Source organism: Schistocerca americana, chromosome 5 (genome assembly GCF_021461395.2).
Source record: "Schistocerca americana isolate TAMUIC-IGC-003095 chromosome 5, iqSchAmer2.1, whole genome shotgun sequence".
Taxonomy (NCBI): domain Eukaryota; kingdom Metazoa; phylum Arthropoda; class Insecta; order Orthoptera; family Acrididae; genus Schistocerca; species Schistocerca americana.
In genome coordinates this window covers 105420121-105492209 of record NC_060123.1, presented here as the reverse complement: position 1 = coordinate 105492209, position 72089 = coordinate 105420121, and the positions used below count along the sequence as shown (strand labels likewise).

General features: G+C 42.0%; 1 protein-coding gene across 1 annotated transcript; it reads left to right on the top strand.

Moving 5' to 3' along the window:
* Positions 1 to 17218: 17218 nt before the first annotated feature.
* On the top strand, positions 17219 to 51514 carry LOC124616159 (odorant receptor Or2-like). The gene is made up of 6 exons (XM_047144439.1): positions 17219 to 17232; positions 32775 to 33658; positions 34599 to 34698; positions 34816 to 34920; positions 46550 to 46705; positions 51343 to 51514. Exons 2-6 carry the CDS (start codon positions 32799 to 32801, stop codon positions 51397 to 51399), a joined length of 1278 nt encoding a protein of 425 aa, XP_047000395.1. The 5' UTR covers positions 17219 to 17232; positions 32775 to 32798; the 3' UTR covers positions 51400 to 51514.
* The last annotated feature ends 20575 nt before the right edge of the window (positions 51515 to 72089 follow it).

Sequence of the window (72089 nt, the reverse complement as noted above, 5' to 3'; positions counted from 1 at the left end):
GAAACGGACAGGCCTGAGAGCCTTGGGGAACTCTTACAACGTTTCCACGGAGTAAAGGTACTATCATCTGTCGACCTCCGTTCGAGTTTTTGGCAAATCGTGCTACACCCATCTTGCAGATTATATACAGCGTTCCTGTGTTACGGAAATTGTTTCCAATTCCGGCGTCTCCCGTTCGGACTAAACGTCTCATCAGCTGCTTTTATAAGGGGATTAAATAGCATTTTACCTGATGATTTGAAACAGCGAGTGACAATTTACGTGGATGACATATTAATTGCGGAAAAGTCGTGGGAGGACCATAATGACGTTCTGAACAGACTACTGGATGTTTTTGAGAAGGCAGGTGTAACAGTCAACTTAGATAAGTCACAGTTCGGACGAGAGAACATAAAATTCTTAGGCCTGTGCAATTTTTATAAGCGATTTATAAATTTTAGTGTACTTGGTACACCCCGTCTATGTGGACTAACAGGGAAGAACGCTTTGTGGGTCTGGGATCAAGAGGCACAGGATGAATTTTATAAATTAAAAAAGGCATTGGTAGAGGCTCCCATCCTCGTGCATCCCGACCTGACACAAGAATTCTGTTTAATGACGGACAGTTCCTTGTCAGGATTAGGTGCGGTACTGTTTCAAACGGGAGGAAATGATGATATTACAACTTGGAAAACAATCTCGTTTGGGAGCAGGGTGCTCTCTCGATGTGAAAAAAATTATTCTGTCACGGAACTCGAAGCACTCGCGATAGTTTGGGCATTCTCAAAATTTGGGTATTTTTTATTTGGGAGGACCACCAAGGTGTACACTGACCATCGTGCACTCCAATTTCTTATGAGCACAAAAATCACGCATGGGAGACTAGGACGCTGGGCACTATACCTACAGGAATATAACTTCACTGTAGAATACATTCCTGGACAGAAAAATGTAATTGCTGACGCTTTATCGCGCATTCCTATAGGTTTGGTTCACACAGAAGAAAGGGAACTCGGTGAAAATAATTTTAGCATCCTATACTTACAGAATGTAGCGTTCGAGAATTTTGTTACCACCTCTTTAGGGAGTATAGCGGACGAACAGGATAAGGACGCAGTATTGAAAGATATAAAGAAGAAGTGGGAGGACAAGGAGAATGTAGGAATACGCCAGTACTACTTAGTGCGCAATAGAATATTATTCAAGAAACGAGCCCCGGACGACTCCAGATGGGTGTTGGTGATTCCGGAGGAACTCGTAAACAAAATTATATGGTACATACATTTGAGTTATGGTCACTTCGGAGCACAGAAATGTTGTGAAAAACTGAAAGAGACATGCTATTTTAATAACATGCTACGGCGTATTCGTGGTGTACTTAGAGTGTGCGGAGCTTGTCAGCGAGCAAAGGCGGCCACAGTGACTTATGCTGCATCATTGCACCCGATAATACCAAGAAAACTTTGTGACCTCGCGGCCGTGGATCTATTTGGGCCACTAATAAGATCTAAAGCAGGTTTTGCATATGTTTTCGTAGCGGTGGAGCTAACCTCCAAGTTTGTGTGTCTGACTCCGTTGAAGAGAGCCACAGGAAGGGCAGTGGCAACTGCATTTGCAAAGCAGTTTCTGCATGAAGTTGGGAGCGTGAAAAGGGTTATCTCGGATAATGGACCACAATTTAGATCACAATACTGGCAGCGGATGCTTCGAAGAAGAAGAATTAAACCTATATATATATCTCTCTTTCACCCCAGCTCGAACCCCAGTGAGCGTATTATGCGTGAATTAGGAAAATTATGTAGGTTATACTGCAGTCGTGATCACCGATCGTGGGACATACACCTAAAAGGATTTCAGAACATAATTAATGAGTTGCCTAATACGTCAACAAAGCTTCCGCCAATCACTGTGCTAAAAAACAAGGAGCCCCCGAGCAAAATCAAAGAGGTGGTGCCTTGGCCACTAGAGCCGAGACTACGCCGGAACGCAATTGTTGACTTAGCTTTACGCAACATCAAGCGTGCAGCAGAAGCCAGAGTCAAGGCGTATAAGAAACACGTGAGAAAAACAGTGTTTCATGTAGGACAAAAAGTTCTTATCAGATCACACAAGCTGTCTAACAAACGGTCAGGTGTCTGCAAGAAATTTTTTAATCTCTTTAACGGCCCGTATCGGATAAGGAAGATTCCCCATGAAAACGCCATAGAAGTGGAAACTCTTCGATCGAAGAAATCAAAAGGGCTACACCATGTGTCAAACGTAAAACCATACATTGAGTAGAAAGGGTAGTGGGGAGTAGAGAGGACGGTGAAGAGAATGAATTGATTAGTTTAAATTTGTGACATGCATTTTGAATAATATGTTGGTAAAAATTAATGATAAAAATGTTTTTATGTGATTGATTGAAGTGATGTTGTTAATTTGTTTTCTTTCCTTGTGCAATTAGGATTTAGTTTGATTCAAACGTAAAGATAAAAGGTTTCCTTGTGAACGAGTGAAATGCTGTTTATGTTTTTTTGTGTGTAAATTGAAAAGAGTCGCTCCTGAGGAAAGCAAGATCGTTGCTGAATTAGTGCATAAACTCAGGGGAATATCCGATCTGTGGGTATTATGGGTCTGGCAAACCCAGGTCCCCAGCTGTTAGTAGCCTTGTTTCCGATTTTCTGCTTTCAGTGCTACTATCTATCTATTACTATTCTATATCTGTCAGTATAAATGAGGATCTCTTACTATAGTATGCGTGCTGTATGAATATTTTAAGATAGGAGAACTCTGAGAAAGGAATGAGTAAGTTTGAATTCTTGAAAACAGGATGCGATAATACGATTGTTTAACCATTGGCTTCCCAATATGCGATGATATGTTAATATTGATGATATATGTATTTTTTGTTCTTTATAGCTGAGTACGGAAAGTGCTGTCTGTGGATTTCGTAAGTATATTGATTCCCTTCAAGGTGAAAGAAGAATTGTGGTTTGTGTAATTTACGTGGCTCTGAAATATTATAATGGCAGTCAAATACGAGCAGTTTTTCAGCAAATGGAGAATGGAACAGAAATATGGATCCTTTCTGTAGTCATGATTGATGTTGAGCCAAAGCCTCGAAAACTTATTCTGCGTTAATACTTGTCCCAGAAAAGCGACGTTTATGTGTTTTGCTGATGCTGTGAGCATTACAGCTTACTGTTTTTGCTGGTGCGGGATGCACTGCAGCCTATATGATTTGTACTGAGGAAATTTCCCACTAGAATGTAGAGGAAGAGTAAATAATTTTGATTATGGGACCGAAGGAAAGCTTGGTTTAAGGTAATAAGGATGAAGCAAAACATTTGTCATTTAAACTGCAGGAGGATTCGGATCTTTTGTGTCTGTTGTAAGTTCAATATGTTAAGATGATACTGTTTTACAGAATAGAGGTGACCACAATTTTGCCATTCATGAGAAATGAATCCAGAATAACCACCACAGGCGAAATGACTGATTTGGAAGCGAGAGGTAACTTAAAGAAGGAACGAAATCGCAGCAAAATGGGTAAGAAAATGTAGTATAACCGGTATAGTGCAGACATTTTTACCGTTCTCAGAGCCATCTGTGTGATTAATTCTTGTGATAACGTAATTTGAGATGAAATTTTCTTACTGTTTTATGTGTGAATATATGAGTATGATAAATGTATAATTGCGAGTCTCTTTTCAGGTGTGCGAACTGGTATAAATGTTTTGGTGTGTAAATAACCATTGTTCTTTTTACTGTGTATGTTTAAGGAAAGTTTCTCGATATTTATCATGTGACAAGACGTATGCCACGAGCGTCAAGAAGAGGACGAATTAGAACAATGTTGTAGTGGTATATACATGGTGTTGAAATAGCATTGAAGTAGCTTATTGGCTTAACTAGTAGTGGATAGAAGTAGAATATTGAGTAATGCATGTTTATGGGTAGTTAGTTTGTAGAATAGACAACAGGTGTGCATGTATGTGTGTGTAAATAACATGTGAACCCTATGCTGTCCTGACCTATACTTGCACAAGGCATAATCCTATTCATTTTAGTGAATTAATAAGTAGCATTGGATTTATTAAAACGTAACACGGTCCCTGACTTCAGCCGTCGCACGGACGCCAAAATGGAAAATATTGAAATAAACGATATCGGAATTGAAAAACAACTGCTATCACTTAGTAGCGGAAAAGCATCCGGACCAGACGAGATACCCTTAAGATTCTACAGTGATTATGCTAAAGAACTTGCCCCCTTTCTATCAGCAATTTATCGTAGATCGCTGGAAGAACGTAAAGTACCTAGCGACTGGAAGAAAGCGCAGGTCGTTCCCATTTTCAAGAAGGGTCATAAATCAGATGCGAATAATTATAGGCCTATTTCGCTTACGTCAATCTGTTGTAGAATAATGGAACATGTTTTGTGTTCTCGTATTATGACGTTCTTAGATAATACAAATCTCCTTCATCATAACCAACATGGATTCCGCAAACAGAGATCATGTGAAACTCAGCTCGCCCTATTTGCCCAAGAAATTCACAGTGCCGTAGACACTGGCGAGCAGATTGATGCCGTATTCCTGGACTTCAGGAAGGCATTTGATACGGTTCCGCACTTACGTTTAGTGAAAAAAATACGAGCTTACGGAATATCGGACCAGGTTTGTGATTGGATTCAGGATTTCCTAGAAGAAAGAACACAACATGTCATTCTTAACGGTTCAAAATCTGCAGATGTAGAGGTAATTTCGGGAGTACCGCAGGGAAGCGTGATAGGACCTTTATTGTTTACAATATACATAAATGACTTAGTTGACAACATCGGTAGCTCCGTGAGGCTATTTGCAGATGACACGGTTGTCTACAAGAAAGTAGCAACATCAGAAGACTCGTACGTACTCCAGGAGGACCTGCAGAGGATTAATGCATGGTGCGAAAGCTGGCAGCTTTCCCTAAACGTAGATAAATGTAATATAATGCGCATACATAGGGGCAGAAATCCATTCCAGTACGATTATGCCATAGGTGGTAAATCATTGGAAGCGGTAACGACCGTAAAATACTTAGGAGTTACTATCCGGAGCGATCTGAAGTGGAATGATCACATAAAACAAATAGTGGGAAAAGCAGGCGCCAGGTTGAGATTCATAGGAAGAATTCTAAGAAAATGTGACTCATCGACGAAAGAAGTAGCTTACAAAACGCTTGTTCGTCCGATTCTTGAGTATTGCTCATCAGTATGGGACCCTTACCAGGTTGGATTAATAGAAGAGATAGACATGATCCAGCGAAAAGCAGCGCGATTCGTCATGGGGACATTTAGTCAGCGCGAGAGCGTTACGGAGATGCTGAACAAGCTCCAGTGGCAGACACTTCAAGAAAGGCGTTACGCAATACGGAGAGGTTTATTATCGAAATTACGAGAGAGCACATTCCGGGAAGAGATGGGCAACATATTACTACCGCCCACATATATCTCGCGTAATGATCACAACGAAAAGATCCGAGAAATTAGAGCAAATACGGAGACTTACAAGCAGTCGTTCTTTCCACGCACAATTCGTGAATGGAACAGGGAAGGGGGGATCAGATAGTGGTACAATAAGTACCCTCCGCCACACACCGTAAGGTGGCTCGCGGAGTATAGATGTAGATGTAGATGTAAGTGAACCACATTAGTGATGTGGATTTAAATATTATATTGTCAGTTCATTTAATTTTTTATTTTTTTTACATTGTAAAGTCATTTCACTTTTATTTTTTTACATTGTCAAGTCATTTAAATTTTATTTTATATTGTCGATTCATCTAAATTTTTTTTATTAAAAAAAAATTAAGTCTCACTTTTGTTCTTAAAAATGGTGAAAGACAATACGAAGTGGTATTATGTATGACATTTTGTAATCACATAAGGATGATGAAAAATTTCTGTGAATGCAGTTGAGAACGTGAAAGCGAACCGGCTAAACTCTTACGAGACAGCGGGAGCAGCCGGACTAGTTGTAAACTGGCGGGTTTCCCAGCAGGACACACTGTCAACCGGGCCACTTCGGGAGCGCGGCCGACAACAAAAGAAGGGTACGCGGCAAACACTTTCCCTTGTACCTGGAGCTAATGGGCGGCCGCCCCGTGCGACCCTTCCTGAAGGCGACGACCTGAGATGGGCGAGCGGTCCACCGCGCGGAAATCCATCTGCTGGCAACGCACCACACGCACGCGACCGTGATGAGACGGCCGCGGAGAAACAACACAAGGGGCGTGGAGCCTTTTGACAGGTACTGTCCAGAGAAACTGGCAGACTTCAACGACGCCTATCAACATTTCCTGATGGATGCCTACTGTCAAGCGACAGTAAATCATGGTTCGATGTTCTCTGGTCGCTAAGGGTGGCACAAAAGAAGAGCCACTAAGTGCCATCCTTGCCCAGGAATATCAACCTGGCGTGTCAATCGAGGATACCGCACGAATTTGACAACACAAACATGGAACCAAATCGAGATGTACGTGACACAGACCACCAAGAGAAACTTCATGAGAGGGCAGAGACGGCGGGATTGCACGCAACAGATGGACAAAAATCCCTACTGACAGCTGCGGCGACGCACCCCCATTCCCCTCCCCTTATATTGTGCCTCGGAACAGTGGAACTAGTGAGTGTATCAGTGAACAGTGATTATACGGTTCTTAGTTCAATGCATATACGTGTGTTTCTGTCACAGAAACTTTGACTCGTGTGTTTTGCAGGGATTCGATTTATTGGTGTTTACTAGACTGACTCTTGTATTTTGCAGGTGTTCTATTTATTAATTTTTTTTAGACTTTGACTCTCGTATTTTGCAGGTGTTCTATTTATTAATTTTTTTTAGACTTTGACTCTCGTATTTTGCAGGTGTTCTATTTATTGTTTATTTTAGACTTTGACTCTTGTATTTGGCAGGTGTTTTATTTATTGGTGTTTTTTATTAGATATTGACTATTGTACTGTTTTATTGATCAATGTTTGTTCTTGTGTGATGTATTAGATTTGTGTTATTTTGTTTCGTAAATTCATTCATGTGGCATTACTTCGTTTATCAGTCAGATTGCTATTCATTCTCATTGGACTGTGATCGATTAGCCTTTGCATGGGGCATATTTATAGTGAGGAACCCCTTAAGGGTAACAATCACATAATTAATTGTATTTTCAGTATAATGACACAGTACTCATTGTTTGCTAACTAACTGAAATATAGTAGAGTGATTAAATTAATGCCACATAGTTATGTTAATTCTACAAATTATTAGTTTTATAAGATATAGAATTTTTTTTGCGATAACCACTTTGTAAAACATGTTTTTTTTTCTTATCAATTTTTGCTTTTGCGGATTGTGCATTGTAATGTTCTGCTTTATAATACTGATGTTATTTCATGTTCTTTTTTAATTGCTGTGGCACCTTTGCTATTTTCATAAATTTTGCTTGTTAATAAACAGTCATAAATTTTCCTGTGATCAGTTGGCTCTTGCAATGAGCAAATACTGGTGAACTCCATAAGGGTAACAACCAGAAATTGTTTTCATATTAATGACACAGGAACCATTGTTTTTACTTGCTGACCGAATTAGATCTACACTACCTTTTAAATAGGTGTCACAGATTGTGTTCTTTTTTTTTTGTTTGAAATTGGTAGATTCTAAAGATGTGTTGAAATTATTGTGTTTTAGCAAGTAGCTGGTGTCCTTTTGCCTTTTTCTTTTACACTTTTGGTTTAAGTAGGGTGTGAGAAGCCTGCTTGGGAATGTCCTAGCATGGCCAGAAAATTCCCTGCACAGTCTTTTCCCGGAGCGTTGGGGTTATGAAAGGTCTCTGTTGGATTCCTTTCATGTTTGATTTCTTAAATCTGTTGTCATTTATGGAATAAATTCATCTTCTAAATTTACTGTGGCGTTTCTGACTATCTGGGAGGAGACTGAGTAGTGGAACGTGTTACCTTTACACGTAAACAAGAACGATCTGTCACACTACTACACTTTAAAACACAGTTTATATGTAATTCATGTCACACAGTCTCATACGGAACCTACATCCGCTTTCTGTTATATACTGTATATGATATGATACTGTCATCCCCCTTCCCTTCTGTGTGAGAGTATGAATGAGCAAATGTATTTGTAGTTGCATGCTTGAGGGTAGCAGACAAGCCTGTCTGCTAGAGAACAGTAGGACCAACGTCGGAACAGCTAGCTACGCTTCCTAAAAGCAAAGAGGTTTCTATCCTTAGTATGGTCCTGTCCGTCCGTTGTCATGTTGGTATAGGAAGCTGCCCCTCTGGCCACTTCCGTTTGTCTTTGTGAGCCACCCTCAGGAAACACGCTCGGCAGTGGGCAGTTGCAGGGTGGCCGCGGCGAGCGTCTGAAGTGGTAAGATCTCCGGCTAAGCGCGTGTCTGCTAAGTCCATAGGACAATGGATTTGTTAAGTTCAGCCTAACTGAAAATTTAATCATCTTTATTTCGGTTTTAACTCTAAAATATCTAAGGTTATCTTAAACTGCAGCGTAGTGTAATTCTCGTGTGAAGTTCATATTATTTTCCGGTTGTTGCTTTTTTACTACTTTGTGAGTAAAGTGGAACCACGTGTTGATCAGTAACTCTAACTAAGTTCATCAATCTTAAATGCGAATGCTTGTGTGATTATAACGTCTCGTCTTGACTATATTTTCAATATAGCAACTTTTCTTTATGTTCAGTCCACGTGGGGTGTACTTTGCGAGACCACTACCACGTGCTTATATAACTGTTTGACCCATCAGGTTAATAGTAAGACGTTAGTAACCAGTTCAAGGTTTTGCTTTTGTCAATTGCTTTTCGATCTAATGTATTTTAACTATCAAAATTATTGTGGAGTTGTACGCTTTGTGTAAACCAAGCTGACCACGTGGAGCATGTGGTGTAATCATCAAAGTAGCCCTCAGCTATTCTTTTTGCGAAGACTTCACAAAGAGTTAATATGAATTTAGTATACCAGTGTGTGGTAATTACATGACGGACAGGATTGTGGTATGAACGTAATTTCTTTGGGTAAAAACTGAATCTGTTGGTTGTGGTTAATTTCTTCTTGCTTATGTTTCAATGTTCTTCGTGAGTTATTTTATGAATGCAGTGTCGTATGCAGTCTCCCAATCTTGGCTCCATATTTTATGTGTTCCGTAAGATTACAATCTCACATTTTTCAATCGTAAATAAGGGCACCAGCTGAGTTATAACTCACGTATAATATGCTGAAATTTCAGTGAACAATCATAAAATAAATTTCCAAATATAAACTGATTTCTTTCTTTTTATTTAAATTCTCTTTATATATATATATATATATATATATATATATATATATATATATATATATATATATATATTACCGGTTTTGTATGACTATTACAAGATTATCATTAATGTTAGTCTGCTTGGTGAACCTAGACTAAATATCTGATGAAACAGTTGCCCAGTAATCCACGGTTAACGTCCCCAGACAGATCACAGCTTTTAACCCGGTTTTATTGTCAGTCAGTACCGCTTTCATCATACCAAATTAATGTAGCAATATTACAACGTGTCGTCTTCAGCGATGAGAGTCGCTTCTTCCTTGGTGCCAATGATGGCCGTATGCGTGTTTGGCGCCGTGCAGGTGAGCGCCACAATCAGGACTGCATACGACCGAGGCACACAGGGCCAACACCCGGCATCATGGTGTGGGGAGCGATCTCCTACACTGGCCGTACACCACTGGTGATCGTCGAGGGGACACTGAATAGTGCACGGTACATCCAAACCGTCATCGAACCCATCGTTCTACCATTCCTAGACCGGCAAGGGAACTTGCTGTTCCAACAGGACAATGCACGTCCGCATGTATCCCGTGCCACCCAACGTGCTCTAGAAGGTGTAAGTCAACTACCCTGGCCAGCAAGATCTCCGGATCTGTCCCCCATTGAGCATGTTTGGGACTGGATGAAGCGTCGTCTCACGCGGTCTGCACGTCCAGCACGAACGCTGGTCCAACTGAGGCGCCAGGTGGAAATGGCATGGCAAGCCGTTCCACAGGACTACATCCAGCATCTCTACGATCGTCTCCATGGGAGAATAGCAGCCTGCATTGCTGCGAAAGGTGGATATACACTGTACTAGTGCCGACATTGTGCATGCTCTGTTGCCTGTGTCTACGTGCCTGTGGTTCTGTCAGTGTGATCATGTGATGTATCTGACCCCAGGAATGTGTCAATAAAGTTTCCCCTTCCTGGGACAATGAATTCACGGTGTTCTTATTTCAATTTCCAGGAGTGTATATATATATATATATTGGGTGTCCCAGCTATCTTGTCCACCCAAAATATCTCTGGAACAATAACAGCTATTGGAAAACGACTTTCACCGGTATTAATGTAGGGCTGCGGCCCATGAATGTACATATTTGGAAACATTCTAAAACAAAAGCATATATGTTTTATAACACAAAATTATGTTTTTTTAAATGGACCTCCTATATTTTTTTCTTCAGCAATCCATAGCATGACAAAGCATATACACAATGGCGTTGGAAACATTCTAAAACGAAAGCATATATGTTTTTTAACACAAAATTATGTTTTTTTTAAATGGACCTCCTGTACTTTTTCTTCAGCAATCCATAGCATGACAAAGCACATACACAATGGCATTGATTCCATCGCAATATTCCCATTACATCCAGAGATACTGAGACGCGAAGTTGACGCTTGAAACACCCGACACGCGCTACTAGCGAACGTCCTGAGGCTCAGGCGTGAACCCCATGCTGCCCGTAATCGCGATGTGATTGACATGTGTAATCACACCTCCATACTTATCAAGATGTCAGAAACAAATAATACGGTCTGCTGCCATCAACTCTCATAAGCACATAATGGTTTTCCTCTTGCACGTTTTACGTATCTACGTGCACAATTTGAACCAGTACCGATCGGTGTACACCCGCCAGGTGGTCTTATTTATCCTGCACACCCAAAATAAGGTTCATCTAATGCGTTATATGACCCATTGTGCCTGTCGCGCAGGGCCTGGCTCTACCTAATCAAGTGTCCAACGTAGTTCCCTCTGCAGCCACAGTTACCACTTCGCCTTGTTTATGATTTGCGACCCATGCAAACTCCTGTACTCCACCACCCTCCGAGCATCCCATTTGTTGTTGCTTTAGCGTGCAGTACACCGCTTGCCAGTGTAGTCATGCCTCAGAGTAATCTTGTGACGGCACGGAGGTAGTACACATTGTGAATAAACGTTGTGTTGTGGAACTTATACAGTACAGTATAGTGTACACAGACGAAGATATGGTATAAATGCTGCTGATCTATGGAGAATGTACGTTGACGGGAAATACGTTATGAGATTGCTTGTTTGTTGATAGTACTGTTAGCGAGCATTATGATTATTAAGTTAATATGTCTGTTTTCTACCCTACTCTGCATACCTGTACTGTATCCTGTCGTAGGTGGATGAAATGCTGTTCAGGCCGAACGACTGTACAGAAGACGATTCCCTGACAAGCCATCGCCTTCGCGCCGTATGTTTGGTCGTCTCACATCTCGTCTACGTGAAACGGGAAGCTTAAATCCAAGACCTCGACATCGACCTAGAACAAGCACAGATGAACGTGCTGAAGTTGCTGTGCTCGCTACCATAGCTGTGAATCCTCAAATCAGCACACGTCAAATTGAACGTGAAGTTGGTGTGTCGAAGTCAAGTGCACAGCGTATTCTTTTAACGCCATAAATTTCATCCTTACCATGTTCATTTACACCAGGATCTTCATGGAAATGACTTCCGCAATAGGGTAACATTTTGTCGGTGGGCTAAGCAAAAACTTCTGACGAATCAAAATTTTTTTGCAGATGATCTCTTTACCGACGAGGGATCATTCTCCAACAAAGGAATTGTCAATATGAAGAATATGCATTATTGGTCCGCAGACAATCCAAAATGGCTCCGTCAGGTAGAGCATCAACGTCCGTGGAAGGTTAATGTTTGGTGTGGGATTATTGGAGATACCATTATCGGACCTTTCTTTATAAATGGCATTTAAAATGACAGACAATACTCCAGATTTATACGACACAATCTTCCTGTTCTCTTGCACACCGTACCTCTGAACCGGAGAGTGGTCATGTGGTATCAGCGTGAAGGATGCCCTGCACATAACGCCTTACGAGCACGACGACTTCTGAACCGTAAGTTCCCTGGCAGGTGCATTGGACGAGGTGGCACAGTTAGGTGGCCTGCCCGATCTCCGGACCTTACACCGCTGGATTATTTTCTTTGGGGAGCAGTAAAGGATGCTGTTTACCAACAACACCAGAGGACATGAATCAACGCATTATTGATGCTTGTACAGCCATCAAAGAGGAAACAGTAGCACGAAGTAGGGCATCCTTCATCCGCAGAGTGACCCTATGTATGCAAGCCAATAGGCATCACTTTGAGCATGAGATGTGAACGCTATGTTTAGTATGTAGTGATGGTAGAACTGTGGAAGTTTCTACAAAGGGCCAATTTACCCAGTGATGTTAAGAAACATTTTTTTGCAACAATATGTCATTTAACGCATTAGATAAAGATAACATTGATAATTATGTGATAATAAAAGTAATTGGTTAAACATGTTTACATTCATCTTCTATGTCCTACCTGAACTTCCCAAATCAAAAAGTTTTTACCTAAACAGCGGTAAAACATTTAGTCCACTTGCTCGTTTCACTAAAACCATCAAAATGAATTTTACTATTACGAGTGAATGATTAACTGTAATTTTCGCTAGATCTACAGTAAAATAAAGTTTTAACGTTGTAAGGCATTACCTTTTTAGTAACGGATTAACGATAAGCGAAGTTAACTTTGAGACTAACGTTGCGGTACACAGATATGTTACAGAACCGCATCACCCCTAGTCTATGGGATAAACACCTGCTGGAAAGTACGACGTTAATGCAGGATGGCAGCAGACTGTATTATTCGTTTCGGACCTCTTGATAAGTATGGAAGTGTGATTACGCATGTCAATCACATCGAGATTACGGGCAGCATGGGGTTCGCGCCTGAGCCTCAGGACGTGCGCTAGCAGCGCATGTCGGGTGTTTCAAGCGTCAACTTCGCGTCTCAACATCTCGGGATGTAATGGGAATATTGCGATGCAATCAATGCCATTCTGTATATGTTTTGTCATGCTATGGATTGCTGAAGAGAAAATATAGGAGGTAGATTAAAAAAAACGTAGCTTTGTGCTAAAAGACACATATGCTTTCGTTTTAGAATGTTTCCAAATATGTACATTCATGGGCCCCAGCTCTACATTAATACCGGTGAAAGTCGTTTTCCGATAGCTGTTATTGTTCCAGAGATATTTTGGGTGGACAAGATAGCTGGGACACTATATATATATATATATATATATATATATATATATATATATATATATATATATATATATATATTAACCGACAGTCATTTTATCTACATGCAATTTGGAAGTTGGACAGGAATGAGGTTTAAGTGAAACATGTGTGAATGGGTAGCACTTTCGCATAAGTGCAATATCTAAGTGGCTGGATGTGTATGGTATCCCTATCCGAGAAGAAACGGTATTAGAGTCATCTACATCAACTACAGGAATGGTGGTTGAACGATGGGAGTTCACTCCACCAAACGTCATAAGGTTTCACATGGCTGTTATGCATGTATCACCATCATCTGGGATAGGGGATTTTGGCTTAATTATCAACTATCTATTGCATAAATTCGCCAAGTTAAACTCTTCAAAATGGGATATGGAAGCTATGTTCAAACAAAAGAACACAAATGAATACCTTTCTTACTTCCTGCTTCAAACTACATGCAAATAGTCCTTTGAGACCAATATAGGTAGCACCAATGAGATATAACAGTTCAACTTTAGTTATGATAAGTGGATTTTAGAAATTTCCCTCTGTTTCCACGCTAGGGTGTGTGATAGGGTTGACGTATGTTGGTGAGCTATTTCTGATACTGACACTGTTGGGAGTCATAAATTACACTAATTAATAAAAAGGGACATCAGAAAAAGTCCTGCCATACTGTATCATAAATAAGAGCTATAAAAATAAGGGTGTCATACACATGGAGGTAGCTATTTTTGACTGTGGCAGATATAGTATATCTTAAATTATAGTGATGGGTGTATGTGACCTGTAGTATGGTTTTTAATGTGATGCTGGTATATAAACATAAAAAACGCTCCTAACGTACGGATTTCCTTAATCCCCCAACAGAACAAGGGTGTCTTTAGGCAGACTCATACAACACTTTTCATATCTAACAACTTGATGCTCTTCAGCTGTCTTCGATCAACGAGATTTGATTATGATTTCGTTATGTCAGTCATATTGTATCCGCCATCTTGTAAAATTCTGTCCACCGTGCTGGATGCCCAGTATCCCAGCCAAAATGACAACGCCCCATCCACGTTGTTGTTGTTGTTGTTGTTGTTGTTGTTGTTGTCTTCAGTCCTGGGTCCGGCTTGGTGCAGCTCTCCATGCTACTCTATCCTGTGCAAGCTTCTTCATCTCCCAGTACTTACTGCAACCTACATCCTTCTGAATCTGCTTAGTGCTGAATGCCCAGTATCCCAGCCAAAAGGACAACGCCCCATCCCCCACATTTTTTATTTCCCATCATTTATACTTAACTCATTTGGCCCAGAACGGAAGAGAGCATGAGGAGGGAGAGGCAGGGAAAGAGGTAGGTCTTACAATCACATAGGCTGGACAAGAAGAGAGGGTTCCATTACTTTTGGAATTTTATAGCATAGTATACCAAGGAAACTTAGCCTATCATCTGGAAAGTGTGTAGTAGCATCTGTGCTACAGTGGATCCTTATGCTGTAGTGAGGGTTTCCTGTATATCTCTGTCCTGTGCCCATATTTCCACAGCTACACTATTTCTGTGCGATATCAGACATTATTATTTAAGCACTGGTTGCAGTCAAGGAGACTAAAGGTAACGGGCAATACGTCAACAAGTGGACACGAAGGTCTCAACGATTAGCCATAATCTTTTGCTCATCAGTTTATGCTATTACAACATTATTATATTACTATAACCCTCTTGGTGGATAAATATAGTGAACAATCAACGAAAGTGACAGTTTACAATCTGGTATGCTGGTCAGATGAGGGAAAACAGTGTATGAGGTGAGAAAACTAAACTAAGTCTAAGAGTCTGCTGGTTATTGTAGGCGTTCCTAACGACATCAGCAAATGTGATGTTGAATCTACAAGTGTGACAGAATACACGCTCCACAATGTGGCAAAAATCGCATAATGGAATATATATTGGTCTACGTCCAGGATAGTGAACCAAATGTTTTTGACGATTTTGCCGATTACTGGTAAACGAAAATATGATGAGCAATGAGGCAAGAATTAGCTCGAATAGCTAGAATTAATAGATATTTTATTTTAAATTTCTGTGTTAATGAGGTACCTGTTCTATGCATAAGCCGGCCGGGGTGGCCGAGCGGTTCTAGGCGCTACAGTCTGGAACCGCGCGACCGCTACGGTCGCAGGTTCGAATCCTGGCTCGGACATGGGTGTGAATGATGTCCTTACGTTAGTTAGGATTAAGTAGTTCTAAGTTCTAGGGGACCGATGACCTCAGAAGTTAAGTCCTATAGTGCTCAGAGCCATTTGAATCTATGTATAAAATATTCGTTACTAGCTGGTAACATCAGCTAAATTTTATGAAATACGGTATAATTTGGAAAACACCATTATTTGAACAAAAGAGAACAGAATACGTCACACAGCAACAGAACATATATTATGTAAATGAGCAATCGGGCAGAATTTACTTTCTAGCCATTTCAGTTTAAAAGCATCTTTGGTGGTATATTACGGTCGTATTTCCTGTTACCGGCCAGGTAGGTTGCTAGGAGATATTTTCAGCGACATTTACGAAAAGATGCTCTACAGCCTCTTAGGAGGGTCGCATAATGCATGAAATAATACCCTTTCCTGCACATTATGAGGAAATGAAGGGCATTTAGCCAATCATAATTATACTTAACGTTTTGGTTCAAATGGCTCTGAACACTATGGGACTTAACAAATGTGGTCCGGACTGAGCGCCTAGAACCGCTAGACCACCGCGGCCGGCACTTAATGTTTTAATCAGCATAATGATAAACCAGTATGCACTAAGGAATAGAACAGAATATAATCAAATTAACTGGAGTAACTGAAAGAAATTCGTATTCTGTCATCCTGTAATAATACAATTATTGGTTTTTATTTAATGAATAGTTGTGGAACGTACACGGAAGTAAAAAGAATGCTTCGCGTTTCCACTAATTAACCGTAAAACGCACTAATAAGAAGACAATATTATTTTCGGAAAATCACAACATGTTTCCTTACACGTCATAAGTTGTGGACCACGGCATTTTGAAGTTAAGGACATTTTCTTAGATAGGAGATGTATACGAAGTTATTAAAAACGCTAAAATGTCTGCTAATTCACTTTTTAAACATTAGAAATTAGATATGGTATACATATGTCTCTAATAGCCAGGTCCAAGTAGGGACCTCGTATTCCTAAATGTTTCATCAGCGGGAACTAATTACTTAACAAAGCGCGAGGCAACGTTCAGGAATTCCCGTGGCGGATGATCTCGTACCCTCCAAAGCGAACACCGTGCTAGCACAGTTTCCTGCGGGCAATATTCCATGCGCGTGGGAGAATTAGTGTGGCTCACAGAGCCTGCGGCGAGTGACGCAAGCCGGCCGTAGCAGACATGTTGCGTGTCCCGTAATTTCGTAGCAGCGTCGTCACCCGCAGCTTACACCGCTACACCGGCCGGGCTGCGTCCGCCAGCGACATCAAACATTACATACGGGGCTTTCCGTTCCGCTCTCAGATGACTTATGCAGCGTGCGGTATCAAACAGATCGTTGTTCGCGGCACGTTAATACTGCGCGCTGATTGGCACATGTCGTGTGCCGCACAACCAATTATTCATTTCTGAGCGTTTGCGCTGTTCTCCGCACGTCCTGTGTGGTGCCCGCAGGTGCCAAATGTTGCGACATTTCAGCACGGCGACGGTTTACGAAAGGGAAGTCGATCGACATTTATTAAACGGTAATTAGTAGTGCCGTACTATATAAGCAGCTTACAGTGTTTAGAACATGGTGTGACGGTACAGTGGCTTTTAGACGTAAGTATCGGGCCTTGTTCGTTGTTTCACTCCAGCAGTCGAATACGCTCGTGAAAGTACCCGCTGCACCGGTGTACATGATTTTTTCCAAATCAATTGTTTCGTTACTTCACACTTTGTAGCGTAATATGGGATGCACTGAAACATCCTGACAGATTAAATCTGCCTGCAGGGCCAGCAGTTAAATTCGAATACATCCTTTGCGGATGATAATAACCGAATTAGCTAAGGCACGATCCACTGGCTACCCTCACAACAATACCCTCCCCGTTATCTCTCTACTGCACTGCAATCTTTACAGAATGTGTCCAGTGCTACAAATGAGAAACGAGCCTTTTTATTTTTGTTCGAAGACTTGTAAAGAACACAGTTTTAATCAGCTTTGTTACTGTCACCAATAATTTCCACAGTCTCCCTTTTTGGTACTGGAAATGGTAGAGTGCACACCCCCACTTTCGTCATCATTGCTTATCTTCTATGGGAGTATTTTCCCATTTTCACCTGTGATGTCACTAAAGAGAACGGAAATTAGGGGTCCACCTTCTGTTCTAATTATTTTTTTTGTTAGAATGTGTATTACACCAGACATGATAGCTAACTTTTGTGACTAACGCTGACCTCTACTTCCCCGAAAACAAAATATGTCAGTGATCAAATTTATAGAGCTATCAACATAGAGCTATCAAAATTGAATGTTCTGCATACTACATTAACACCGGTTCCCGTGAGAAATTAAGCGTTGTCGGGCGTGGTCGGCACTTGGATGGGTGACCATCCAAGCTGCCATGCGCTGTTGCCATTTTTCGGGGTACACTCCGCCTCGTGATGCAAATTGAGGACCAACTTGACCGAATAGTAGCGGCTTCTGTTAACATTACCATCTTACGACCGAGAGAGCGGTGTGGTGACCCCACGCCCCTCCTATCCGCATCCTCCATCGAGGATGACACGGCGGTCGGGTGGTCCCGGTTGCCACTCGTGGCCGGAAGATGTGGTGATTTAAATACCACATATTACAATTACGTCCAATATATTTCCTACTACGGACTGAGAAGATAAACTGACTAGCGCAAACCTCGTGTTTATAGACGCTCGATTTTTGGGAGAAGCAGCTGACGCAGATGTCACATGCTCACCATGAGTAGCCTATAGGCTACTTACCGCGTTTCATTCGAGCGGTAAAAAATGTTACATGGCGGTACAGTTATCGTTAATTTAAGACCCAGTCATATCAGCTGAGACGGGAAGAAAAGATAGAAGCTATCTCTCCGAAGCTATTTTGCCCATAAATAAAGTGTCATCAGTTCCGCAGAGAATGACGTACCGTGGCTTGACATTCACAGTTGACGGTACTGAAACTAAAAGTTTTCTCAGTGGCCTATTGTACTGATCGCTCGTTTTCACTTGATCCCTAACTTCGTGCCGCTCCCGTATGTTTAGGTTCTCATTTATTTTTTCTTGAATAAACAGGATCTAATAATCGTTTAGGATTAAATAGGGATATTGAAAAAATTCCATTTCACCCATATTATACTTTCAAGTTTTCCATTACATTTGTATTAACAGCATTATTATTAATTAGATTATGCTTAACTAGTCAACGCCAACCTTAACTTCGAAACAGTATTATTCGCCCTTAACTTCGAAACAGTATTATTCGCCATAACCATTGTGAATATAGTGTTGGTCCGTGTGCAGTGTTATGTGTAGCGATTGTTAATATTACTTACACAAATGAGTGACGAGGTTGTACCTGGACGTTCTAGAAATTGACCATAAAGTATTTTGTCACATCTGCTACGCATTAATGCATTACATATTCATTTCTTTTATAATGTATAAGTTGGCTGCTCTGGGAGAAAGACGAGGCTTGTCGTCAGCAGCCAATGTGCTACGATCCGATCGCAAGTTTACGCTCCCAGCGTCTTCCTCTAAGGGGCACGTAAAAGTGTTCCATCAGTACCAAAGTATGCAATGCTGACAATCACTTAACGTTGCACACCTTGTGTATTTAGCACATTCTCCTTGATATATGCGAGAAACGATGTCTGCACAGAAATTTCGCGAAATTACGACTTTGATCGGTTAAATCATCGTGATCGCTGTCCTTCAACCATTTTCCATACATGCTCACAACAGTAAGCAAACAAACGACCATATTCGTCCATTCCGAGACGCCCGTTTTCGGGCTCCGCCCGCAACCACCTTGCTCAAAGCCGTTCAAGTCACTGGATTTCGCCATTTGCAGCCTGTCGCTAGACGTGTGTGTCTGTGTGTGTGTATGTGCGTGTGTTTGTTTTCGTGGTGAAGGGGAAAAAGAAAGGCGAAATGCCGAAATGGGATTAGCAAATGTAGGTTATCCCTGTCAATAAGTACCACCACCTTCCCCGGCAGTAAACTCTGTGCACCTCCTGCAGATCTCCAAAATCCACCCAATTCGTTATCTTTGTTTGTTGCACTGTTTTCCTCCTTCATCACCTACAGCTCCCAGTGAAGTTTTCTGTATGCTGCAGCACGTATCGCAGTAACCTGTCCCTATATCTGATGCGATATTTTCAGTCATTGTAACTACACTATCTGTGTCTTAAAGCATTTGCATTCACTCCCATCTCCATCTAATTTTCATTGTAGGCTTGCTGTCCCATAGGAGACCGTACTATCATCAGTCTTCAGATATATCCTTTGTTGCATCATTGTCAGATTGCAATGTGGACAAATAACATACAGAGCGGTGGTTGACGTTGGATTCGTTAAAAGGAAACCAAATATTTCACTTAGCAACACAATCTGCTACCTACTTTCTCAATAACCTACTTTCTCAGTAACATTTGCCGATTGTGCTGCAGTTAGTGTACATGTATCGACATAAAATGTCCTCTATCCTCTCACGTCACTTCACTAAACCCACTTTCAACAAAGTTATCCCTCTCTCCCATTTCCTCAAACATTCCCCATAGGAAACGTATTGGATAATTTTAGTTTCATATTTAAAAGTTCAGTCTTACATGCGAAGATACTTGCAAAGTGGCCATGTTTACGATACTTTAGAATATTTCTCGTACTGTCATAAACGTGTTGTGTATGTATTGAAATTTGTTTCACTGCCATCAGAGCACTCTTGCCACTGATAACTTCTTTTCTTCTTCTTGTTTCGAATAGGCCTACTTTGGACCACGCTTGTTCAACTGTTGGGCTTTGATCTTTGCCCAGTACTGTCGCATCCTCTGTCAGTGTAGCTCCTTTCTTTCTTCTGTCCAGGGGGTACCTTTTCTTCAGGGCATTTCCTGAAATCCTCGGACTTCCTTCAGGGTGTGTCTCACAGACTGTCTGTTCTGAAGATCAATTACTCCCAGTTCTTTAATGTCCATGTCGGTTTCTGTCAGCCCAGTGGTGCGAACCTTCTTGTTTTGCCACAAGGTGAACAGACGGTTGGTCAATCTGTTTCGCGGCAGTGTTGCAACATGGCTATAGAAAGCTACCCTTCTTTTTCTTGCACAGTCAGAGAGACTCTCGATATGTTCGTAGAGCACCGAGTTATGCAGCCTTCTGAATTCCCCAGCTTCTTCTACTGGGCCTAGGATCTTCCTGAGGATTCTCCTCTCTCTGACTTCCGATTTCTCCATCAGATGTGTCCGATTCATACAAAGACATTTCATGGCATACAGGGCTTCTGGTCGCATGAGTGATGTGTAGTGCTTAAGTCTCAGGTTGCGTAACAGGCATTTCATGTTGTAGGTGTTCATAGTCAGTCTTTGATTGTATTTCTTGTTATTTTTTATTTTTATGCTTTATATGCTCTCAGACAAGCAAAATCCACGCACCACGAAGGAAAAATTGGAACGGGATGGAAGTTGGTAGATGTGATGTACATGTACTGACACACATAGACTGCAATTTTAGAAAAAAATTGATGATTTATTGAAGAGAAAGAACATCACAAATTGGGCACGTCAGTAACACATCGGTTAACTGCTGGCCCTTATGTAACCAGTTATTCGGTTTGGTGTTGATTGACAGAGTTCTTGTCTGATCTTCTGAGCGATTCCCGCCAAATTACCTCACAGGGACTTAAGTCCGGGAAGTATAGTGGATGGTACGGTATTTTCCAGTCCCATCGACCAAACAGAGCAGCAACAACTTGCGCTGTATCCACCTGCGGATTGTCGTGCAAAATGATGGGTGGGTTGCGCAGAAAGTATCACCGCTTCTTTCGCAAAGCTGGTCGCAGGTGATGCTCCAAAAACGAACAGTAGTATTCAGCATTGAAGGTTTGCCGTGGAGGAAGGTAATGCGTTAGGATAACACCATCATAGTCGTACACGAGAGTCACCATAACTGTAGACCGCTCCATTCGCACCATCAACATAACAGGCTCTGCTAACGGTATACTATGCCTTCCACATCACTGGCAACAGGTTCTACACAACGCTGGTGACTACTTTGGAGGACAGTAACAGGTGCCAACATGTGACTCTTTTGTATCGGCATTACATCATAAAAGTACAGATACGGTTGGAGGGAACAGCCCATAATGCTGTAAAAGTACTCCCTTGTGGAGGGAGGGGGGGGGGCACAGGGGGGGGGGGACAATTCCACCGACCTTGATGGCCAAGAAAGGGTAAGGCAAGCTAAAAGGAAAACAATAGAACCTCTCACCATGTGCGGGTGTGCATTATTGCTGAAATAAAAGACCACGATGCTTTGCCACGAGAGAAATGGAAACTGAGATATGTCGAGGCACCGCTGTGCTGTAAGGGTCCGCGGATGAAAACCAAAGGGGCCTGCTGCAAGGAGAAGTAGCATCCCAGATCATCACTCCTGGATGTCAGGCAGTACAGCAGCCATACTCAAGTTGGCATCCCGTCGCTGTCCAGGGCGTCTCTAGACACGTCTTCGCTATACATCGGGGCTAGTTTCGAAGTGGGTCTCACCACTGAACACAGGTCTACTGACGTCACTGAGATTGCGAGCCGACGAAGTGTCTGGAGACGCCCCGAAAAAACGGTGGGATGCTAACCTGATTATCGGCCACCATACGCCTGGCAGCCGAGAGTGATGGCCTATGTTGCCATTTCTTGTCATAGCAGGACCACTTTGTTGGTCATCTGCGGCACCCTGAAAGCACAGCAGTACGTCGACGATAATCTACCCCCATTTTGTTACCTATCACGACAAGGCATCTAGGACATCGACATCAGCAAAATAATGTCCGCCATCACGCTACGAGATTTTCTACTCTTATATTAGCGCTTGCCCAACTCCAATTGTGCCAACAAGGTCTCCGGATCTCTCTCCAATTGAGCGTTAAGGGCAGCGTCCTCTAACCAACTCCGTATTTTGATGATCAAACGCCCCAGATGGACTGAATTTAGCACAATGTCCCTGAGGAGGACACTCAAAAACTTTCAATGAAGGGCAATCGAGTAACTGCGTGCTTGCTTGGACCAATGCGTTATTGACTTACTCAACTTGTGAAGCTCTTTCTCTTGAACGAATCATCCAATTTCTCTCAATCATACGTCCGTCTGTACATGTACATCACGTCTACATATTCTCACGCCCCCCCCCCCCCCCTACACACACACACCACCACCACCACCAGAGTAGTATAAGTACGTCGAGGAATGTCGTTTCTTTTCGTCTTTAGAGTTTATTTGTGTATGTTGAGGGTCAAATATATATACAAAACACGTCGATCATCTGCAGGTTTCTCTCCAGTATTATACAATTTCGTGCCGTTGCGACTTTTCTTTATGCAGCAGATTCACAGAGCCGCAACCGTCACTTTTAAACATTGTGTGCCACAATGGTCATATGACACTTTCTTGCGGTACTGCCGGCGTTACTGTTACATCTGTGTATTTGCCTACGCTCTGTTCGGTTTCCTAGTTACTCCTCTCTCCTGTTAAAAATTTGATCGAATATTTCACACTTTAGGAGACAGTGCAGAACTTTATCGAACATCTACTGGACGACAAGGAACCGCGCATAGGATGTTTCCTGAGTCTGTGGACGGAAATGGCGAAATGCGTATCATAAGATCTTTATTTGCGGAATCCCACGTTGATTCCTACAGAGATTTTCTATCTCAATTAACGTCTCAATACGTGCGCTTAAAATTTTTTTCCAAAATTCTGCAGTACTGTGACGTCAGACAGAGCTGACCGATGCATTTTTCCCATTCCTTCTAACGTATGGTTCTGCCTGTGACTGATCGCAGAAGAAAAGCAAGTTACTTCACAGACCCACTGTTTAGAGCTTTATTTGGTGTTATAGAAAATTCGATCACTTCTGTGAGGATAGGAAGAACGACAACGTAAGTAAGGCCACCTTGCGTGGTGTGCTCGTTGATGTGTATACGTGCACTTTCTCCTCCTGCAGCGACAGCGCTCTCAGGAGAGCAGCAACGCCGAGGCAGGCGTCTGAGTGGTTCGGAATGGCAAAGTGGCCACGGCCCGGGGCTGGAGAGCGTCCGTGGTCCCCGGGCACCGCAGTGCATCAGCCGCCGCGGAGTTTCTCCACAGGTCCATCTCTGTCGACGCTACACCTCACCAACTGACGTCACTCTGTGGGAAGCGATCGCTACGGTACACGACGCCAGCAAACAACTGACAGTAGCTGATATTAGTTCGCATTGTGGCAAAGGTGCCAATGGGTTACCTGCGAATAACGGTGTTTTACTTTTTTGTGCTTATACTGTGCTGCAGAAAGGGTGCCAAAATTAGTCTACGGGACTGCCACCTCTGGCAGCAAGATTGACTCTCACCCAACTGGGCGTCGAAACGAACTGAGAGTGGATAACAGACCCGGGCGCGTCACCCCACGCTGCTTCATTTCTGTACTACAGTCATCAAACGTAGTGACAGGGAGGCAGTCTCTCGGCATCTATGATCAGACCTTAGTGTGTGAGGGTTCTGGTGGACTTATTGCCTAGTGTTACTGTCGAACACCTTTTGTATTGAGAGAATTAGGACAAAATGTATGCCTTGCATCATCTTCTTAAAAGATAGCGTAGAGCCACAGGACATAACGAGTATGAAACGGAGCGAGTGATCTTGAAATTTGTAGCTACGTCAACCAGACGTGGTCATCTTTAGTGCCCAGTGGCATTCCACAACGTGCTAGGTGCCTGGCCCCTATGATGACGTCGAATGTAATCTGGTATCGTCCGTCCTTCTCGTAGTCTTCACATGCAGATACGTTTTTCGTGGTGCTGTACACACAGCCTGGACCTGTGAAACGACCAAGTCGAGGGTCCCATTGTACAGTGATGCCACAAGCGCACAACGGTTGGCGAGCCGCTCTGTGGTTGATGTCGCGCTCCTTCACTTCGGAAGGCATTCGGCATCGTCTCTGTCGTTTAGTGAAACAAGGAGGCCTTATCGAGTAGTGGACCAGATTTGCGATTGCATTTAAGAGTTCCTTGATGATAAAACTCAGTACGCCGCTCTTACGGGACCAAAATCGACGGTTTTAAAGGTAATTTCTGGAGCACCAACAATAATAAAATTTCGAATAATTTTCTAGTCTCTCCGAAATTTCATCCTTGATGCTTCCTGTCCCGGTTAATATTCCAGATACTTGTAACCACCGAAGACTTTAATAATTTATCCATTACAACTTACATCCCTCACTTTTTTAATTTTTCCTGCTCACCTTAATTACTCCACTTTTTGTTGAACTTACTTCCATGCCTACTTCTTCCATTTCTCTCTTGGAGGTATTGAATTGTTCGTCCAATTTCTGCCCATGTTCTTCCCAAATCATCAACTCATCTGCATCTGGTATGACTTTCGTATTATCTGCTGCTATCCCTTGCCAAATCTTCCTATACTTCCTTGCCAATCGTCTCTGTTCGTTGTTAAGTCATTCAGATATTTTGCCATGTATAATGTCACAACTCTGAGATTTTTGGAAACGTTTCATATTCTCAGTAGCATTCCGTTTCAAAGTTCCTAGTACATTCACACTCTGCCATTTGTTTTTCCTCGCAATAGCGTCACAAGTCGTTTTTATTGTTATGAATGCTATTGCGAAGGTCTTTCTGAAATTCCAGTTTCTTTTACACAACCCATCTGTTTGGATAAATGACATGTAAAATTCATGTCCCATGTAGTTCTGTGATATCCCTGATTATCTGCAAAAATTATCTTTTGTAAATCTTCATGCAGTGTCACAGTAGTACTATTCCTCTGTAATTTCCACAGAGTGCCTTGTTAACATACTTGTAACATACTTGAAGACAGGTTCAGTAATTACGTCTGTCGAAACATCAGAAATTTTTCCCTATATCCATACTATCCTCATTGTTCTATACAGCCACCGAATTACAATAGGTCCTGCGAATTTAATAATTTCCACTGTGATTTCATGTACTTCTGGAGCTTTGCCATTTTCCATTTCTAATAAAGCTTTCTCTCCCTACAAAATCTTCACATTTTGTCATTCTATTTCGCCTGTGACGGTGGCATTTCTTTTCTTTATCTCATTACGTGCATTTGTTTAATTCTGTCCTTGATATTGTGAAGTATTCTTCACTTACTTTCAAAATTTCTTCCTCCCATTATGGGTTTTCCACGTTTGTTGATGAGTTTTGAAGTATTTTCTTTTTTCTTCCTTCTCTTACCGAATACTCAGTAAAATATCTTCCTGACGTCCTTAATATTCCCTTCTATTTTGCGGATTTTCTCAAGACATGATGTTAGTCAACGCTTTCTTATTTCTTGCTGCTTTACTTAGTCGTTTCTATTTGTCTGTGTTATGTTCCGTTCTGTTTTCGAAACATTCTGGCCGTGCATTCTTCTTCTTCTTGACTGCTTTTGCAGTTATTTCATTAAATCGTGAAGTTTTTGGTTCATGACTTTTTATATATCCTTCCATATGTTTCTTCCGTTACACGGACTAGAGCCAGTTTGAAGCTCAATCATTCTTCCTCTGTGTTCTTCGTCTCATCTTCGTCGTAATCTCCAGATGTTTATCTCTTGGATTTCTCTATTCTCCAATTCCCAGCACTTGATTTTTGGCTGTTTTTTTCGTATGTACCTTTTATGAATTTTTTCGATGTCGCTTCCAACAATCAGCACTCTCTGTTGAGAGTAATCGTTGGCATTACTTTCACTTCTGTCAGGCATTTGCTCATTTTTGAAATTACTATTATATCTTGTATCTGGTAAGCTTGTAACTATCTCTTCTCTAATATCATACATTACCAGTTTACTTCTCCCACATTTATCTCGTAATACCCCACCTTCCATGATTCTGTGATATTGTACTTGGTTTCCCATGATGCTGTTGTGTTTTCCTGTGAGATAATTCTAAGACATGCATGCAATTTTACAGAGATCTACTCACATGTTTGGCTTAGTACACAAATCTAAGTGTTAGGAAGTATTTTCTGGAAGTATGTATCTGGTGTGTAGCCTTGCACAGATATAACACGTGTACGATAAACAGGCCAACACAGAAGATAGCAGGAGCTTGCAAAATGTGTGTAAACAGAAGAAAGAAAATTTGTTGGGTAATGGGCTACAGAGGAGATACATTACTGAACTAGGGAGAAAAGAAATTCTTGGTGCAACTTGACAGAAACATTCTTAAGCATCAAGGAATAATCAGTTCTATAATGTGACAGATGTTGCGGTTAAAAATTGTAGAGGAAGACCAAGAGATAAATACAGTACGTACGGGTCGCAGGAGTTATTCCGATTTGAAGAGGTTAGTACAGGATATACTAACGTGGATTAGTACATCAGACCAGACTTTGGACTGAACTACAACAGAAACAGTATGAACTCAAGGATAGAAACAATGCACGACAATTTCGGAAAAACCCGTCAGCGCACCCACAGAAAGTTTGTCCTTCTCAACTGGAAACAAGCAAATATCGTCTGATGCCGCGTCTTTAGCTGACGAAAGCGTCAATTCGGCGAAGCACCACGAAGGAATTATGACAATGTGTTACTAGTGTGGGGGAGGAGAGAGGTGGAATCAGTAGATGTGGAGAACATGTACAGACAAACAGATGGCTACAATTTAAGAAAAATTGGATGATTTATTCAACAGAACTATTATTACATCTCTCACACTTATGCAGGCAGTTACTCGACTTGTAATTTTTGAGAGGGTAATCATGCCAAATTCTGTGAAACTGGAGCGTTACATAGTCAAAATCCCGAGCTGGGATTTGCTCCAAAATTTCTCAATGTTCGGCGAACTTGCTGCTCAAGGGTTGGTTTATCAGGCACGAAGAGAAGCAGTAGAAAATCTCGCCGTGTACGGAAGGGCATCATCTTGCTGTAATGCAGGTCCTAGGTGGCTTCCCATGAAGGTAACAAAGCAAGGCGTAGAATGTCGTGGGCGTACCGCTTTTCTGTATTGCTGTAAGGGTGAGGCGGTTGACAACAGAAAGGGCCCTGCTCTGAAATGAAGTGGCACCTCAGAGCATCGCTCCTGGCTGTCGGGCTCCTATGCTACTGCTGTCCGGGGCGACTAAAGCTGCGTCTTCGCTGTTCATCTTGGCTCAGTTCAAAGCACCACTCCTGAAGACTACGCCAGCCAATGAGATTCAAATCTGAATGTGTCCGTCACCACCCCAAGTGAGCTTCTGTAAACAGGCTGGTTGTTTTGCATACGTCAATGGCAGTTGGCGTGAGGGACACAGTGAGGTGCGCCCCCTTTCTGTGAACCACCTATTAACGATTCTTGTGAACGCTGAAGCACCAGCTCGATCGATGATACTGGTCAATCCACGGCTCAGTGTTCCTCTCTCATTATTGCTCGGTCCTCACTTTCTGTCTCTCTAAGTCCACTGCTTGCTTCTTGACGCTGTGTTTGGCCATGGTTCACCATTTCCTGCCTAAACCGTTGAATAGTGACACGACTCCTACTCAAATGTCGACCGATTCGCCCGTAACTCCTAGAGGCTTCTTTGGTCGCAGTTACACGTCCTCCATCAAATGCTGACATCTGAGTACAGTGTTCTTCGCCTGTCTGCGAGGTTAAGTGTTTATCTAACTGCATATACGAAATGGAATTCGCAAAGACTTTAGGTCCTGGCATCAACCTGTCCCCCGGTTACTCCTCTTGCCATCTGCATTGTGAAACTGCGGTGCTTCGTCACACGTTCATCCATCGGCCGTCCAAGTTTACAACTTTGTATTTTCAGCCCAAGTTTGCAATTTTGCATTTTCAGTCAGAATGGGAATTTTTGACCAGTTTGCATAACTGCCGATATTTCGGAGGGAGAACACCCCGACATTTTCAAGGCGTACTGCACCGGACAGGCGACGTACATGCAAATTTAAAACCTCGGTTCTCGGACTGATGCAGGAAAGATAACACACACACGGAACACCAGTGCCACCAAAGATGACCAAAGTCAGAGCTATCGATAGTGTGATTACGAACTCGCAGGTGAGGTTGCATTAACTCTGTCCCTCTGTTAAGGATGATCTTGGTCTGCGTAAGGCGGGTGTATATCGCATTCCTTGTAGCTGCGGCATGGCATATATTGGTCAAATTATCAGGATCGTGGAGGACCGATGTACTGAGCATAAACGGCACACACGATTACAGCAGCCAATTAGATCTCCTATTGCCGAACATTGCTTGGGTACTGGTCACCCCATGTTATATAATAACACTGAAATGTTGGCATGGACGTCCAGCCATTGGGACAGTGCTATTAAGGAGGCAGTCGAGATTAAATTAGCGAGAAACCTCGTTAACAGGGATGGAGGTTTTTGTTTAAACTCTGTTTGGAATCTGGATGTCCCCCTCGTCAAAAAACATAGGGACAGAGTCAATGCTACCTCACCAGCGAGTTCGTAGTCTCACTATCGATAGCTCTGACTGTGGTCATCTTTGGTGGCACTAGCGTTCAGTGTGCGTGTTATCTTTCTTGCATCAGTCCGAGAACCGAGGTTATATATTTGCATGTACGTCGCCTGTCCGTTGTAGTTTGCCTTGAAAATGGCGGGGTGTTCTCCTGCCGAAATATCGGCGGTCGCTGAAAGTGTTACCTGGTTGAATTCCCGGAAGTTATTTGAAAGATGTACACGAAAGGGGAAACTCATGTCCCAGCTGTTTTCAAGTTTCTGTCTTGTTGGCCTATTCAAAACGTCCATGCCGTCTCTTGGACCAGAACTGACACCAGCACTTCTTGTCGATTATGAAAAACGCTGTGAGAGGCAAAGTTGACATCAGATATCTGTACGACCACTGTTTTTGCCGTGTTTTATATGGGTGTGGGAGCTGCAGCGTTTCTTGTAGACACGTTGAGGACTTTAAGTTGACACACCAACAAATCAGAAATACTTACTATGTAGATGTGCGCACGACGAAAAACGATAGGTTAGTTCAGCCATTATGTCACGGCGCATGTTGATACGCCGATTCCGCTAAACACACTATCACGTGCAAGATACTTCACTGCCACGTTTAATGTCAGCACTCAAAATCGACAAGGGTACCCTTTTAAGGGATTGACGTTCCCTCCATTGAGTTTGTCTGACTTCAGTTTAAATGAATCCTTCATTCCTATGCACCAGCAACCTGTGTCTTGACAAGAACAGCCATGATTTCACCTCAGAAAAATAGAAGTGTAGGTAAGCTACCTGTGTCATAACGGTATACTCACTACCACTGAGCCAAGTAAGAAGCTCTTCCCTTCGTACGCCTCTAAAATATGAAGACAAACTGGTTCAAATGGCTCTGAGCATTATAAGGCTTAATATCTGAGGTCATCAGTCCCCTAGAACTTAGCACTACTTAAACCTATCTAACCTGCACGAGGCAGGATTGGAACCTGGGACCGTAGCGGTCGCGCGGTTCTAGACTGAAGCGCCTAGAACCGCTCGGCTATGATGACATAAGTGACGTGTATAGAACAGAGATTTACCATGGTTGTGCTCGTAATGAGTAAATACTATGCTTAACATCGAGAAATGGCTTAGTACTAGCTGAATGTAACGTATTGTAATTACATCTAGATTTCGGCCAAGCTCGTCCTTGAATCGCCAATATAGGGCAAGTAGTTGCGGGGCTGTGCAAACACAGGCATAAGGATAGACGATGCATGTCTGGTGTTACGACGGCAACTAAGCTACCCTGCAGGTTGTTTTCTGAAGGCAGCACCACAGTAGAGAAACGGCGCTGCAGGGGTTGTAGACATGGGCGAATTCTATCCACAAGCAGCCTAACACCGGGTGTGGAAGTAAGAGACGGTCGGTACATTGAAAATATAAAGTTCCTTGACGTGTTGGAGTCATGTACCGATCCCACGACAAGTTGGCGACGGCGGTTGTGGAGTCATCAGCGTCGTAGGAGTCCTGGATGACTTAAAAGCAGTTGCAATCTCAGGTACGCCCCAGGTGGCTGCACTTTGATCTAGCCATCCCTGGCTACTAGGGCGCCGTTCTACAGTACGTTTCTTTGCCTACGACTGCACAGCCCCGTCGGTATGGGGCACAATGGGCTACTATGTTAGCCTAATTACTGCGCCATCGCCGACGCTGACGCCACACAAGTATAGGAAAAAAGACAGCAGGAAGTTTTTCCTTCTAAGGAAAATTTGATAAGAATCTAACAGGAACATTATCCTAAAAACTGGCCGTGTTCCAGCGATTTCACAGGTTTCTTCAGATGTGCAGTATCCATCGGAATCACCTCATTGCTGATTACATCCCGAGAGAGACTATCACCAGGAGTATTGACTGCTACTTTTCACTTATTGTTCCAAGAATTCCCACTCTCTTTCTGCGAGAAGGTGATAGGGTGATTTTTCCGGGCAGTCCAGGTATGATACGGTGCCTGAGCAATCGTCAAATAATAAACGTGGGTGTGGAGCACGATGATAACAGCTGTCACCACCTTTCGAAAATCCGCATTATATTCACCATGAAGACGTAGAAGAAAGGGCAGAATAGGTCACCGAGAATACAGAAGTAAATATTGTGGTTCACATTCACGAAAACCTGATAAGTGAATTCAATCTCTCGTCTGAACTACATTATCCACTCGCTAACTTTTATACTCCTCGTTGGGCTCTCGATTCATTCGAAGCTTTGCTTCGTCTACTGATTAAATACCATGATTCGTCAGATCTCACTTTATGTTTGTGGCTTTTATGTCATTTGGCCCGGTGAAAACCTGTAGTTCTATTCTAAGTACCTGACTCTAAACGTCCATTTCAACAGCTATATTCACAAAGATCGCCGGCAAACTACTTGAGACGGAGATTAATTCATTAATAGCAGTAATTTCTGTAAGCTTTCAAACCAATTACCTTCGACAAGACGTGACATTGCCCTTTGGTCCCTGTCGGTTAGCATTTTTATACGGCTACAAATGGTACACACAATGTTGTAGATACGGTGCACACCCTGCGTAGAAAATCCCATGATTATGGATGTAGTCTGGAAATAATAACTCATTCCACCAATGTGTCTTGTCTGCACGTCAGTTCATCTTACTGTGCTAATCCCATACAACCCAATGGCACATAATCCTCAACGTCACAAGTCAATGGCGGAGTGTCACATGACAGCTTGGTCCCAGTTCTACGCAACATGATGTGCTTCAAAATGTTCAGTGGCTTCTTCTCAGGGGATGTGTTTAGTTCACTGAGTCATAACTCAAGAGGTTGTAGGCGCACGCTCTGGAGATCGCCATTTTGTGCTATAATTTACTGTCAAGTTTTCAGTCCCAATAATGACAGACATCAAGGTAACTTAGTTTCGCCATCTGCGACATGGTCGCGTATACGAACACCGATCCAATAACGTCAAATGTTTTTTTTATTCCAGTCTTCGATCACAATATGAATTCTTTATACGATTACCGGTTTCAGTCCGTAATGACTATCCTCAGATCCATAGAATACAAATATATACACCTAGTGAGCAGTGTGTCTTTCAACATAATACAGCAATACGTATCACAATATGCTACCATACAACCAGGAAGATGTACAGAAAATACGGTAAAACGTACCTTTTTTACACCATGTCGTAAAGTGATAAGGCCATAGTGGGATCGTGAAAACACATAAATTTAATCAGCATAGCATCGTCATATAGATCTAAAGTAAGGTGTAGAATAGGCCGCATCGTCCATTCAGTCATTATTGCAACATATTATGTTGAAAGACACACTGCTCACTAGGTGTATATATATGTATATTATAGATCCGAGGATGGTCATTAGGGACTGAAACCGGTCATCGTCTAAAGAATTCATGTTGTGGTCAATAACTGGAATAAAAACACGTTTAAAAAACATTTGAAGGTAACTTAAATTCTGATTTCTAAGTTTTTCCTCAGTTTACAGTTTAAATAAAGTCATATATTACCTGCACTGTCATTCCAAGTGAGTGTGTTAGACATTGTTGATGTTAGTCTGTCCCTCAATGGGTACACTATTACTTGCTGGTAGCATAATTCCATAATTCATTTCGAAAGGAGTACGACATGTAACATTTGCAGATTTCCCACCTAGTACATTTGAACAACAGTTCCTTCATTAATGACGTTTCTCTTGCGCAGGACATCCTTGTTTATGTCAAGAACATGTCTGCAGAACCAGACCAGAGGTTGACGTCTTTGCCTGGCCCACATTCTGTGCTCGACGTGAATATTGGTGTACTTAAAGTGGCTGGTCTATGGCCGACGCGTCCATACGGTCTGTTCACCTTCTACACTGCGTGGATATACTTAACGCAGTGGGCTGTATTAGCATTGGACTCTATGTCGCTATATTACTACTGGGGTAACCTTAATATGATAACGGCTGTCTTCTGCAACCTTACGTCTATAACAGCTGGAATTATTAAAATGACTCATTTCTTCATGTACAAGCCGAAGTATTACATGCTCGTTAACAAACTGGACGCACTGGTCGCTTCCCAACAGCGGATTACCGATCCAAATGTAAATTCAAAGTCTATTTTAGTACAAACAAGCAAACTGAATAAATACTCGACCTACATCATTGTGACATACGGAAATCTGGTTGGGGTGCCTTGGATTGTGCTGCCTTTCGTGATGGACAGTGGAGAGACAGAAAGGACCCTTCCAGTGGTGGAGTGGTACGGCATACGGCAAGACAAGTCACCCCTTTTCGAGATTGGCTACGTCCTCCAGTGCCTCACCATAATGTACTGGTTCTTCGCAAGCTGGGGTCTGGACCTCTTCTTCGGTGCACTCATGATTCACCTGGCCGGCCAGTTTAAGATTCTCAATAACCGCGTTGCCAATGTGGGGCGAAAAGACGACGCTGCCTTTAATAGCTCACCCTCTGGAGAAACTGAAAGGAAAATAATGGATTTCAACAGAGATGTAGTCCCTACAAAAACTCCTGTTCAACAGCAAGAGGTCACATTGTACAGCGAACTCCGTAAATGCATCATCGATCACCAAGAGATGATAAGGTGAGTGTATTTTCAAATGTATACCATTTTCTTACACAAAACCGGTAGAAATAGTTGCTTTCCCAAGGACTCTACAGAATTTGTTTTCGAATTAAATGGTCCTTATGAAGTGCAACAAAAACTACCACAAATTTAGAGGCTTAGGGTAACTCATCTGAAAACTTCCGCTTCACAAAATCTCTCGAATGTTGTCTAACGATCTGAATCTGTAGTTGTTAGCAGCAAATTCCTTTTGGTATCCGAGTTGAAAGTAACTGCATCATCTGTTCTTACAAAAGGCTCACTGCTCTAAAATTCGGAAAGACTAGAGGAGACGTGGAGTGCACTATAGACCGGAAAGTTCTTGGAGATCCAGAGAGACCACGTATCGAGGAAGCCAAAGAGCCTAACGCGAGTACGTCGCTTTCATACTTTCATGGAGCGGTGTGATCACATTCAAGGGTACCGAAAAGTACAGAATTGAAGACTTCATACCACGAATACATTTCCAAAGACTGATAAAGCTTAAAATCTTGGCGTAACTGACAACGTAATCATCACTCTTGCTAATTAGTCTGAATACTTTTACGAGATCTGCTGCTAGTGATTCAACAGTTCTTGGGATCGCTTACTGAGTCAGTGCTCCAGGAATATAACAGAGTAACTTATAGATTCCCAACAAAAATGTAAGGTCCTTCGTGAAATATTTTAAAGATCTTTGATGACTTTCAGATGCCATTTACTGTAACAGTCTTTGTTTTCGTGTGTGACGAACTGTTTACGATGCGTTGAGGCTAATATTCCGTGCCAGAAGTAGTCGATCGGCGATCTGTTTTGCGATAGATTGCTAGCTGAAGTGGCACACCAATTACAGCCATAGTTAGAGACAGCTAATTTTAATGAAAAGGTGTGCTTTGGTGTTCTTTTTCTCAGTACTGGAATTTTTTCATTCGGCTTCCAGTTTCATGAACGACCTGGAGCAGACAGTCAACTTCGTAGTCCTCGTTCAGTTCTCGGCGGGAACATTGGTAATTTGTGTGAATCTGTTCCAGGCTGCATTGGTAAGTAACTCAGCCGATTATTATATTACAGAATCATTTGGTGACTGAGTATTCTAAGCACTTGTACTATTATTATTAGGTGTTGCACAAATCTAACACTTACGCAACTTATTTCAGAATGTCCAGGACTTTTCTTCGGTGCTCAAAGTTTGCATGTACATGTTTGAGCTCATACTACAGCTTTTCATATACTGTTGGTGCGCTCACGACGTTATGGTGGAGGTACGTAAAACATCACAGATGCTACTTACCATACAACACATTGTATTGAAAAATTTCAAGACTTTTGTTTTTCATCTGATAAGATGTCTCTCAACAAACGTAATATGTTTAATGAGAGACATGTTGATGTACAGCACAAAGCGTTGTATTGACTTTATCGAATCTTTCTTGTAATTTATGCCAATGTGGATCTTCTTCTGACATCTGATGCATACTAAGAAAACAAGCAATGATGTCAATATCAAAATTTAAAGTTTCTTACAACGCAGTCCGTGCATACCATTGGGTTTTTACTGGACAAGAACCGGTTTTAGAGTTGTGATTTCCAGTGTATTCTACACAATAGTCTAAATATTGAGTTTGATAAACAACAGCATGATGATTCTAAGAATGATTACAATTTTATATTTATTTCATTGTCTGTTTGGTTCACAGTCATCAGGTGCCAAAAAATGTTTCACATAAATTAAAAATTTGCGTCGTACCTCAGTACATTTTGTACGGCAACTAACATTGTATATATAATAGTCTTTCACTAATATTTAATGTTCTTCCTGCATCTTAATTGCAGATAATATTATAGTTTAAAATATGTGTTTACAATAGGAAATGCTAATATTATTCAATGAGTTTTATGCAAGGAGCCGACGTTTGTGCACTATGAGTATGTTGAGAGACTGCCTTCATTGCTAAGTGTGAAACCATATGTCTCGACAGAAATAATATTTGTCAAAACTCTGTTATCCATCTTCCCCCGGCAGAGAAATTTACTGTAACTTACCGAAAACCCTGTGGCATTTTGTAAACCCGTTAATCTATGCCTTAGGTTCTTAAAATAGTATAAGATTCAGTACCATAAGTTTTCGTATGTCTCTATCCAAATGACTGTTTTGCATGTTACTTGTGCATAGGATCGACGTGGACATACTATTTTTTCATCGTGGCCGTCAATCGACCTCACCGTGTAATTCGTCAGTAGCAATACGTTTCCAACCTTTTTAGCAGCTCTAATGCTATATGTTGATCGGTTTGGTCTTTCCGTTCACTTAGCTAGTTTTCACTCAGGGTAATAACTTTGTCCTGCTAAGGTCTGAACCTTACGAGATTTTCCAAGCTCTTCTACCAACGCTGACTGGGGCGACATGACCGTCGCGTCTTACAAAGATATACTTCCTCTTAGCAGGTTCTTGTTTAATAGAACCAGCGGCCACTAACTGTGTGACTGTGATTAATACATCTGCTCACAATCTCAGGCAGTGACAGTTGCTCCCATCCGTCAATATCACAGCCAGCGATATTACCACAGGCAATTAATGTCATGATCACCGCTACGTAATTCACATCTCTAAGTTAACATTACGTCAGTGTCAAAAATTACGACAACTTTTCACTTTTGAAAACTCTAGACCACTTCAAGAGCATGTAGCTGCCTTTCAGAATTGAAGGTGAAGGTTAATAACATCTCCAAAACCCCAAGTGATGTCAACGAAAACGGCCAGTCTCGAAGACGTAAAAAGTTGTGGTAAGGTTACTTACAAATAATGTCTTCTTATACTATTAACTATAGTTCATCAAAATTTCAAACACCATATGCCGATATCTCAATTAATGATTGGACTTCTGTTCAGTAACTTGATCTGCATAAGGTTTAAAATGATGAGTATTTATGTTTTTTTACTGATCTGTTGTACTCTACATCCTGGATGATGGTTAATTACCAAAATCGGTAATGACTAATGGGACAATAAACAGCTGACGGTTGAAATGTATTTTGTATCATTAGCACAAACGCGCTTGCAACATTGCAACAAAAAATTCATCAACACATGTTATAAATCTCCATTAATAACATCTTCTGTTCAGTTTTTATTCGTTCGCCAAAATGCATTCGTGTCGTCAATGCAGTACCAGGAACTCTGGTTCAAATTCAAATGGTTCAAATGGCTCTCAGTACAATGGGGCTTAACTTCTGAGGTCATCAGTCCCCTAGAACTTAGAACTACTTAAACCTAACTAACCTAAGGACGTCACACACAACCATGCCCGAGGCAGGATTCGAACCTGCGACCCTAGGTCGCGCGGTTCCAGACTGTAGTGCCTAGAACCGCTCGGCCACCCCGGCCGGCGAACTCTGGTTGTTCACACGTATGAGTGAGAGCCAGTGCTGTGAAGACTACATTCTTTTTTAATCATAACTAAAGCTGCTGTTCCAACCACTTCTAACATAAAACTAGACATATCACAGATAAACACATTTTATATAATGACATGACACAGGTTAACTACGTTTCATGTAATATGGAAGTGAAAGGCATTGAATATCTCCAATTATTACAACAAACTGGGCATCGAAACGCCTCAGTGAATGGAAGATAGTGCCGTCTAAGGATATGCCGTATTCTATTGTAAACATCAGCAGGTTTTCTGTGGTGATGCAATACCATAATTGACTACCATGTACACTATATGATCAAAAGTATCCGGACACCTACCTGAAAATGCCTTACAAGTTCGTGGTGCAATCCATCGGTAATGCTGGAATTCAGTATGCTGTTGGGCCACCATTAGCCTTGATTACAGCTTACAGTCTCACAGGCATACGTTGAATCAGGTGCTGGAAGATTTCTTGTTGAACGGAAGCCCATTCTTCACGAAGTGCTGCACTGTGGAAAGGTATCGATTTCGGTCGGCGCAGCCCGGTACGAAGTCAGCATTCTAAAACAACCCAAAGGTGTTGTATAGGATCAGGTCGGACTCTGTGCAAGGCAGTTCATTACAGGGATGTTATTGTCGCGTAACTACTTCTCCACAGACCGCGCATTGTGAACAGCTGCTCGATCGTGTTGAAAGACGCAATCACCTTCCCCAAGTCCGCCCCAGTCGCTGAGTGGTCAGCGTGACGGATTGCCGTCCTCTGGGCCCGGGTTCGATTCCCGGCTGGGTCGGAGATTTTCTCCGCTCAGGGACTGGGTGTTGTGTTCATCATCATTTCATCCCCATCCGGCGTGCAGGTCGCCCAATGTGGCGCCGACTGTAATAAGACCTGCGATATGGCGGCCGGACCTGCCCCGCGAGGGGCCTCCCGGCCAATGACGCCAAACGCTCATTTCCATTTCCACCTTCCCCAAATTGCTCTTCAACAGTGGGAAGGAAGAAGGTGCTTAAAACTTCAATCTCTGCTGTGATAGTGCCACGCAAAACAACAAGGGGTGCAAGCAGCCTCCATGAAAACCATGACCACACCATAACACCACCGCCTTCGAATTTTACCGTTAGCACTACTCACGCTGGTAGGTGACGTCCACCGGGCATTCGCCATACCCACAGCCTCCCATCGGATCGCCGCATTGTGTACCGTGATTCGTCACTCCAAACAGCATTCATCCAAAGTTCAATCGTCCAATGTTTACGCTCCTTACACCAAGCAAGGCGTTGTTTGGCATTTATCGGTGTGATGAGTGGCTTAAGAGCAGCCGCTCTACCATGAAATCCTAGTATTCTCACCTCCCGTCTAGCTGCCATAGTACTTGAAGTGGATCCTGATGCAGTTTGGAATTCCTGTGTGATTATCTGGATAAGTGGCTGCTTATTACACATTACGATCCTCTTCAACTGTCGGCGGTCTCTGTCAGTCAACAGGCTGTGTATGTCCCTTCACGTTTCCACTTCACTATCACATCGAAAATAGTGGACCTAGGGATGTTTACGACTGTGGAAATCTCGCGTACTGACGTATGACACAATAGACATCCAATCACGTGACCATGTTCGAAGTCCGTGAGTTCCGCGGAGCGCCTCATTCTGCTCTCTCACGGTGTCTAATGACTACTGACAAGGGAACCTCCACATCGCACCCCCCTCAGATTTAGTTACAAGGTGGCACAGTGGATATGCCTTGAAAACCTGTACACAGATTAATCGAGAAAACAGGAGGAAATTGCGTGGAACTATGAAAACAATAAAAAAATATACAAACTGAGTAGTCCATGTGCAACATATGCAATATAAATGTGAATATTGACTCAGAAACGCCGTGGTCCCGTGGTTAGCGTGAGCAGCTGTGGAACGAGAGGTTCTTTGTTCAAGTCTTCCCAGCAGTGAAAATTTTAATTTTTTTATTTTCAGACAATTATCAAAGTTCAAGCACTTACACAAAATCAACTTCGCTCTCCAAAATTCCAGGACATGTTCAGATTTGCTTGGACATATGCAGGATTTGACGGTCTACACGCGGAAAAAATTGAAAACGTTAAAAACATATGTTTTGACAGAGCAGAAGGAAAACTGTGCGACTGCGGAACTGTTGCATTCATTTGTTGCAGTTTATGTGACAAACTCTTAAGTTTTCATCACTTTTTTGGGAGTGATTATAACATCCACAAGAAAACCTAAATCGGGTAAGGTAGAAGAATCTTTTTACATCGCACGGTTTTGCGGTGCGGCCGCAAAACACAGACACTAAACTTATTACAGTGAACAGAGACGTCAATGAACGAACGGACAGATCACAACTTTGCGAAAATAAAGAATAAAATTGTTTCACCCGAGGGAAGACTTGAACAAAGAACCTCTCACTCCGCAGCTGCTCACGCTAACCACGGTACCATGGCGCTCCTGACTTCGTCGTATCCTTTAAGTTGCATATCTTGCACATGGACTACTCAGTTTGTATATTTTGCTTATTTTTTTCATAGTTCCACACAACTTCTTCCTGTTTTCTCGATTGATCTGTGTTCAGGTTTTCAAGGCCTATCCACTGTGCCAGCATATAACTAAATCTGAGGGAGGTGCGATGGGAAGGTTCCCTTGTGAGGTCGCCGGTTGGTGTGCCTGGCAGTAGGTGGCAGCACAATGCTCCTAATATGAAAGCGGTTGGTTTTTGGGGGTGTCCGGATATTTTTGATGACATAGTGCACATGTGCCTTCGATTCTTACCGGTGAAAGCACAGACTAACAGCCATTAAAACAGCAACTTAGATTCGTTGGCGCGCAACAAACAACAAAATGGCACGCATTGTACTACGCGAAGCTTTTCAACGCAACTGCATAATGTAGGTAAGAGTGAGACCAGCTACACTCTGTGTATAGAGAAACATTAGGTAACAAGTTTCGCATTCGATGAGAAGTGCGCCAACGGTGGCGCACATAATGGCATCGCTAGACTGAAGAGTGGCTCGCGTCGTCTTTCCGTACGAGTCCCGTTTCTGCCTACAATATCACGACGGACGTTTTATCGTGGAATACGGGAGACAGTGCTACAGACATGACACGCGAATGGGGGTGGCAATCATTAGTACAAAGTGGTTTTTCGTTGCGACGGTATCTTGTCATGACATTTCAATCAACAGTTTTCTCCTCCGATTGCGAAAATATTCTGTTGACACCCACCTACATCGGAAGATATCATCAACACGATAAAATAGGGGAAATCAGGGCTCGCGCTGAATAATGTAAGTGCTCATTTTTCCCGCACGCCTTTCGAGAGTGGAACGGTAGAGAGACAGCTTAAAGGTGGTTCATTGAACCTTCTGCCAGGCACTTTATTGTGAGTAGCAGAGTAATCACGTAGATGTAGATGTATATGACGTATCTACAGGGGTATGCTCCGAGAACGAAAGTCGTCTCCCCACGGCCCCAGTGCAAGGTGTGATGGTTTAGGGTGCCATTTGGTGCAGAGCCGGTCACCTCTGACTCGCAGAGCCGATAGTTTAGGCAAGAACCGTTATATTTGTGACGTGTTGAAGAACTACGTGATATTTCATTTCAACAAGAATACTCAAGACCGCAAGTAACACAAGCTGTCCTGACCAGCCCTAGCCAGCGTGTTCTGCATCTCTCGCAGCAGTTGAAAATATGTGGTTAATGGCTGACGAGAGACTAACACACATCCTGACAGTCACTACCATTCATGAACTGTGGCATATAATCGAAGCAGCATAGAATAACTAAACGTTCACTTCGACACAATGGGTAACCTGCATAGAAATGTTGCTTTCACCACAGAAGTAATAATTTCCAAGCCCAGTACACCTATATTTCCTGTAAATTTTCTCATGTATTGTTTCTATTATATAATGAAAAGACACAAGTTAATTTTCGGAATTTTCTATCTTTGTTGATGTTGCTTCTTTAATTACATGGGTTTAATTCGTTTACTACCCTAAAATCGCATTCAGTAATTGGCAACTGCGATGAAACGCTTCCTAAATGTAGTACGTAACGATATGTCAAGATAACACTTCTCAAAATGCATGTGAAATATTTAGTACGTAAAACTGTCCCTTTATCTTTACCACTACTTACTGTAATTCGTTCTCGGAGCATACCCCTGTAGATTCTAAGTAATAATTTCCGAGCCCAGTACACCTATATCTCCTGTAAATTTTCTCATGTATTCTTTCTACTGTATAATGAAAAGACACAAGTTAATTTTCGGAATTTTCTATCTTTGTTGATGTTGCTTCTTTAATTGCATGGGTTTAATTCGTTTACTACCCTAAAATCGCATTCACTAATTGGCAACTGCGATGAAACTCTTCCTAAATGTAGTACGTAACGATATGTCAAGATAACACTTTTCAAAATGCATATGAAATATTTAGTGCGTAAAACTGTCCCTTTATCTTTACCACTAGTTAGTGTACATTCTAACAATGTTGAGATATCAGTAATCAAAATGGACATAAATTAATGCAGGATGGGGAAAACATTCATTTCAGGTCCGTCTATGTGCACATGAAGACACCAAATTCACCATGCCGTACCCATTTCTCCTTTGGTTTTTTTAAGAAGTGGCCTAAAATACATACACCTTTAGGGATGTGTAATTTTGTTTGACACATAGTTTCTGTACTTTCAGGTTACAGGGAGTTACTAAACTTTTTATAAAATTACACTCATCTATATTTTAAACTGATATGTGTGTAGGTGCTGCTCTACATGTGTGCTTGCAATCCTGTTTTGAAATCTGTTCTTCTGCTTCCAGTCTTTGTAGTAACTGTTTTTGTACTTCAGGCCACTGGTGGCGCCTATCAAAAAATAAGGACAAAACGCGTGTGACGTGCTAAATTTGATATAATGAGATGCACATAGGCGGACCTAAACTGAAAATTATCAGCGTAATATTACACGTAACAGAGAACAACATGGCAACAAAGGATGGTACACTGGATATCCATTCTGAATACCAGTGCCTGCAATTTATCCCTGGTTAATAGTTACGCCTAGTTGTGCAACAAAATCGCGAAAATCTAAAAGGTGCGCGGCTGGACAGGTGAATTTTTCTTCCCGATCGGATCCGGAACTTACGTTTCATCCAAAATGACACTTACGCAATATTTTGAGATAACTGATTACATCTTACTAAACGTAAAATTATAAATCATTCGGATATAACATTATTACCTGTCTTGGTTGCCCGAATGATGACATCTTTCCGCTGTACTTCCGCAATTAGTATCTCATTTTAATGTCGATGAAACATGGGAACCTTCGTACGAAGCAGCAATAGTACGTCTATTTGTAAGCAACGGAGGATGTTTTGTTATTTATTGGTAATGTAGTCCTCGTTTCATGCGCCTCATTGCTGTTAAAAACTAATATTTAAACATACACAATCATCATTCCTTTTATGTTGCATCCCATTCTTTCTTAATTTAAACATAGTGTATACAATGTGTGTTACTAGGAAAATACAAAAATGTAAATGATGTCACTGGTACAAAATAAATGTTCAAGTTCTGTCATATGGGGAAAATATATCAATAATAGTATTGAATATCAAAAGCTCTGTTTCTATGTATTACAACAGGCAGCCCAATGCATTAACCGAAATATTGCCTTATTTATTTGAGTCATCAGTCCACGGACTGGTCTGATGCGGCCCAACATGAAATCTTTATCTACATCTACATGAATACTCTATAAATCACACTTTAAGTGTCTGGCAGCGGTCTCATCGAACCACCTATAATTCTCTACTATTCCTTTCTCGAACAGGGCGCGGAAAAAACCGAACACCTATGTCTTACCGTGCGAGCTCTAATTTCCCTTATTTTATTATGATGATCGTTTCTCCCTATGTAGGTCGGCGTCAACAAAATATTTTCGCATTCGCAGGAGAAAGATGGTAATCGGAATTTCGTTAGAAGTTTCCACCACAATGAAAAACGCCTTTGTTTTAATGGTGTCGACCCCAGATTCTGTCTCATGCCCGTGGCACTCTCAGCCCTATTTCGCGATAATAGAAACGTGCTGCTTTTCGTTAAATTTTCTCGATATACTCCGTTAATCCTAACTGGTAAGGGTTCCAAACTGCAAAGCAGTACCCCAAAAGAGGACAGACAAGCGTAGTGTAGGCCGTCTCTTTAGTATCCCTGTTACATTTACTATGGTAGATCTGTTACACTTCCTAGGTGTTCTGCCAATAAAACGCAGACTTGTTTAGCCTCCCACACAACATTTTCTGTGTGTTCTTTCAAATTTAGATTGTTCAGAATTATAATTCTCGCAAATTTAGTTAATTTGCGGTCTTTAGATTGGACTGATTTATAGTGCAACCGAAGTTTAACGGTTTTCTTTCAGCACTTATGTGGATAACCTCACAATTTTCGTTATTTAGTGTCACAAGCCAATTTTTTCACTATTCAGATATCTTTTCTAAGTCGTTTCGCAATTAATTTTGATATTCTGATGACTTTACCAGACGATAAAAGACAGCATCATCTGCAAACAACCGAAGACGGCTGCTCAGATTGTTTCCTAAATCGTTTTATAAATAAGAGACAGCAGAAGGCCTGTAACACTACCTTTGGCAAAGCCAAAGATCACTTATGGTTTACTCGAAGATTTTCCGTAAGATGATATGGACTGCGAATGGACCTCTCTGACAGGAAATTACGAAGTCAGATACATAACTGAGACGATATTCCACAAGCACGCATTCCATAAATATACTTTTTCACTACAACGCGCTCGTGTATTACAGTCTCGAAAGCCTTATGGAAATCTAGAAGCACGCAATCAATTTGAAATCAGTTGTCAAAACCACTCAATACTTCGTGCTTGTAAAGAGCTAGTTACGTTTCGCAAGAAAGATGTTTTCTAAATACGTGTTGAATGTGTGCCAATAGTCCGTTCTCGTCGAGGTAATTCATAATGTTCGAACACAATTTATGTTCCAAAAACCTGCTTCCTATCGAGTTAATGATATGGGCATGAAACTATGTCCTGTGCCAACCGCTTCACCCTACGTCCTGAGTCACTTGCCGATGTATGCCAGTCTCTGTCTTCTTGTAAGGTCGTTACCTTCTACAGCCTCGTGTAGCACATTGTAAGTTATTCCCTGATATCTTAACACATCTCCTACAGTGCTATACCTGCTTCTTTTCCCTTTTCACTGTTTTTCATGTATCCCATTCACCGCCGATTATGTGGAAACCCTTCTCATTCCTTATCTTATCATTCAGTCAGATCTTCCATATTTTTCTTTAACACCACTTCTCAGACAATTGGATTCTCTTCTGTTCCGGTTTGCCCGCAGTCTATTGATTCACTGCCATACAATGCCGTTCTCGAAATGCAGAATTTCACAAATTTGTTCGGCGTATTGATGTCTACGCTAGATAGCAACAGACTTCTCTATTGCCTGCGCTAATCTGTGTTTCATGGCCTCCTTGTTTCGTCCAACATGGGTTATTTTGCTTGCAAGGTAGGAGAATTCCGTAACTTCGTCTACTTCGTAATTACAGATTTTGATGTTGATATACTCGCCAGTCTCATATCTGCTACTTTTCTTTTCTCTATCTTCCGTTTTTCTCCATCCGTACTCTGTACTCATTACACTGTTCATTCCATTCAACAGATTCTGTAATTGTTCTTCACCCTCACCAAGAGTAGCAATGTCGTCAATGTCTCTTATCATTGATTTCCTTTCATCCTGATTCTTTGTCCCACTCTTGAACCTTTCATTTATATCGTCACTGCATCTCCTACGTATAGATTGAACAGCTGGCGCGAAAGACTACATTTCTCTTTTTCATTCTTTTATTCCGATCCCTTCGTTCTAGGTCCTCTAGTTTTATTGCTCCCTCTTGCTTCTTGTACATATTGTTTATTGACCGTCTCTCTCTCTATAGCCGCTTCCATTTTTCTTACAATTTCGAACATATTGCTCCATTTCAACCTCTCGAACGCTCTTCCCAGACTGAGAAATCCTATGAACACATCTTTATTTTTCTTCAGTCCTGATCCCATCATCCAGATCAATGTCACTACTGCCTCTCTGGCATCTTTACTTTTCCTAAATGCAAACTCATCGGTATCTGACATGTCCTCAATTTTCTTTCCCATTCGTCTTGATAGAATTCTTGTCATACACTTCGATACACGAGCTGTTAAGTCGATTTCTCTGTAATTTTCGCCGTTATTTAACTTTGCTACTTCGGAGTTTTGCCGATAACATTTTTCCGAAAGTCTGATGGACCGTCACCAGTCTCAAAGATTCTACTCTCATGCTTTAACAGTCGTTTGATTGCCGCTGCCCCCCAAAGATTTTAGGAATCGTGATGGAAAATTTTCTACCCTTTGTGTCGTTTTTCATCCCAAGTCTCCCTAAGCTGTTTTAAATTCGGCGCTAGTACTAGATCCCCGGTCTCCCTCACATCGACTACAGTTTCTCCTTCTATCACATCATCAGACAGTTCGTCCCCTTATACAGGCCTTCGAAGCATTCTTTCCTATTATCCGCTCTCTCCTCTGCGCTTGGTAGTGGAATCCCATTAAAGACTTAATGTAGCAACCACTGCTTTTGATTTCGGTGAAGGTGGTTTTGACTGTACTGTACGCTGAGTCAGTTCATCTGTTATTCATTCCTTTCTCTATTCCTTCACATTTTTCCTGCAGCAATCCCACCTTGACTCCCTTGTACTTTTTGACTTACTTCATTCCTAAGAGATTTCCCCTTATCATCCCAATATTATCAACAGTTGCTGCACGATACTGCCCTATTTAATTTGAATTTTGAGTCTCCTTTTTTGACGATTTTTTATTATAATCTACCGTCCGAATGAGAGTTATATGTTACGTTATCAGTATATTCCAACGCATTTCAGTCAAAGCCATCATCGGTAGTCAGAACTAAAAGATATTTTTACGTAGAATTGCTTCACTAGTCTGAGTACGTAAATTAACCATCCATAAAGAGCTACCACTGGCCTGTTTAAAGCATATATAGGGAAATAAAGCAGACCTCCTGCCATGTTCTAGCAATCTGCGATGTATTAGCGAAACCCATTCATTAGAGTACATTACTAAATGAAATGAGTTCTGTCTTCTAACGTGGTGCATTTATCTCTAAAGCCATTACCAAAAATTTAGATATCTTGCAACAAGTAAATGAATCTCACATCTTAAAATCCCTCTGAGTAAATCAGTACTACAAAAGGTTTTTCTGAGTTCTATATATCCCAGGCAGGAATTACCATTTCAGTAACTGATGTCGTTTATAATCAACATTTATTAGTATTACCGTAGCCTGAAATTTGACCCCATTTGAATGTTTTTCTCATTTCTGATCTTCAATAACGAGGCTTCTTTTTGGAAAATCATTGAAGTCTACACTACATTTCAGAGCGAGCGCTTGTGCACATCAGCGTACTACAGCGAATGGACGGGCGCACCACGGCGTTTCACCACAGCACTGCACATCCTCATGGCCCGTGCTCAGAAGCCGCTTACCGTCTCCGCAGGCCGTATATACACCATCAATAGATCAACATTCGTCTCGGTAAGCTGCAGAGTAAGCTGTCGTACTAATACAGTTCAGTACGTATTATTTTCTCCAGTAGTGTGTAAACTGTGAATCGTCTGCTTTGATTTGACCAGAGAGACGCATTCAGAATATTTACAAATTAGCCTGTACTGCGGTGAAGTAATTTAACAAAAATGCCATTGATTGAAGAAATTGTGGTGGCCCGTCTGTGAAAAGGAAACACAGGAAATACGGTAAAATACCTAATCAGCATTTTTGCCCCGTTGTCCGAGATTCGAAATCCTTCCATCATGTATCACGGAGCGATTGATTGCATACTCCTAACAACTATCTGCAAATCATATTTGTGTGTAAAACTATACCTTAATTCTCAAACATCTATTGTTTTCCATATTCAAAAATAGTTTTGATAACAGTGAGCCTGATCCAATCACTATAACGTAGTCTATTTAACCGTTGTCAACAAACATGACAGATCTGGGGAACACAACACGCTAGAGTCTCCTTTCTTGAAGTGAATATACGAAACCGTTCCTAAACTGTCGAGTCTCCCTAAAATGCTGATACAAGAATAAAACTGTTGTTATTATCCCCTCCTTTTTTCATGACAACGCGCCTCTTCTTCTGCTCTTGTGACTGACAACACTAAAAAAATATTCTCCTTCGTACAACAGACTGGCACTATAAAAGAGTGTCCATACTCCGGTGAAGAGAAACTGCATTCATTGAAACTTCTGAGGCTGGCAATCCTGCAGATGATCTCTGCTTCGTACACTCCAGTAACAGAGGAAGCCGATGTGCATTATTTTCTTTTATACTTATTTGTTCTATTACTACATCGACATCTACATCAGCAATTCACAATTGCCTAGCTGAGAGTTCATCGAACCATCTTTAAGCTACTTCTCTATCGTTCCACTCTAGATCAGAGCGCGGAGAAAACGCACACTTAAATCTTTCCATGTGAGATCTGATTTCTCTTATTTTACTATGGTGACCAGGTGACCATATATATATATATATATATATACGTGGCCCTCTTTCCTCTATTTCATGTATGATGCGGGTCCAACAGCGCACAGAGAGAATAGAGAATGGACAAACGTTTAGCGTAGTGTAAGCTCTTTAGGAGACCTGTTGCATTTTCTAAGTGTTCTGTCAATAAATCGCAGTCTTTGATTTGCTTTCCCCACATTATCTATGTGATTGTTCCAGTTTAAGCTAGTCGTAATTGTAATCGCTAACTATTTAGGTGAATTTACAGCCTTAAGATTTGTGTAATTTACTGTGTAACGCAAACTTAGCGGATTCTTTTTAGTGCTCATGGGGTGACTTGGCACATTTCATGATTTTAAGTCAATTTTCGCATATAGCGCCACACACGTCTCTTGTCTGAATCTTTTTGAAACATTGTTTGATCAAGTGATGACTTTACGTGACGGTAAATGGCAGCGTCATCTGCAAACAGTCTATGAGGGCTGCTCGGATTGTTCCAAAATCGTTTATGTAGATCAGGAACAACGGAGGTGTTCCTGAAACAGATTATCATTGAGTAACTCTTACAGACAGGATAAAATTTAGTAGCTATATTCAAGTATTGAATAGTTTAAAATCAATGTATTAAGAAAATAGGTAAATACCTAGGCGGTCGCTGTGGCCCAGCGGTTCTCGGCGCTTCAGTACGGAACCATGCAGCTCTTACGGTCGCAGGTTCGAATCCAACCTCGGGCATGGATGATGTGTGATGTCCGTAAGTTAGTTAGATTTAAGTAGTTGTATGTCTAGGGGTCTGATGACCTCAGATATTAAGTCCCATAATGCTCAGAGCCATTGGAACCATTTGTAAATAACGATTATTTGAAGTTTTGGAGCGACTTGAATCACGGTACTGCCATGTTTGCCCTCTCAGTAGAGGGCAGTCGACAATTTTGACTGTATTTCGACACTGTCAAGTGAGAGCACGTTATTAATTTTGGAAAATTCTTTACACAGACGATCTGGGGAACACAATTACCACAAGATATCATTAGGAAATCAACTCTTAAAATAATTTAATTTAATACTTTTGGTTAAAATCATTTTTTTTTCATCTAACATATGGCGCAGACCTCAATATTATCACCAGTAAATCAACTCTTCAAGATTTTAAATGAAGGGTTTCGGTTAACTTCACATTGTCCATTTGACATTCGGTCCAGACATCTATAGATATTGAAAATCTTTAGTTCTTGGAGCACGTTGACACATCTACCTTCGGTGCAATGAGCAAACAAACATATTTTGTTCCAACTACATCAATGTATGTTATTGTATCGTCGAATTCTTTCTAGACGTTTTCTCGGAGAATATGATTCTCCTTTGTATTTATTTCGATGGAAGGACTGCCTTGATGTTAGAGTAGCTACCACAGTTGTTGCTATTGATTCTTTAGCACATCACTGTAGCAGTACGTCATATTTCTGACGCATTGTTTGACGTTTCATAGTGGTAATACTTTGAAAAACAGTTTTTGTGCTCAGCTTCATAAACTAGTTTTCTATTTCCTGTGAAATTTTGCCATCGGCAATGGTGGAAACTTACATACTTTTTTTACTGTGATTATGGCGTGGCATATTTTCATTCACGGATTTCTCTTACCTTTGTCTCTTCATCTCACTACACGTGTTTGCGACTTTCGTGCAGATACAGCTATTAGAAGCAGCTTCCTGATGACACTTTTGAGCCTCTTATTTTGTTCAGCGGCAAGGAAAGTCATAGTAACCGCCATATCAAAGAGTACAAGAGTAAAAGAAAACTTTTTGTAGAGAGGTGGATCGCGTGAGAGGATGTATTTTATGTATTAGTCGGCATTCTGTAAATGCTCAATATGTTTTTATTTTAGAATTAACAGATTCAAGTAGTTGACAGAGTTATATGTATGAATCTAACTTTTAGTGTCTCACGCTATAGCTCTGTACGGGAACCTGTATCCTTAAACATTCAAAATATACACTTCTTGAACAAGAAATACACGAGTATTTCACCCCGTGGAAGAAACATTTTGATTTATTACCGTACCTATGTGGTATCTTTGAATAGATACTGAAGCTCAACCTCTGTCCACAACTACGCACCATGCTCATCTTGAGATTAACAGAGCCGATTTCAGCTTTCAGACCCAAATTACAGTATTCCAAAAGAAAAAAATAATTAGTATGATATTTAAGATAATATTCCTTGGTTCTCATCGAATGAAGCTGATTTGCCTTGAAATGAAAAAACCTGTTACTGAAATGTAATAAGCAGTATTTCGAAACATACTTTCAAGCAGGTTATTTATGAAATTTGAGTGGAATGCTCACACATTAAGAGCCAAAATTCCTGCCCGAAAAATGAATTTTTGGGGAAGAAGATCAAGTTTTCTTTTTTCTTTTGATAGTATGTTGAGAAAATTGAAGCTATGAAAACTCATTAGCTCTGTTTATCAGTAAAGAAGAGTAACTACTGCTCAGTGCTAAAGTTCTGCTAGCATTAAATCCTGCCGAAGTTGCTGAGTTTTCTGCAGGTGTTGCAGAAAACAGTAAATAACGTGCATGAGTTAACGTGGCACAGAAAAGATAGCCGTTTTGATTACTGAACTACAAAGATTCCTTGTGAACGATAAGCTCACCTGTGTCACTTACTGTATTAATAGTAAATTTGTTTGCAAATTTAAAAAAATTGTTCATTCCATTTTCGTGTTTTGGAGACGTATGGCTTCATGATTATTGTGTGCATATAACGTCCGATTCTCTCTCTCTCTCTCTCTCTCTCTCTCTTTCTCTCTCTTCCAAATCCTGTCTTGTAATTTGGGTGTGACAGCTGAAAATCGGCTCTGTTAATTTTAAAAAGAATATGGTGAGTAGTTGTGGACCGAGGTTGAGCTCCCGTATCTGTTCAAAGATACCACATAAGTACCTTAATAAATAAAAAAGTTTACAATACTCTCCAATGGAAATGAAGTTGTCACTTGATGCCCTACTTCCTGTCCCTTCTTCAATACTTTCTACATATTTCTCTGGCAACCTATTCTGTGGAGAAACTCCTCATTTCCTATCTTATCAATACCACTAATTTTCATCGTCATTCCATATCTAAGACACTTCGAGTCTATTACTTTCTGGTTTTCTTACAGGCCTTGATTCACATCCATACAATGCTGTCCTTAAATGTACGTTTTCCGAAATTCCTTCCTCGAATTAAAGCTTGCGTTTGACATGGCTGACTTGTTTTTGAGTGGAATTCCCTGTTTCCCACTGCTAGTGTACTATTTATGTCCAACTTACTTCTTCCATCATGCGCTATTTTACTTTCCACGTAGGAGAATTCCTCCGCTTTGTCTGCTTCGTGATCCCCAAATTCAGAATATCATAGTCATGCCCAACTTAATATGTACTCACTGTAATCGTAACAGATCAAAAATCTCGCAGAACGTAGTGGATGATCACGTTACGTTATCAGGAGAACGATGAAAAAATTCAAGAAAATCTATCCAGCATCAATCCTGAGTGATCCACTGACAGGTGTGCTAGTAGTCAGGTTAAAATATGAGGTACATCAAAATCACTTAGTTATTTAATTCCTGTTTCAGTCAGTGCAGCTGTGAGTAATAGTTTGTAACGTGTTTGTTTCAGCTGATCAACGCTTCATATTCCTACTACGCTATTCTGCGCCAGATGAGCGATCGCTGATGACTTAGCAGTTTCGTGAAAAACTGTTCTGACATCTGGACGTGAATAAAGGTGACGTGATTGTGGAGGTCCGAAACACACAGCTGAAATAAGAAGCCAATTTGGAATTTTTTGTAGTCATAGTACGTATCGAATATACTAAGTCACTTGCTACTGAAATCAGATTAAATGACTGTGCAGAGAATGAGTAATTCATTTATCACACTTTGCGGTTTGACTAACAATTTCTCCTCACACATTTCTTCCTGAACTATTTAGACACTCCAAGACTGATCATCTGAACATGTTTCGCATTGCACTCGAAGGACTCATCTAGTACTTCTCGAAAAAGACAACCAACTTATACTACAAATGTAGAAGACCCAAACATTCCAGCGATTATTCCTGAATGATTAGACGAATCTAAATCTAGTACTGCTTCTTAGGGCGAAATTGATTCAGCATATAGAAGAGTTATGTAGGGCAGCTGAGAATCAAGAAAGTAGTGACGAACCTTGGGGTGTACATCAAGTAAGCTTACCAAGGGCAGCCTGGCCCGGTAATACATCTCAAACTGCAAATTCAAATAATGTATCATTTATACCCAAGCCTGGAAAGACATTTTATATACAAAGCACAAGCCAGCCGGAGAATGCTAATAATCTAGCAAGTCTAGACCACCCCGCAAATTTTTTATCGGATGCGATGGAACGCAACAGAGCAAAACACCACCTCCTTCTAGCAAGAAGCTTAATCAAAATACAATGAAAGTTTCTCCACGTCCTGTTATGGAAGAAATACACAAACGATTAAATATTCTGGGAGTTACTTCGTCACAAATAATATTGTGCATGAAATAGTTCGTTGCACAAATGCGAAGGGAGGACGCTCAGCAGCTGTAAAACGTCTAACTTGGCGTATGGTTAGATATGAGGACATCAGGGCATTTTTTGGAATTCTACAATTCGTAGGTAGTTATGAAAGCTTGGATGTTCCTATAAGAAAATCCAGTTTACAGGACAAGTTCTCCTAAAAACAGTTTTGAAGAAATAGTGGGGCTGCCAACGTAGTCTAACACAGATCTAATACTTTCCGGTCTTTTATCTGTAGTATATATATTAAATTTTGCATGTTTCCGTTTAGGAGATCTAAGCTTCCATTTTTGTAGCGTAAATACAGTCAGTTCATAGCGCAGTTTTCATTTCTTCTAAACAGCGAGCTACACAGCTGATTCAGCATCAGCGACCATTGGTGACACATCTAAAGGGTACCAAGTGGCATATCTAGGATACTGTCTGCTTTTATGGTTTTCTTTTTCAGTTAGTCTTGCTATTAAAAGTAGGATGTGTAACTGCTGTGTACCGACAAAGAGGGTGCTGGCCGCCGTTCACGAAAAGCTGCAAGCTCTTTTGGCCGTGGCCAGTCAGTTTAAGGCTGCCTCCTCGGGGTATAGCAGTGGCGGAGAATCCACTGCGTCGCATGGGAAACCTCAGGTGTCTCAGGTGGTTGGTTCAAATGGCTCTGAGCACTATGGGACTCAACATCTGTGGTCGTAAGTCCCCTAGAACTTAGAACTACTTAAACCTAACTAACCTAAGGACATCACACACATCCATGCCCGAAGCAGGATTCGAACCTGCGACCGCAGCAGTCGCGCGGTTCCTGACTGAGCGCCTAGAACCGCTAGACCACCGCGGCCGGCTGTCTCAGGTGGCCTCACGCGTGGGTGCAGGCAGTCCTTGCAATTTGTAGCATTGTTCCGAGAGTTGATCTGTGAACTTTGGTTTGGTGCCGAGTGGAGGGTCTCAACCAAAGGGTTCGTCGAATCTGTGACGTTCTTGGCTGCAGATTTTTAGACCTGCAATATCGGTTATGTGAGAAGTGCACTGCAAAAGTATAGCAGCTACTAGTGTAACAGAGTAGTTATAAGGTGCACATGGACGGTATTTAGGCTAGATAGTAGTCTGAGGCCCTCTGATGAATACGTGCAGCCCGATACACAACAAGGGAAGCCAGACCGCGTTCAGAGTAAAGACACTTCGACTGTCAAGTGTTTATAAGTAAATCGTCGAAGTATTTGTAACGGAGTTAACGAATTTACTGCCCTCTAGTGAAGTTCTCGCCCTCAGTTTATTCTCGGGACCGACAGCTGACTGAAACCCCAAGTGGAAGGCTCTGATGTGAGATATTTAGGAGTCAGGGAACGTATATCGGAAAGTCAGATTAGAGGCAATAAAAGGGGAGTGTTCATTGCAGTCTACAAAAGTATTGGCTCTATGAAGCCGACGTCGGGTATGAGAGTGAAGTTGTCTGGTCGCGTATGATTCACCTAAGTGAAACCACGTAAATTCTAGGACATTTTTGTCAACCACATGATTCTGCTGTGACAGTTTCAGAGTCATTCAAGGAATATCTATGGTCAGCGGTGCATGAACACGCAGATTATGCAATACAGATTGGAGGCGACTTTAGCCTGCCGAGTATAGACTGGGATGTCTGTGGATTCACTGCAGGAGGTACAGACAGACAATCATAGGAAATACTTTTGAAAACGTTTTCTGAAAACTGTCTTCAGCAGCAAATTCGGCAGCCCCCACGCAATGGAAATATCTTAGAACTTGTAGCTACAAATAGGCTGGATCTTATCGACGTCACTATAGAATGATCTCTTTATAGTTACTATTGTTACGAAAGTTAATGAATTACTGACGAAGGCTAGGAGAGTGTTTCTGCTAGAAAGAGCAGAGAAGCAGTTGTTGGCATCTCGTGTACACAGTGAATAGACATCATTTAGTTCCCGTAAGAGTGACGTAGAGGAATTACGACCAAAATTTATAAAGATTATAAATCGTGGTCTGGAGTATTATGTGCCCAGTACATGCCACAGAAAGGAAAAGACTCACTATGGTTTAATACTGTTATTCGGAAAACGCTGAGGAAGTAGAGGTTGTTCCACCATCAGTTCAAAAGACCTTGTGCAATGGCGACCAGAAGAGGTTAGTGAAGGTTCTATGAAAATGTCTGTGAAGCTTACAACTATTACCACTGCCGAACCTTATCGAAGGATCTGACAGAGAACTCGAGAAAATTCTAGTCCTACTTGAAAGCGATAAGTGGGTAAAGGCTTCCATCCAGTCATTTGTTGACGAGTCTGATGTAGCAGCAGAAGATAGCAAGACAAAGCCGAAATTTAAATTTCACGTTCTGGAAGTCGTTGAAGGAGGAGAATCGACGAAAATTTTGTCGTTTGACCCTCGAACAGACGCCAGTAAGGACTATGTAGCAATAAGAGTTCTTGGTGTAAAGATACAAATGAAGGAGTTGAAAAAGAGAAACAAGTCACCTGGTCCAGATGGGAACCCGATTCGGTTTTTTAATGATTACTCTGCGGTATCGGCGCCTTAATATGCTAGCATTTGTCGTTAATCTCCAACCTAGCAAAAAATTCCAAGCGCATTGATAGGAGCACAGGTGACTCCTTCCTATAATAAGGGCAAAAGAACGGATCCGCAATATTACAGACCAGACATCACTTTTCTGCGGAATCCTTGAAGATATTCCTGAGACCGAGAATCTTATTTTCGTGCATCAGCAAGGTTCTAGAAAGCTTCGCTAGGGCGAATCCGAACTTGCTCTTTTCTTACGTGATTAAGTGAGAACTATGAATGAAAGGCAACAGGCAGATTCCATACTTCCAGATTTCCGCAAATCTTTTGACACTGTGCCCCACTGCGGGGTGTTAAAGAAGGTACGACCACGTGGAATAGGTTCACATGTACGTAAATGGCTCGAAGACTTCTTAAGGTACAGAACCGAGTATGGTGTCCTCGACGGCGAGTGTTCAGCGTTAGGAGTACGCTAGCGAAGTGTGATAGGGCATACGATATTTATATTACCCAGTTCTAAGCAAAGAAGGGAAGGCATAAAGGTGGAAGGAGTATATAAAGGGTTTATACAAGGGCGATGTACTTGAGGACAATATTATGGAAATGGAAGAGGATGTAGACGAAGATGAAATGGGCGATAAGATACTGCGTGAAGAGTTTGACAGAGCATTCAAGGACCTGAGTCGAAACAAGGCCCCGGGAGTAGACAACATTCCATTAGAACTACTGATGGCCTTGGGAGAGCCAGTCATGACATAACTCTACCATCTGGTGAGCAAGATGTATGAGACAGGCGAAATACCCTCAGACTTCAAGAAGAATATAATAATTCCAATCCCAAAGAAAGCAGGTGTTGACAGATGTGAAAATTACCGAACTGTCAGTTTAATAAGCCACAGCTGCAACATACTAACGCGAATTCTTTACAGACGAATGGAAAAACTGGTAGAAGCCGACCCCGGGAAAGATCAGTTTGGATTCCGTAGAAATGTTGGAACACGTGAGGCAATACTAACATTACGACTTATCTCAGAAGAAAGATTAAGAAAAGGCAAACCTACGTTTCTAGCATTTGTAGACTTGGAGAAAGCTTTTGACAATGTTAACTGGAATACTCTCTTTCAAATTCGGAAGGTGGCAGGGGTAAAATACAGGGAGCGAAAGGCTATTTACAATTTGTACAGAAACCAGATGGCAGTTATAAGAGTCGAGGGGCATGAAAGGGAAGCAGTGGTCGGGAAAGGAGTGAGACAGGGTTGTAGCCTCTCCGCGATGTTATTCAATCTGTATAGTGAGCAAGCAGTAAAGGAAACAAAAGAAAAATTCGGAGTAGGTATTAAAATTCATGGAGAAGAAGTAAAAACTTTGAGGTTTGCCGATGACATTGTAATTCTGTCAGAGACAGCAAAGGACTTGGAAGAGCAGTTGAACGGAATGGACAGTGTCTTGAAAGGAGGATATAAGATGAACATCAACAAAAGCAAAACGAGGATAATGGATTGTAGTCAAAGTAAATCGGGTGATGCTGAGGGAATTAGATTAGGAAATGAGACACTTAAAGTAGTAAAGGAATTTTGCTATTTAGGGAGTAAATTAACTGATGATGGTCGAAGTAGAGAGGATATAAAATGTAGACTGGGAATGGCAAGGAAATCGTTTCTGAAGAAGAGAAATTTGTTAACATCGAGTATAGATTTAAGTGTCAGGAAGTCGTTTCTGAAAGTATTTGTATGGAGTGTAGACACGCATTGAAGTGAAACATGGACGATAACTAGTTTGGACAAGAACAGAATAGAAGCTTCCGAAGTGTGGTGCTACAGAAGAATGCTGAAGATAAGGTGGATAGATCACGTAGCTAATGAGGAGGTATTAAATAGGATTGGAGAGAAGAGAAGTTTGTGGCACAACTGGACTAGAAAAAGGGATCGGTTGGTAGGACATGTTTTGAGGCATTAAGGGATCACAAATTTAGCATTGGAGGGCAGCGTGGAGGGTAAAAATCGTAGAGGGAGACCAAGAGATGATTACACTAATCAGATTCAGAAGGATGTAGGTTGCAGTAGGTACTGGGAGATGAAGAAGCTTGCACAGGATAGAGTAGCATGGAGAGCTGCATCAAACCAGTCTCAGGACTGAAGACCACAACAACAACAACATCGGTAAATGATTTGGCGGACAACCTGGACAGCAGTCTGCCGTTGTCTGCTGACGACGCTGCGATGTACGGTAAGCTATCGAATTTGAATCACTGTAGGAGGATACAAGATGACTCAGACAAATTTTCTAGGTGGTGTGATGAATGGCAGCTGGCTTTAAATGTGTGAAAATGTAAATTAATATGGATTAATAGGAAAGGAATAGGTGGTACTATCGTCGTACATGCGGCTTCCTTTACAGATGAACCACACTTTCCTAGAATTCACCCAATAGAGTGAAGTCGACCATTCGTTTTCCTACCACAATTCTCAAACGCTCGTTCCATTTCATATCGCTTAGCATCCTTACGTCCACGTAAATGACGTGGCTGTGTCAAGTAGGACAGTACTAATTTACGTGGACGTAAGGATACTAAGCGATATGAAATGGAACGAGCGTTTGAGAATTGTGGTAGGAAAACGAATGGTCGACTTCGGTCTATTGGGCGAATTCTAGGAAAGTGTGGTTCATCTGTAAAGGAAACCGCATCTACGACGCCAGTACCACCCATTCTTGGGTGCTGCTCGACTGTTTGTGATCCATAGCAGGTCGGATTAGAGGAAGACATCGAATTCAGATAGGGGATTGCTAGATTTATTATTGGTGTGTTCGAACAAAACGTAGGTGTTTCTGAGATATTTCGGAACCTCAAACAGAGGTCCCTGGAGGGAAGGCGACGTCCTCTTTCTACATCCACATCTACTGCGTCTACATTTATACTCTGTAAGTCACCCAACAGTGTGTGACGGGGGGCACTTTACGTGCGACGTCTCTGCCCCGTGATGACTGGGTGTTGTGTGATGTCCTTAGGTTAGTTAGTTTTAAGTAGTTCTGAGTTCTTGGGGACTGATGACCATAGCTGTTAAGTCCCATAGTTCTCAGAGCCATTTGAACCATTTGAACGTACGACTGTCATTACCTCCCCTTTTTGTTCCAGCCGTGTATGGTTGGCCGGAAAGCCTCCGTGGGCCCTCGAATCTCTCTAATTTTACATTGGAGATCTCCTCGGGAGGTACAAGTAGGGGGAAGTAATATTTTTTATACCTCATCCAAAAATGCACCCTCTCGAAACCTGGAGACCAAGCTACACCGCGATGCAGTGCGCCTCTCTTGCAGAGTCTGCCACTTGTGTTTGCTAAACATCTCCGTAACGCTATCAAGCTTACCAAATAACCCTGTGACGAAATGCACCGCTCTTCTTTGCACCTTCTCTCTCCTCTGTCAACCCGATCTGGTACGGATCCCACACTGATGAGCTACACTCACGCATAGGTCGAACGAGTGTTTTCTTAAGCCACCTCATTTGTTGATGGACTATATTTTCTAAGGACTCTCCCAATGAATCTCAACCTGGCACCCACCTTACCAACAATTAATTTTATATGATCATTCCACTTCACATCGTTCCGTACGCATACTCCCTGATACTTTACAGAAGCAACTGCTCCAGTGTTTGTTCCGCTATCATATAATCATACAATAATGAATCCTTCTTTCTATGTATTCGCAATACATTACATTTGTCTATGTTAAGGGTCAGTTGGCACTTCCTGCACCAAGTGCCTATCCGCTGCAGATCTTCCTGCATTTCGCTGCAATTTTCTAGTGCTGCAACTTCTCTTTATACTACAGCATCATCAGCGAAAAGCCGCATGGAACTTCCAACACTATCTACTAGGTCATTTACATATATTGTGAGAAACAGTGGTCCCATAATACTCCCCTGTGGCACTCCATTGTGAACAACATGCTGTGTTCTGTTTGCTAAAAACTCTTCAATCCAGCCACACAGCTGGTCTGATATTCCGTAGGCTCTTACTTTGTTTATCAGGCGACAGTGCGCAACTGTATCGAACGCCTTCCGGAAGTCAAGGTAAACGGCATCTACCTGGGAGCCTGTATCTAATATTTTCTGGTTCTCATGAACAAATAAAGCGAGTTGGGTCTCACACGATAGCTGTTTCCGGAATCCATGTTGATTCCTACAGAGTTGATTCTGGGTTTCCAGAAATGACATGATACGCGAGCAACAAACATGTTCTAAAATTCTAAAAGAGATCGACGTAAGAGATATAGGTCTATAGTTTTGCGCATCTGCTCGACGACCCTTCTTGAAGACTGGGACTATCTGTGCTCTTTTCCAATCATTTGGAACCCTCCGTTCCTCTAGAGACTTGCGGTACACGGCTGTTAGAAGGGGGGCAAGTTCTTTCGCGTACTCTGTGTAGAATCGAATTGGTATCCCGTCAGGTCCAGTGGACTTTCCTCTATTGAGTGATTCCAGTTGCTTTTCTATTCCTTGGACACTTATTTCGATGTCAGCCATTTTTTCGTTCGTGCGAGGATTTAGAGAAGGAACTTCAGTGCGGTCTTCCTCTGTGAAACAGCTTTGGAAAAAGGTGTTCAGTACTTCAGTTTTATGCGTGTCATCCTCTGTTTCAATGCCATTATCATCCCATAGTGTCTGGATATGCTGTTTCCATCCAATTACTGTTTTAACGTAAGACCAAAACTTCCTAGGATTTTCTGTCGAGTCGGTACATAGAACTTTACGCTTAACGAATAGCCCTCCTTATGCTAACTTTGCCATCGTTTAGCTTCTGTTTGTCCGACAGGTTTTGGCTGCGTTTAAATTTACAGTGAAGCTCTCTTTGCTTTTGCAGTAGTTTCCTAACTTTGCTGTTGAACCATGGTGGGTTTTTCCCGTCTCTCACAGTTTTACTCGGCACGTACCTGTCTAAAACGCATTTTACGATTGCCTTGAACTTTTTCCATAAACACTCAACATTGTCAGTGTCGGAACAGAAATTAACGTTTTGATCAGTTAGGTAGTCAGAAATCTGCCTTCTATTACTCTTGCTAAACAGATATACCTTCCTCCCTTTTTTTATATTCCTAATTACTTCCATATTCAGGGTTACTGCAATGGCCTTTTGATCCCTGTTCCCTCTTCTGCTCTTACAGTGTGGAAAAGTTCGGGTCTGTTTGTTATCAGTAGGTCCAAGATGTTATCTCCACGGGTCGGTTCTCTATTTAATTGCTCGAGATAATTTTCGGATAGTGCACTCAGTATAATGTCACTCGATGCTCTGTCCCTACCACCCGTCCTAAAAATCTGAGTATCCCGGTCTGTATCTGGTAAATTGAAATCTCCACCTAAGACTGTAATATGCTGAGGAAATTTATGCGGTATGTATTCCAGATTTTCTCTCAGATGTTCTGCCACTAATGCTGGTGAGTCGGGAGGTCGGTAAAAGGAGCCAGTTAATAATCTAGCTTGGTTGTTGAGTATAACCTCCACCCATATTAATTCACATGAACTTCTATTTCACTACAGGATAAACTACTACTAACAGTGACAAACACGCCACCACCGATTGCATGCTATCTATTCTTTCTAAACACCGTCTGTGCCTCTGTAAAAATTTCGACAGAATTTATCTCTGGTTTCAGCCAGCTTTCCGTACCTATAACGATTTCAGCTTTGGTGCTTTCTATCAGCGCTTGAAGTGCCGGTACTTTATCAATGCAGCTTTGACAGTTTACAATTACAGTTCCGATTGCTGCTTGGTCCCTGCATGTCCTGATTTTGCCCCGCACCCTTTGTGGCTGTTGCCCTTTCTGTACTTGTCTGAGGCCATCTAACCTAAAAAACCGCCAATCCACGCCACACAACCCCTGTTACCCGTGTAGCCGCCTCCTGCGTATGGTGGGCTCGTGACCTATCCAGCGGAACCCGAAACCCCACCACCCTATGGCGCAAGTCGAGGAATCTGTAGCCCACACGGTCGCAGAACCGTCTCAGCCTCTGATTCAGACCCTTCACTTGTCTCTGTTACGAAGGTCTGCAGTCAGTCCTGTCGACGATGCTGCAGATGGTGAGCTCTGCTTTCATCACGCTAGCGAGACTGGCAGTCTTTACAAAATCAGATAGCCGCCGGAGGCCAGAGAGGATCGATCCATAGCGACACACATCATTGGTGCCGACATGAGCGACTACCTGTAGATGGGTGCACCCTGTACCCTTCATGGCATTCGGAAGGACCCTTTCCACATCTGGAATGACTCCCCCCGGTATGCACACGGAATGCACATTGGTTTTCTTCGCCTTGCTTGCAGCCATATCCCTAAGGGGCCCCATTACGCGCCTGACGTTGGAGCTCCCAATTACCAGTGAGCCCAACCTCTGCGGCCGTCCGGATCTTGTGGACTGAGGGGCAACCTCTGGAACAGGACAAGCAGCCATGTCCGGCCGAAGATCAGTATCAGCTGGAGACAGAGCCTGAAACCGGTTCGTGAGACAAACTGGAGACGTCTTCCATTCAGCCCTCCGGAATGTCTTTCGCCACCTGCCACACCTCGAGACGACCTCCCACTCTACCATGGAAGAGGGGTCGGCAGTACCCTGGGCAGCCACAGCCGACGTCCGATAGGAGGATGCGTGGAGCGAGCTGGCCGTCCCCGACAAACCCGCGATCGGACCCCCACAGTGATGCCCATTGGCCACAGCCTCAAGCTGTGTGACCGAAGCCAACAGTGCCTGAAGCAGGGCGCGAAAGGATGCCAACTCAGCCTGCATCCGAACACAGCAGTCACAGTCCCTATCCATGCTAAATACTGTTGTGGAAAGAACGTCTGAACTAATCTACAGAGAGCACAAACAATTCGACACAAAATTTAAACAGTTATTCAAAATACAAGACCGCCTAGTAAATGCAGTAATGCTGCTACTTGCGCACAGCTGACACATTGCTCGGTGGCAGAAGGCTAACTGTACTGTCAGTAACGTACAAAGGCTATTTGAAATAAATAAATGACAGACGACTACGCGACTTTACACGTCAAAGATATTAAAATGCAAATCTGCCCCTGCTAATTACGAAACTACACAGTGATATGACGGATTTAACTAAACAAGTGTGCTAAGAACACTCAAACTAATTTTCAAACTGACTACTACACTTACATGAATGCTAAATAAGCCACTTGCTGCTACTTGCGCACTGCTGACAACACTATTGAGAAGAGAAACTATATTAGAAACTGACTGCAGAACAATTCAGCAACATACATTGAACGAAAGGAGCAAGAAGATTAGATAAAGGAGATTAGGGTTCATAAGGAGGCTTATAAGCTATCGTTTGCTCTCTATCTGTCTGCGAACGGGGCAAAAAAGGATATCTTTGTAAGATGGCTATCAACAGCAGTCAAGTAATATATAAAATACATGTTTGACCACCAGCTGATTTTATTCCAAACCCAAATATCAACCGATTTCAATCTTGTACCATCTTCATGGATAAGGGCTAAAACGGTTTAACCCATCACAATACATTTGTCATTACCTAAATAATGTGTAGGGTATGTCATGAACATCAATATATGACACAGGACTTTTAGAAGCAAACTTACGAATACTAAATGAACATAGAGCAGTAATGCTATGTGTACATGAAGTATCTGCCTCTTACTGAAATTACTCTGCATTCTCTTCGGAAGAGATCGGTTTGTGAGCTAATACTTTCGGTTATGCACGCCAACAGGAAATCGGGTCCATAGACATGCCCTTTATAACTACGAACCAGATTATTATCTTATTTAAATACTTTAGAACCACTTTAAATAACTGATTTATTCGCAGGAAATGCCAAACTCGTTGCTCGAAACTGCGACAGCAAAAACAGGAAGTCGTGACACCATCAACCTGAAAATTAATTTGAATAAGGCCTCATCTATTTATGAAGAATCCACAACTCCAAATGCCCTATATACACCCATAAAATGACACCAATACGTAACATTCGCAACGGGCCATGAAAGTACGGAGTCCCATTGAGTTTTCTTATATCATACGTCTGTATGGTGCGATGCACTTGGCTCACACGAACGTACCCGCTACTCTCGACGTAGACTTCCAAGCCCCTGCTCAAGGGCACTTGTCAGTGGGGTTGCTAGTCCTGAGAGGGGTTGAAGCGTCGATGGTGTGTCAGCAGTTTCAAATATTTTCAAGAACACCGTCCTGTTGTGATACACTATGTGATCCGGACACCCCAAAACCACTGTGCTGCCACCTACCGCCAGTCACTCCATATCAGCGACCTCAGTAATCATTGGACATCCTGAGAGAGCAGAATAGGGCACTCCGCGGCAGTCACGGACTTCGAACGTGGTCAGATGGTTGGCTGTTTGTACCCGAGATTTCCACGCTCCTAAACATTCCTAGGCCCATATTTCCGATGTGACACTGGAGACGTGAACGGACACGCACAGCACAAAATCCTACACGCCAACCTCATCTGCTGACTGGCAGAGACTCCCGACAGTTGAAGAGAGTCGTAATGTGTTATAGGCAGACATCTATCCAGACCATCACACAGGAATTTCAGACTGCTTCACGATCCACAGCAAGTACTATGGCAGTTAGGCTTGAGGTGAGAATCTTGGATTTCATAGTCGAACGGCTGCTCCTAAGCCACAAATCACGTCGGTAAAAACCAAACGACGCGATGCTTGCTGTAAGGAGATTAAACATTGGACGATTGACCAATAGAAAAACGTGGTGAGGAGTGAAAAATCACGGTATACAATGTGGCGATCCGATGGCAGCGTGTAGGTTTGGCGAATGCCCGGTGAACGTCAGCTGTCAACGTGTATAGTGCCAACATTAAAGTTCGGGGGCGGTGGTGTTATGGCCTGGCCTGCACAGGGCCCTGACCTGAATCCCATAGAACACCTGTGGAAAGCTTGGGAAACCGAACTTTGTGTCAGGGCTCACCTATCAACCACAATATCTCTCCTCAGGACAACACTTCACAGAGGATGGGCCACCATTCCCCAAGAAACTTTATAACACCTGACTGAACGTATACCTGCGAGAGTGGAAGCTGTCATCAAGGCAGATGGTGGGCCAACACCTTACTGAATTCCAGCATTACCGATGGACGGGTCCACGAACTTGTAAGTCATTTTCAGCCACGTGTCAGGATACTTTTTATCACGTAGTTGCTTTTGATCGCAAAATGTGTGGGAATCGACGCCTCAAGCAAAGTGCTAGGTTCAGTGACGTCCTTCAACGCTTGGTGTCACATTTACAACCGTCATCGCAGAGGCGTCAAAAGTGCGGGTGAAATGTAACAGAAAGTCGACTATCTTCCTTTCGTTCTATGTGTCCACTGTGGCGTTGGGCAGAATTGTGATCAAATTTGGTGCCAATGTGACATCGTTAACTCACTTCTCACATGAACTTCTGAGCCATGGCCTTTTTCGCAGACATCTTACTGTTGAAGTGTCGCCGAACCAGGGCATGACGTCTGCCCCACCCTTTTGCACCGTTAAAAGAGGGAGGTTGTAGGCACCTTTCAGCCAACTTTTAAACTTATACGCCGCAACGGGAAGTTTACTTGTTGATTATTACTTATTATTAATATTCTCATTTGTTGATAGGCCTCACCGATGAAAACTATGCAGCCAACGTCTGTAACAATTATTGGTACACTAAAAGCTAACTTTAGTTCATTAGCGTGGATACGTTCTTCGGTATGGTATACATCAGCAAAGAGTTTAGAGTATTAGTCGAATTAGTTCGAATTTAAGCAGTATTATGTACTTTACGCTTTTATAGAACTTAGTTTTCCTTTGCAAATGAGAAGGTTATGTTTCATACATGATTGTACCAGGCAATGCCAAATATTATAAAGTGGAGAATGCTCTCCCCGTTTCCGAAGTTCCTTACGGAACTCTCTGTTCACACTCCTATATGGTTTGTATGCCACAATGATGTGACTGACTTCCACTATTTGGAAAGATTTTTCGAGACAATTTCTCCTGAGCACATTCCATGTTTAAAGGAATGGTGATAGTATAAGACAAGAATATTCCATATGAATGACCTGTTGTAGCACGGTGCTTCGATAAACATCCTCTGTTTCGTTATGATGGTTCACATTCTGACGCTTATCTTAGGTGTTCTAGATGTAATTTAAGTTCACATTACTCATTTTTCTACTTGAATATAGTTGCAATATTCCGATTCTTGAAGTGCACTTCTGAAATCAGAGACCACAAAATTTTTTGAAAACTATTACACTCCTTAATAACTTCCTTAACTGCCGTGAACTCAGTTGACTATTTCGATGTTTCCTCTGGAAGTCCATACAATTCCTGTGTTCCACTGTATGGGCTGTAGAATGCATATCGTAGGCTTATAACCATCCATCCAATATACTGTTGAATACAACTTCTTCACAATGTATTTCAGTTTTCTCCTGACTTCATGGTCATAATGAAAAACTGGAGACCGTAATGCTGGGAAATAAGTAGCATCATGTTACCTGAACGAACATTACTTCTGAGTAATATGGGTCGGATCACTGATTTGATTTTATGATCTATTGTCTTAGCTACTTTTGTACCTATCACACACGACAGGATGACTAGTACCTTCAGACAGTCGTACAAAATTTTGGCTACCAGTAATATCAATGTATGTTAAGAGGCATTTCTTTGGGTTCCACGAGCATTGCATTAGTCAATGTGAGACTTTACTGAGACACAACAAATTTACTCTACACAGCATTTTGTACAGTCTGAGGTAAACTTGTTTCTTGTGCGTTACCAAAATAATCTTTGTCACCGTACACATCTGGTCTAATGAAGGCTTTGCCTCTTTGCAGCCGATGCCACGAATTGAATCCACTCTTGAACGTCTGCTACTTACATTAACACAGTAAGCTGATCCAGACAAAAAAAAAGACATTAGTCATTAAAAAATGTGCGTGCCACATAGGCTTATGAAATGTCTCCAGCGTCCTACATCAAGACACGGTGACAGGACATGTGTTAAGTCACCAGGGAACTAGGAACTATTTACATGGTAGATATTTTTAGGGGGTAAAAATTATTGGAGAACAAAGAAACTGGAATACATTCAATAAATAATGGAGGATTGAGAGTAAAAGTGCTTCTCTAAGATGAAGACGCTGGCGCAGAAGGGGGATTGTGGAGATAACATAGTACCAATCAGGAGACGTGACTAAGATCAAAACAAAAACCAACCAACAAAAAGAAAATCTTGTCACCTTCTATGTATGGTGTTTCTAATCTCCTTGTTTAGATACATCAACTTTTTTCTTCCAATAATACTGAATGTAATCAATCATATTTACATAAGTGTGGAATACATATCGCTGGTGTTTGGTGGTAGTATTGTTGGCATAAAAAGCATTATATGCTAGGAAAAGCTCATGTTGATTCGACTCAGCAGCCTATGGTGTTTACATTTACTTGATATGTAAAAATGAAATCTATTTTTTCTAGTTTTACAAACTTTTGTTTCCGGACATTGTTAACAAGTATCGACAAACAGTACATTAATAACAATAGCCTTCATCTAAGCTGATTAATATTCTAGACTTTTAACAAAAACAGAATTATTTTAATTCATTTTAATGGACAGCTACTAAGAAGCTATAGTTGAAATTTATACTTTTTCGTAGTAATACAAGATATATCTGAAAAGTTCGGTGAACGGGCTAAGAAACAAAAGGAAACAACAGCTAGAAATAAAATACATACATTGAACTTCAGGGCAATCACTATTAGGTGAAAAAAGTGGTCCAGAACCGTGGTCTCGCTTTGCTGAATGTATGAGACGTGATCCGAAGTGTATGATCCGAAGACCAGGCGACAGTCAATGTCGTGGTGCTTATAGCCTCCCCAGCCTCCCACGAAAAGCCAGCTTCCAAATCTGAGATGAAGACCATGTTGACCCACCATTTTGGACAGCAAGGGCTCGGTCTGTCAAGAATTTTTATCTCACTGAGTGGGGAAAACGATGTACACCATGCCACTGAATATCGCTTGGTTCTCCGAATCACACTCGTAGCAAAACGTCGCATCATCTGTACTGATGCAGCCGTCCAACAACCTGCAACCACTGTGCTTCAAGCGATTCTGTAAGAGGCGTTTGTTGAAACTTTCAAACAGCGTGTAGTAGCTAATGGTTATTACTTTGAAGGTCAGTAAAGGTATTTTTAGGTAGCTCTTGTTTCCATTACCTTTTGTGACCATTCATCGAAATTTTCAGACATAGCTTATATTTGTTGGGAACTCGAAGTGTGTCACGGATTGATAGATTTATGCAATAAATATTTTATTCTGCCCTATACAATATAATGGCTCTGAGAACTATGGGACTTAATATCAGTGGTCATTAGTCCCCTAGAACTTAGAACTACTTAAACCTAACTAACCTAAGGACATCACACACATCCATGCCCAAGGCAGGATACGAACCTGCGACCGTAGCGGTCACGCGGTTCCAGACTGAAGCGCCTAGAACCGCACGGCCACACCGGCCGGCTATAGAATATAATGCAACCGACCATCATTGCATCTTTCAGTATTACTTCATGCTCATCCCGTAGACTCCTCCACATCCTCCAAATTTACCCACAGTGACATGAATATTCCAGCTGTGCGACCAACAACGACCAGGCTCTCTGAGTCCTGCCGGTCCCTTTTAAAATCTGTGCTGGGCAGTGACGTGGAAACCGCGTCGGAGAGCTTGAGGGGTCTCCACAAATTTGGCTGCCTCGCCCACTTTTATAAACGAGGCAGTCGCTCCCAACCGCCGCCCCAGCGGCAGAGGCTCCTCCGCCGTGCAAGTGCGGTCGTTTCGCAGCGCAGCGGGGCCCGGCATGCCGGCATCTAGCAAGGGCCGCTGGGGCCGCGTGTTTGCTCGATACATCCGAGTAAACACGGCGCCGTTGGGGGGGTGGAGATGTCATTTGCCACGGAAGTGGAGCGTGTATTTCTATCTGGCCGACCTCTTGTTTCCTGCGTGCCCGGGGCAAAGATCGCGCAGCGCCTCTGGGACTCTTGAGGGTTTGGCTGCTTCTGAAATCGACTTCCCAGAAGAGGCCAATTTTTTCCCCTTAAACTGAGCAACATCTTTCCACAGAAATTGCGCAGTGTTTGTCAAAACATTTTTAGCAGGAAGGTAGCACTACCTGACATTTTGCTCGTTTTTGTTCCCGGCTGCTTTGGCTATTCCTTTGAATGACACCATATTCCTTCTATCTTCAGAAATTAAGTGTTGAATAATAAACATTTATTATTTTGTGTCACTATTTTTTAATTTATTTTACCAATCAAAACTTAGATTTTGGCAGGCATCGATAGTGTTATCCTCTACCATTAAGATTACAATGTGCTGGGTCATCAAAAAGTCAGTATAAATTTGAAAACTTAATAAACCACGGAATAATGTAGACAAAGAGGTAAAAGTTGACACACGTGCTTGGAATGACAAGGGGTTTTATTAGAATGAAAAAAAAACAAAGTTCATAAAATGTCCGACATATGGCGCTGGACAGCAAAACGTCAGTGGCTGCACATGACAATCGTGTATAAAACGAGCTGTAATGAGAGAGAGAATCAGATGCGCCAGCAGTCGCAGCATGTTGATGTTACCTGAAAAGGTGCTTTTAGTGAAGCTGTATTATCAGAATGGGGATGTGCTAAATCAGCGCTACGATTCTATCGCCATAGGAAGGGGATTCTAACGGGTTCAAAAATGGTTCAAATGGCTCTGAGCACTATGGGACTTAACATCTGAGGTCATCAGTCCCCTAGAACTTAGAACTACTTAAACCTAACTAACCTAAGGACATGACACACATCCATGCCCGAGGCAGAATCCGAACCTGCGACCGTAGCGGTCGCGCGGTTCCAGACTGAAGCGCCTAGAACCACTCGGCCAGTCCGGGTAAAGGTCGGTTGACAAATGCAGCTGTGGCGAGAAGGCTTTCGAAGTTCGAAGCCACGGGTTGTTTACACGATAGGCCCCGTAGTGGCCGACCGAGCACAAGGCGCAAAGCTGCTGAGCTAGTTCAGGAAGAAATGGAGACTGTAGCGGGTTCGTCTATGACCGTGGAAGTCAGCGCTCGTGCAGCCGCACGCCGCACTGGCATTCCATACACTACTGTTTGGTTGGCACTGAGGCGTATCCTCCTATGCTATCCGTAGAAAATCCATTGGCATCATGAACTCTTACCTAGCGATTTAGTGAACCGGAGGGCATTTGCGCAGTGGGCGTTTCAAAAGATGGCGGAAGATGACGACTGGTTGATTAAGGAGTTGCGGACCAACGAAGCTCAGTTCACGCTCCGAGGGTCTGTCAACGCCCACAACTGCAGAATTTGGGCTACCGAAAATCCTAGAACTGTCGTGGAAACTCCACTGCACGGTGAGAAAGTCACGGTAACGGTAGGATTTAACACATCTACCGTTATCGGGCCTTTTTTCTTCGCGGAAATGAGTTGTTATGGTTTTGTAACTGCTACCGTGACGGGTGAGAGGTACGCCGATATGTTACAGAATCCCATCATCCCCAGCCTGGCTGATAAACACCTGCTGGAATACGACGCTTATCCAGGATGGCGCTCCACCCCATATTGCTAGACGCATGAAAGATCTCTAGCGGGCGTCATTTGGTGATGATCGTGTGCTCAGCCGCCACTTTTGTCATGCTTGGCCGCCCAGGTCCCCAGACCTCAGTCCGTGCGATTATTGGCTTTGCGGTTACCTGAAGTCGCAAGTGTATCGTGATCGACATACATATCTATGGATGCTGAAAGACAACATCCGACGCCAGTGCCTCACCATAACTCCAGACCTGCTTTACAGTGCTGTTCACAACATTATTCCTCGACTACAGCTATTGTTGAGGAATCATGGTGGACATATTGAGCATATCCTGTAAAGAACATCATCTTTGCTTTGTCTTACTTTGTTATGCTAATTATTGCTATTCTGATCAGATGAAGCGCCATCTGTCGGACATTTTTTGAACTTTTGTATTTTTTCGGTTCTAATAAAACCCCACGACATTTCTAGCATGTTTGTCAATTTGTACCTCTCTATCTACATTATTCCGTGATTTATTCAGTTTTCAAATTTATGCTGACTTTTTGATCACCCGGTACATATAATACGACTTATGGGGTCATAATAACAACCAGAATCCAAAATGCTCCTACCGCAGAACAAATAAGACCAATATGTACTGGGCAGAGTTAGGGATGTAAAAGAAGGGAACTAGCATTTCGACTTACCTGGCATCTTCAAGGATGTTTAAAGAAAAACGTCTTGATGTACTAGAGCTTTCTTTTCTTGATAGTATTAGTACCCATGTCATGTAATATCGTGCCAAGCAAGGTGACCCGGTACATGATGTTATGCCGTATAACATGACAAACGCCATCATACGCCAGCATTTGTACTGTCGTGTAACAGCACACCACATGTCATTAAAGTTTAGGATGCATACATTCCACCTCTCAAATGTGTTCTAGTATATTCGAAAGAGCATTTGTATTGTCGTGTAACAGCACACCAAGTGTCGTTAAAATTTAGGATGCATACATTCCACCTCTCAAATGTGTCCTACTATATTCAAAAGAGCATTTGTATTGTCGTGCAACAGCACACCAAGTGTCGTTAAAGTTTAGGATGCATACATTCCACCTCTCAAACGAGTCCTAGTATAGATGCACCCCCACTCTCTGATACTTCCTATTGTATATGCATCCCACTCTCCAGAAACATATAAATATGCATCCATTTGTTCATACACCCTCAGCACACTTGTAAAAATGAATTAGTCTAACTAATTCTACTGGGGAAATAGGGCTACCTCGTAAATAAGCGCGAATATATCAAGATAATGTGAACTAAAATTAAATTCTTTGAAGCTACGAGGTACGTCGAAACGCTAGTTCTTCACTGTTGGATCCCTAACTCTGCCCAGGACGTATTTGCTATTTTCTGTGCAACGATCGGAACATTTTTCAATCTTACGACAATCTGTTCCACAATGCTCTATGCAGATGGAAATCACAAGCTCCCACCCATCCCTTCCTTCTCTTTCCCTATTATATATTTCATATAAATTAAGGGGAGTTAGAACGCCCTATCCCGACAATGTCAAATTTAGTGCCTTGGCTTGCCTATATTTCAGGAACCACGGGAGCCATTGACATGAAACTTTTGCAGGATATTAGACGGTATGTTCTGAGTCAACTGAACTACAATAATTTCATTTCAGCCACTGCTTTCGGAAATACAGTTTTTAATTACATGGTTAAAATTTTAGTGTGTTTTTTTGTACGTCATCCTAAATAATTTTAATTATACATAACATTATATTCTTCATTTTGTTCAGTGGACTCAGCATAGGTATGTTATGACTCCCTGAAAATTTGAATACCCTACTCGAAGTGGTTTCTCAAATTTAGGGAAAAATGCAATAGAAAATGTAAATTTTCAGGAAGTTCTTCTACAGTTTCATAAGACTGTAACTCGCTTAATAAATGCTAATTTGTTTAAATTTTTAGTCACTCAGAAGCACCCTGCACCGGACTGCATATAATCCTGTTGATCTTTTTCCAAGTTTTTTCTTCTTTTGTTCCTCCTAGACTCCTTAGTGGCCAACTGTGCTGCATACTCTGCTTTATCAATGCGAACCTTGTCCATCCGTTCAAGTTCTCTCATACAATTTGCTCCAGGATTAACTGCCATACGCTGTAGCACATTCACCCTATCAATGTTGCCATCATTAAAGCCAATAACAGCATCACTGACCCCCCCCCCCCCCCCCCACACATACACACACACTTTAGTGTATTCATTCCAACAAAAACATTTTTTTGGTAAGCGGGTCCATATAAGATTACTGAACGGCTCATTGGGATTTTGAATCTGACCACGCAGACACTGGCTGTGTGAACTGTTTGAGTACTGGGCATTGCGTTAATTGTACAATGAATCAGGTCCAGGAAGGTAAAGATGGTGTACCGGTTTTTCGTCAGCTGACAGTCTGTGGAAGAAAGTAGCCCATACTACCTTCTTCATTTTCAACAAATCCTCAGTGTTATTCATAATGGCCATCTCATAATACTGCTGTAGTTCCTAAATCATTTTGTCTGTCAGCCTGCCTCTTACGGTTTTACCATCAGAAACTTTGTTTCAACTTCTTCAACATGGTACCGATCCTCTTCTGGACATGACCAATATAAACACGTAATTTAACTTTTATAACACAGCGGTCCACAGCCTTCTATACAAAAA

Coding starts and splice junctions, on each gene's coding strand:
- LOC124616159 (XM_047144439.1), top strand. CDS start 32,799: ATGTCTGCAGAACCAGACCAGAGGTTGACGTCTTTGCCTGGCCCACAT. Junction 33,659..34,598: donor GATCACCAAGAGATGATAAG/GTGAGTGTATTT, acceptor TTCGGCTTCCAG/TTTCATGAACGACCTGGAGC. Junction 46,706..51,342: donor ATAGATCAACATTCGTCTCG/GTAAGCTGCAGA, acceptor TGTTTGTTTCAG/CTGATCAACGCTTCATATTC.